Source organism: Neurospora tetrasperma (assembly GCF_000213175.1).
Source record: "Neurospora tetrasperma FGSC 2508 unplaced genomic scaffold NEUTE1scaffold_81, whole genome shotgun sequence".
NCBI lineage: Eukaryota > Fungi > Ascomycota > Sordariomycetes > Sordariales > Sordariaceae > Neurospora > Neurospora tetrasperma.
In genome coordinates this window covers 4,077,119-4,146,236 of record NW_009799179.1, presented here as the reverse complement: position 1 = coordinate 4,146,236, position 69,118 = coordinate 4,077,119, and the positions used below count along the sequence as shown (strand labels likewise).

Sequence of the window (69,118 nt, the reverse complement as noted above, 5' to 3'; positions counted from 1 at the left end):
TTTTCTTTTAACTCTACTTTCTACTATACTTTTGCGTTACCCTTTAATCCATTTTAGAATTAGATCTTAAATATTATATTTTAATTAATATTATTAATTCTTATTAGGGTTAATATTGCCTCTATTTCTTTAATATATTTACTAATATTATTAGTACTTTATTCTACGAAGTATAGCTATATTAAATTTACTATATTCCTTTACAACCTAATTAGCGGAGGGGGATTTAGTTATAAAATGAAGGGCGAATTTTCTTTTAATAATATTAATATATTAAATAATAGTAATAGCAATACTATTCCTTCCTAACTTCGTAGTAATATTAGTAGAATAGTAATTAATAATCTAATAGGAATTATTTCGACGGTAATCCCTTCCGGGGATATTTTTATAAGAGTTAGTACTATTATTATTCCGAGAAACGATGTTCCTAATTCGATTAAAAGATCTTCGATAGCTTCTAGTCCCTCCGGAATGTTTTAGAATATTACTATAAGCTCCGCGAATTCTACATCCCCAGTATTAAATAATTAATTGTCCTATTCCAAATTAGTAGTATACAAAGCGTTAGCGTACGCGAATAGGTTCTGCAAGCACTTTGTAGAAAGGAAAGGAAATAATTGAAACATTGTAGCGGAGGCTGCTATAGAAGCCCTATAATTACAACGCTAAACCCCCCCGACGTATAATAAATAATTGGGGTTAAATATACGTTAGTATTCCTAATTTGGGTCTATTTATTTATATTAAAATTTTGCTTGATAATGGCCAAAATCTTATAGGAAGTAAAAAGGTACTTCTACTCCGTAATCCTAAATTTCGAAGTATAAATTCGGCTTTACTAAAACTAAACTATAATACTAATTTTATTTTCTATATAATAATTAAAGTATTAGATTAATACTTTAAGGTTCGGGTACCTAAAGGGTAAATCTTCCGTCCGAAGTCTCGATTTTTTATAAATAGGGATATCAGAGGTCTAATTCAGTACTTAAGAACAATATTAAGCGGCGTTCGGATACGGAGTCTAGAACGTAATTAATAATTAGATTGTCTATTCTTATCGAGGGTTATTGAAAGTTATTGAAATTTAATAAATTTCAATATAGGGGGATATTATACGTAATATTAAGTAGAGTATTAATATTGTATTAGAAGGTTGGTTACGGTGACGTTCCTAGTACGTTGTACAGTATGTAAGTAATAAACTTAAAATAAAAAAGAAAAAAGCAATTCGTTTCGTTTTGTTCAATCGATTAGACAAGTCAGAGATGAAGATTGATACTTCATAGGACAATCCAGTATTGTCCACTATAAAAAGTGATGATTTCTCATTGGTTTAAAGTCGGCTAAAGAGTAGAAAGAGGAGAGGATTTAAAAAAACCCCCTCCAAGCTAATTTAAATAGGCTAAGAGTGGCCTGTGCACGTGACACACAACAAGTGGGTCTCAGAACTTTCACCTGCCACCCGAGTTAATTGCCATGTGGACGTTGAATGGAAAGGAAGTCGCGCGCCGCCCCAGGTTAGGTGTCCAGATGCGCCTTTCCAGGGTCGTCGCCGTGCCGGCTTAGCTATCCCTGCCCCTCCATTACACTACAGGGAGCTAGCGTGTGATGACGTTTGTCTTTCTGGTGTACCTGGAGAGCTTCCATTTTGCCCGCCCCCTCTCATACCTAATCGCTAAGCCCAAGTACACGTGTGGATGGGCATAGCCCTTGGTTTTGCTGGGTCCCAGGTCTCTCCCGATTAATCACCCTTACGAGATGTGTATGGCTGGCTGAGTTGAAGATAATTCGAGGAACTGCGCGTCGAATACCCTATTTCCTGATGCTGCAGAGAGAGACGGTACATCGGCGGGGTACGGCAGGGCGGAGCAGTGGTACAATAGAGGGCAGGAGGTACCCATCTTCGCCTCTGGAAACTGCTGGTTTTTGGTCTTGTTCTTACACTACTTAGTGTCATACAGATGCAAACTTAGAAGCCAGAGGTACACGTTAGATACAGTATTCCCTGATTATCATGACGATAAGATACATCATTACAAGTGTCGTCAGTTTGCGGGTTGTTCTTCAGAGTCTAACAGTGAGGCATCGTGTAATTTTACTCTATTACCTTCCGAGTAAGCAAATTTAAAGTCAAGGCCTGAAATTGTGTGAACCTGGATAATATACGCCCCCTTCTCTCTGGTATATTGCGGCGCGGACAGCCGAACAAGCGGCAACAATATGTTTTGGACAAGATATGCTATCAAACTTCAGTCGCTTCTCATACTCATACTCGCTCTATATGAAACACGAAAATATGAAATGCTCCTCCGATGCCGCGGAAAACACAGTCACTCCGCCTCGCATCCAAGAACCAAGACCGTCATGGTATCGATTAAAAAGCCGCCGACTTTTCCTTTCTTCGCATAAAAAGGCCACATAGGCAAGATCATATCATCAACTCAAGTGATCATATCTCGTGAACCGTCTCCAAGAACATTCATTTCTCCATATCCTCCATATGGCCACACCAATCGGGTATCTTGAATTTACTCTCTGCGGTGGGACCTCGACGGTTGCCTCGCGTCATACAAGGCGTCTTGTTCATCCATCGCGCGATGGCGTCTGTACTCTCTCCTACCGTCGTCATACTCGTCTTCTCTATCCTTTCGGTGGTGGCGGCGGCGCTTGCCTTCTTCCTCATCTCTATCATACGACCCGTTTCTCTCATGGCGAACCAGCGCCTTGGCATTCTGCTCGTTTTCGTACTCCTTCCTTCGTTTCTCTAAAGGAAAAGGGTTGTCAGCAATTCCTGTATCTCTTACGATCTGCAAAAAGCAACAGAAAGAACCAAAGAAAGGATGGCGATGCCATGGCGAAGATGATATAGTTGGTATGCTAGGTGGGCATTCGAACGACGAGACAGCACATGACAACACGATGCGGCACGATTCGGAACTGGGTGGAACTCGGCGAGGCAGGCACGGCGGAAACGAAACTACCACATGCGAAAGCACACACGCGATGGAAGCTCGGATCGAAGGACACGCACGCGGGTTAGTCGACGTCGTTGTTCCGTATGCGGGCGGATCACGGTTGAAGGTCAGGAAAAGGCGAGTAGGAAAGGGATCGAGTCTGGAGATAAGAAAATTGAAGCAACCCACCTCTCAACTGAGCAGTAATGTCGGCGTACTTTTGGATATCAGCCTTATCTAAGACCCGGAGCACGATGACAAAATCATCCCGGACCTCAAAACGCTCCTTGCCTAGAGTCAGGGCCTCAGGATTGACCAGCTTCCTGTTGATCTTCGTCCATTTAGCACCCTGAGGTACGTTTTGTTTGGTCTTGTCGTCCTTGTGAGGCGGAACTTCCTCCCGGGCAGGGGGAGGATGCTCTGGAAACTGTGCCTTTGGCTGTTTAAGAATGCCTTTGATAGGCTTCTTCTCTTCTTTCTCTCTCGGGGGAGACACAACGCGAACTTGCTTCTGCCCGTGAGGAACCAGTTCACGTCCCCTACTTTCGTCCACTTCATTCTCAGCCATTGCTGTGTTATCGGCTTCAGTGTTGGGTTGAGAATTATCTTCAACTGGCGCAAGCTTCCGCTCAGGCGAATGCTCCCGCTCAGGCGAATGTTCCCGCTCAGGCGAATGCTCCCGTTCGGGCGAGTGCTCCCGTTCGGGCGAGTGCTCTTTAGGCGTGCGACCACCCTCGCTGGCACTTTCCTTGGCTTCTTGTGCTACCAACTCGGCCTTCAGCTCTTCCAGCCCTGCAGTGTCGTTAGGATCGAAAGCAGACGAAGGACGCGATCGGCGGTGCGTCTCATCATCCTTGTCATCGCGTTCCCTGGAGTGCTCCCTCGAGTGTTCCTGTGGTGGCGAAGAGGCAGGCTCTCCGTTGAGTTTCGCCTCTGTGTCGCGTCTATGGCGGCTTCGGCTTTCTGCATCTGTTTCGGCGCCAGTCTCTTTTTCGTCGGGGAACCCTCCGGGTAGGTCGACCATCTGGAAACTTTCATGGCTTCTCCGAAAGTCATCGCGGCCAGCTTTGACGTGCTGCTCAGATTCATCAACCTTTCGGTCATCTTGATAGTCTTCTTCACGACTAGGCCGAGTGCGAGGCTCGAAATCATCGACCTCCCTTCGACGTTCGTCATGTTCTTCATCGCGATCGTCTTGGCGGGTGTCACGATGATCGACTCTGCTGTGATCATAATCTCGATCTCTGTGACTGTCTCGTGGAAAAGGCTCAGGGTCATCGGTTCTCCGTCGCTCGTGATCATCATCTCTGTGGCCATCCCGTGTATGATGTTCAAAATCATCCACTCTTCTACGGTCATAGTCATCGTCTCTATAATCGGTTCGCTTGTGGGCCTCAATCTCATCGTCTCTCCTGCGATGATAGTCCTTATCCCCGTGGCCATTTCGTGGGCGAGATTCGTGTTCATCAGGCCTCCTGCGGTCATAGTCGTCATCGTTACGGCCCACCCGGGTGTAGGTTTCAGGAACATCACTCCTCCGACGATCATAATCGTCCTCCTGGGGGGCGAGCCGGCGGGGCTCAAGGTCATCAAGCCTCCTTTGCTCATAATGCTCAGCATGACGGTTGGTCCTGGGGTGCAGGTTAGGATCTCGGCGCTCATAGTCTTCCTCATAGCGTCGTCTCGGAGACTCGATATCCCTATCACCTCTACCGTCCCTGCCGTTGATAGCTGATGCCACTGTCATTGCGGATGCAGCTGGAATGTCGCTAATGGGGACATGCTTGTCGCGCCTGATTTCCCGGTCGTCAATGGGAAGATATTCTCGAGTCGAAGGTAGCTTATGATAGTCTCGTCGGTCACGGTCGTCGTGGTTCCTATGCCTGACAAGCTCCAGGTCCTCGTCAGACCTCCTTCTGGGCTCACGTGGGTCTCGTCGTTCGTCGTGATACCGCTTTTCACGGGGTGACCTTCGTCGCTCTTCATGGTCCTTCGCAGCAGGTCGGATGCCGAATCCGCGCTGCGAGATATCGTCATCCTTATAGTAGCCGTCCTCCCGAACTCGATGATACTCATCAGGATGGACTGATCGGCTTGGGATTTCCTGAATGAGGGAAACCGGGCGTGGACGAGAGGCAGCGCGGCGCGATTTGCGCTCTGTAGTCGCCGAAGACCCTGGCAGTAGCGGAGAGTCAAGAAGCGCAGGAGGTCGGCGCACCGCCGTATCAGAAAGAACTTCCGAAGGTGCGGGAATACGAACGCTGTTATGGTCATGCAGTCCGGAAATTGCATCTCGGCCGGGTTTGTCATAGCCGAAAGCGTTTGGTGTTGGGTCGTAAAGCCGCCGGTCAATGGTGTCATATGGGCGTCCTACATCGGATGAGACACTGACCGCCGGTCGATAGTAGTGATCCATGCTTTCGCGCCGGCGCCTATGAGGATGATCGAGATCATAGCGAGCCAATTCACCTGGCTTTGTGTACTCAACAAATGCTTCTTCGTCGTACCCAGGAGCGCCTCGGGGGGTGTTGGAATAGAGCACTGTCGGACGTGACGCACGGTACAGGTCGGCAGCCCTGGGGCTATATAATCTTTCATGTTCCGTTCTTTCTCGGTCGGTTCGTTCTCGTAGACGTTGGTATTCGGCATCATCCATATTGGCGCTGAATGGGGCGCGTGCAACGCTTCGTGACCGGTTCAAGGAGGAAGCAGGTTGTGTGTAAAACTCATCGCTGGTCCGGTAGACAGGGCGTGATGGGCTCCCTGATCGTATGCTACTGGGAACTGGTGATTGGGGCGCATGGTTGATAACGGGGCGCTTCGAGGCTGCGTCGAGAGTGGCAGATCGGTGGCTTCTGGTGCCGTGGTCCTTCACGCTCATGCTCCGTGGGATGGGCTCCTTTCTGACGGCATAGCTACCAGAGTCGATGGGAATGGTGGTTGGACGATAGTCGGTGGTAGTAGACGAAACAGGCGATCGGAGAGGGAGTGCCTCATGGGTTGTAGGGAGAACTGGGATCTCGCCCCCGTATAGCGACTGATAGGTTCCAGCACCAGTTATGGGCATGGAGAGGCGTGCGGGATTGTACATGGGAGGGGACCGTCTCCCAACTGGGGGCGCCGCCGATGGATATCTGTATCTGCTCTGGTCGGCCATTGCGACAACCGGCGACGTTCGAGCGAGGAATGAAAGACGAGGGTTGATCAAGGATGGAATGTCGAAGATCGATCGGGTGGAAGTTGGTGTTGGAATCGCGGGGCCAGATGACTGGATAGATGACTCAAAAGGTGGGATGGAGGGCTCGGTGACAATTAAGGTATGCTGTATACTTGGAATGCCCGTATAAGACAATGAGAGTACCTAGGATGGAAAAGTACAATGTCTGAAGAAGGACGGGCGAGATACTAGCGCCAAGTAACCCAAAGTCTCTGCAAGTGGAAGCTCGTGGCGGCGTTGGTTTCGGGTGTGTGTAGTTTCCCGCGTCTTGGGCAGGTTGGACGAAGTAGGAGAGGTGAGAATTAGAGATGTTGGGTAGGAAGAAAAAACAGGTGGTGTCGTAGAGTTGGAGGTTGTAGGCAACGCTGCTGATGAGTGAGGGCAGGCGGGGCCAGAGACCCGAGGCGGGTGGATGGACGATTGCGTATGGCGGGGTGTGTGTGCAGGGGGGGTGCAGGGTGCCGAGTTGCCTGGCAGGCCACGACGTGCCAGGGTGCGCAGTTGGAGACGCCGGGGTTCAGCTAATGAGAAAGTTGGGAAGACCTCGAGGGATGTCTATGGAACTCTTGTCCACAAGACTGTTCGCCTGGGACCCGCGAGAGGATACCTTTTTGACACGATTGGGCAGATAAACGAAGAGGCTAGTGAGGTGAAGGTTGGAGCGAGCGGATATGCCCTTGGCCGAAGTTCTCGATCTATTTTGGTCTTTACCATCAGACGCGATCCGATCAGACGAAGGAAACTGTACGGTGTTTAGACGAGTCGATCAGCAAGTGCACGCAAGTCGGACACTTAACTGACCTTAATTACTCTCACCAGGACTATGAAAAGTTTCCTGAAGTCGAGTGAGCAGGTGACTAGATCTACTCTCGACCTTACCCAAAACATATAATCCATGTATGTGCCGCCGAGGTGTAATAAGTGGCGTGAACCAGATGAGTGAGATCCACGGACGGACGGAGTACACTACAGACTTTGCTGTATATATTCAGTATTACTACCAATCTGAGAGCTTTCAAGTCTCGAGACCGATGGGATGTCGGCCTGATTCGACAGTTACGAGTTGGCTACTTTACCCTCAAAAGACGCCCAACTTGTTTTCTCTTACACTACATATATCTTTTCCATTGTCTACTTTCTCCCTCGCTAAAAAGCCGATTGAATTCTGGTCATCCAGGCAACCCATGTCACTGTATTCAGGCCAACCTTGCTACACTATATGTTCCCCGTCGAGCATCCATTCCCTCACAGTTTCGGCTATTGGCAGGACCCTGGAATTCTTGTGTACCTGATGGGGCTACGGAGAGAGGGTGTGGCCTTAACAACGGCATGTCTGGTTTCAAGCTGAGAAACCGCCAGAGTTCCAATGCCAGAGTGACCTCCCCGACGACCGAACTAGTTAGTATAAACGGCCAATGTAAGACTCCTCGCCGTGATAGCTTGACCGACATTCAACTTTTGGGTTTTGGGCTTCAACACCAATGCCCTAGCGCGTAGCTGTTCCTTGGAGTTCCTGGAAATGTGGATTTTGGGTTTCAATTGGGGTGGGGATTCCCGCCGTCCCGTCTCCGGGGTGCCGGGCGCTTCAGCATCGGATGAACCTCGTGTCGTCGAGACGAGATGGCAGGTCAATCCGTTCGTCCGTCCATCATAGTGGATCTTTTGGCACCAGCTAGAGGAGTAAGCTCATGCCTCTCTATGAAGATGATACTCACATACCAGCCTGCGGTCTTTCCGGATCTTGAGAATGCTATTTAACACAATATCCGTGAAGCATCAAATTCCTTCGGATGTTGAGGTTGCGGTTGGTGGTGATAGTGATTAGTGATTGCCAGCAGCGATGTGGGCGGACCCGGACGGGCCATGGCACTAACAAGCAAGGACCCACTTTCTACAAGGTACATAATTGGTCCGGTCGTCAAGGTGAAGAAACAGGGAAAAATGACGTCCAACTCCCAACTTCCGAATCGAGCCGTCTCTTTTTTCGAAAACCACCAACTGCAGTGTCTTCTCAACCTGCTTCGTCAGCTATCTCCTTCACACTTCTGCTTGTCACACAGCACTTCGACCCGGACAAACATCAAATTTCCATTTCGCCAAGTATAACTTGGATTGGTCATTTCGAGCCCCTTCAATACCGATATGTGATGGCGCCGCACCATGATGGCTTGCTCGCCATGATGCATATCTACACTTTTCGTCCCTCCATCATCCAGGGAATTCCCTTGTGTTAACGGGTCATTTATACGTTGCCGTTTCTCGAGTTTCGGTGGGTCGCGACATCATCTCTCATCGGTTTTGGTGCACCGCATGGTACACGAGCTTCTCTTCACACAGACACCATACATAACCTCCATATGTACATCCAAAGCTCCTTTTTCGCCCCCGATCTCCCTTCCGTCACATTGAGCCTGTATGAACAACACAGCCGTCACGACCTCCTTCCTCCAACAACTTCAGTTACCCTCCCCTTCCGGGCATTCCTTGCATGCACTTGAGCAAGCGAGCAAGTTCCAAGGTACCGATCATCTCGTGACCCTCAAAACTCTCCACGACCACCTTTTTTAGTTCCTTTTCTTTTTTTTTTTTCTTTTTTCTTTCTTTTCCCTCCTATAGGGTGTATAAGCATGAGATGTACCCAGGGTAGGCCTCGATATTCCTGTTTCCCATCCGGTGCTCGCGTTGAGTGGACACTGAGGTACAGAAATGGCATCTGAGATTCAGGTTTCTCGAAGGGATGTCATGTCATTTGCGTGAGGCATTGGGCAGCCATCCATTTAAACCCAACCACGCCATGATCCCCAATAACCTTGATCTGGCCCTTGCCCGAAACCAAAGAAGGATCGATTCAAACAGCCGGCAACCGAGTCCAACGTGACATTTTCCACAAAGTATCCCGAGTGGGGTAACACATGCATCCGTTCCGACGATGTTCTGCTCTTCAGACACGCGACTTATATCGAAGCAATGTTTGAGTGGAGATGAGCTGGTTCACGGTTTGTATCGATGTTGGTTTTATTTTGGATCTTTCCCGAAGATTCACGTCCTCGTGTTGTCATCTGTTGGTGATGATTGCCTTGTTCTCAGTCATACGTGATGGCATGCCTTGGAAGTTGTTCATATGTCGACAAGGACTGAACATAAGGCTGATAAGTTGCCCATGCCGAAATACACTTACACCACGTGAGACTGAGACATGACTCGCTATCATGATCCTACACTGAAAAATTGGCGACCTACCATCTTGTACGATCCCCGAATGATGATCTGGATGTACAACGAGCGCTGTGCAACTCGGTTGTCTACAGTCATCAGACTGTATGAAGCCCTGAGTGTGTTTACGCAGGCATCGACGTACCGGGGTGTCCTAGGGAGGCAGATGCTTTCTCTACACTACAATAAGCCGGCTATTTGCAAGAAAAATTCAGTCTTGTTCTTATTAGATCCGCTCATTGACTTGACCTGACCAGGAATTGATTTTCATTTTACGAGGATGAGCAAGACACCTTCTCATCTGCCTGTGGAGACCCGCTTGGGGTGCTGAGCCTGGCAGTCGTCCAAGACTTTGAGCCTGGACTGTAATATTAGACTTTACATGAGTAGTCGTCGTTGCCTAAAGTGTGGGCTCACATACGCAGTAAACTGCTCGGAAACTTCGCACGTATCAGAGACACCGAAGTTTGTGATGGGGATGTTGATTATTTATTAAACCTCATCATTCATAAAGACTACCGGATGACACAGGCTCACTGAGATGGCCCTCCGACGCCCCTGAAGGAAGTCAAACTTTACTCTCGAAATCGGTTTTCCTTTCATTTCGGCAACCATCTGCATGGAATGTTGGAGAAGCGTTCAAGAAGAAGAAAAAGAAGGGAAAAAAAAGGGGGAAAACAGGCTCTGCATCCGCTCAGTCACCACTTAGGGCTAGAGCCCGAGCAGTTTAGGGCAAGTCGAACGAAGATTAGATTCAGATCACCGTGATTCAATCTGCAAGCAACCTGCCGTACTCTTCTCACTCTTCCGTAGACAGCTACTTGCCCAATCATCGCATCGCGATATATCAACGGCAACGTCCGTGGTTCCTTTGTCAAGATCTGCCACAGCTGATCTGAGTGAGCTGGCACCAGTGATGATGGGTAGCCTGGTAGAAATGAGGCTGACAAGAGGCACGACTGCGGCGTGGTAACGATGATCACTTTAGGATTTCGAGATAATGATAGATAGGCATTTGGTTGTGGTCGATGGAATGTGAGGAAGTAGCGAGGTTCATCGCCATATGTTTGACAAAGGCAAAATTAACCGAGAGGAAGAAAGACACGATGGAAGAAAAGTAGAAAATGAACTTAATCAAGACACTACAACCACCGTTCGAGGACACCACCTCAGTCTGGCCTAGTCCAATTCGGTCGTCCCATTTGCCGCAAGAGAAAGTAAGACAATTGGAATATGCAACGAAAAGCGAACAACCGCTCATTCGCCCCATTCACACGACGGTTAACCGTCGAAACAAGCTCCCACCATTTGTACTCTTCATCTCTGATGTACTACCTTCTTCTGTCCTCGCCGACATCTGCATATCCTTCATGGATATCTAGTGGACGTGGTATGCCTACGACATGGTATTGCGCTTCCAAATTTACTTGAAAGGTACATGAGGGCTAAATATATATATACCGAGTTGAACCCGCAAGGCTAGCTACATACCTAATTGGATTATTCACAATTTCTCTTTTAATGGCTACCACTACACCTACCATCTTGGCTAATGGAAGATTATGAATTTGGGGCTGATATAGTCCAAGCGAATACCCTGCCATGGGATTAAAGGGGGCAGGAGCGATTGAGTGGCTGCTCGGTGTTAATAAAGAGTACGGTCCTACAAACGTTAAAAAGAGCTGAGATGTAGAAACGAAACGAAATGTCAATATCACTACCTTGCTCATCTGTCCGAGTAAAACTCCCGGCTTCAAGATCCATCAGTCATGGCGTGACATTCTTCAGAATCATCAGCTCCCATAACATCACACACACATCACCAGTTAGCACCCGGCTAAACTCAAGCCAAAGACCCCATAGGATCCCACAACGGCAACACCACCGGCTCCTGCTTCAACACATCTTTCACCTCCTTGCTCAGAAAATCCACATCCACCACCGCCTGATACACAAACTCATCCATCCATCCATCACTCATCACAAACCACCCCTCCTCGCCCACCCCCGTCCCCCACGAGTTCTGCACCCGCCACCTAGCCGTCTTGTTGGTTTCCTCATCCAGGTGCACAGCCGTCAACACCATCGCATGCGTCATCAGACTCTCGCCTGTCCGCAGTCTACTCGCCTTATCAGCGCCCAACAACGACACGTTAAAGCCCAGCTCGTAATCAATCAGATCTAGATCCATCACCCCCGCTACGCGATCGCTGAACTTGCCCACGTCACTACCGAAGAAGACGGGATACCCGGCCCTGAGCATGCTCACGCACGCGGACTTGAGCGTGGCCATGTCCACGTTGATGTACGTGATGTTGCGCCCGCCGACGACGTTACCGAGGCGGTCGACTGTCATGAGAGTAAGAGGTGGGTGGCGCGGGTCGTGCACGAGGGAGACCATGCGGCTGATGGTCGACGAGGTAAGACGAAACTTGGGCGAGTAGATGTCCTGAGCAAAGGCTTTGGGTGTGGAGCGGACAGTGCGCGCCTTGCCGGAGCGGTCGACAAAGGACCAGGTGAACTCGCCGGTGGCCGAGGGAGGGGGGCCAAGGGTGAGGGTGAGGATGGCGTGGATTTCTTTCATCATTTTGGCCTTTGTGTTGCTGAGGGTTTGTTGGGTTGCCGTGCCGGGGTTGGTGGAGGAGGAGGAGGAGGAGGAGAGGAGCTTGCGCAGGACAAGGGCGTATTCGCGCAGCTTGGTGAAGATGATGCTGTTGATGACGCTGCTAGAGCTGGCGTTGAAGGAGTCCGGGTACAGCGTCTGCGGGACGAGGCCGTATTTGTCAACGAGATTGTAGACCATGTCCCACTGGCCGCCGTCGCTGAGGGGCTCGTGAAGTAAGCGCTGCACGAGACGTGAGTCGAGGTCTTGGTCGGCCGTGGAGATAATCTGCTCCAGGAACCAGTTGCTCTTCTCAAGCTTGTCCCAGAAGAAAAGGTAGGCTTGCGAGAGCTCGAACTGGTCGAGGTTGTACTTTTGCATCAGGGCAACGCGGAAGACGTTGGTGCTCGCGAAGAGCCAGCAGCGCCCGCTTTGCCGCTGGTTGGTGATGGGACCCCCTTCGAACGGGATCTTGATGTTGAATACCTGCTGCTCCGCGATCTTGACTGCGCGTGAAAGGAGGACATCACGGGGGTTGGCGGCGCTCAGGGCGGACAGGGCCAATCTAGCGAGCGCAAGGTATCAGTAGGTAAGCTTGATCTTACTTAGTTAATGACGTCTGGAAGTACTATCCTACCTGTTCTTGGGGTCTTCCAGAAGTGTACCCTCCCATTTTGAGACTGTTGAGAAGGAGAGACCTTCTGGCGTACGGTTTTTGGTAATGCCTGTGATCGTTCCCTTCTCACCTATGAGCCCATTCTCAACATGGACGTATTCATCGTCCGTGGTGTTAACGGCTTTCTCTTCAAAGGGCATCTTGGACTGCGAGGCACCCATGATGTCTGTGGCTGATGAGCTCTAGTAATACTGTTTATTTTGGTGTGTTGATCGAGTTCAAACTCCAAATTGTCACCCTTGGAAATACGGGAGCAGGAAAGGGAGCTGGAAAGTCATGCAAAAGATACGGGATCCGATTTGTATGACAGTCATCCGGTGTTTGGCACGGACTGAGTCCCTTGATAGCCCGAGGCCCGTACCACTTCTGCCACTCTCACCCTTTCAAACGCGGGGGTATTTGGAGAAAGAGGTCAAGGCTTCTCCTCATTGAGAAGGTGGTTCGAACCAACTCGTAGTGTCGCATGCCGTGAGGGGCTGCTTATCAATGACCCGCGTTCAGCTTGCAGTCGTGCGGCACAGCAATCTTTCTCCCACTATCCAAAGGAGCGAATCATTTTCTTTCCTGGTGGTTGCTTCGATATGTCTGTCTTGTCCTTCAAGACGGTTCAGGATGAGATGACCGGAGACACGGGCTGACCGGACACAACTCAGCTTCATCCCCGGCTACCACTCACCATCAAGACTTTTGGCTCTCTTATTCGTTGACGTGGATTGGCTCTCTCATTGGTTGGCACGTATTGACTCTTGTTGACTAGTACATCGACAAGTTCGACTTATAAAAAGGAGACAAGACACGATTGGTTAGGACGATGATCTTCGAATTCTACCAATCAGAAGTCGAGGACGTCGCTAGTCTGATGCACCATGTTTGTTCGACACCTCAAGCGAGATCAAGCTGTAAACAAGATGTGAACTGACCTTTGGCACCAGAACAATGCAGTCACTTTCATTCAATTGCTGTTCACACACAATCAATTGGAACAAGACGAAGCGGGTTTTTTTAAGGTTGTATTACTGACGACTCCTTCCATTACAATTTTCATATACATGGATGGGGAGGGAGCATACTACCAGTACAAATTATCCAACCCATCTTCTAGACGCGCGCAAAAAATCAGACCCAGCATCAGAGAGACCATATCATAACATCCAAGCAGCCCTTATTAACCCAACCGTGTGTCGTGTGTTCGATTCCAGGAAGGGCGAAAGTCATATTATTGAACGGATGACGGAACCCCCGATTTAGAGGCGGGAACCGTGGACGACCTTCATGTCGACGGCCATCTCGCGACCGTGGTCGGAGACGACGAGGACACGGACGGAGCCGCGGCCAGACTCGAAAGCCTTCTGGAGACGGTTCCAGAGAGAGCTCTGGTCAATGACGGGGAGGTTCTGCTTGACATCGCCAGTCTCGGTCATGGCGACGATGGAGCCGTCCTGCATGTCGAGAACACGGTACTGCTTGAAGACGGGGCCGAGCATGGTCTGGACGACGACGCTGGGGGCAGGGTTGGAGACGAAGCTGGACTCCTCATGGAGCTGCTTGGTGAAGAGGTCGACACCGAGGTAACGGTGCTGGCCAGTGGCGGCGGAGGTGGAGATGCGGATGACCTGGCAAGGGCGGCCCTGGAGGATGAGGATATCGCCGAGGCGGATGTGGTGGCAGGGGATGGTGACAGTCTGGGAAGCAGAGCCGGTGCCAGTGCCGGTGGTGGCACGGGGCGCGGCATCAGCCTCAACGTGGCCGTGAGCTGTGTTGGGGGAAGACATGGTCAGCTTATTGTTTTCAGAAGACAGACAGACAGTCGAGTCAAAGTGTCTGAAGGAAGGATGAAGAATGGGGATGGATAATGGATGATGGGTGCTTACCGTCGTCGTCGTAGTAGCCCATTTTGGAAGATGTGTTGTTGTTGTTGGAAACTTTGACTAGAGAAAGTTCGTTTTCTTGGATGTCGACAGTGGACTCGCTGTAGAGGCTGGGTGCCTTCTTATGAGCCGGACGGTAGGTGGGGAAGTCGACGGTAGTCTCGTCGACAACGATCTTCTCCTTGTAAGAAGTGGATCTAGGGGGTGCAGGGAGTGCAGGGAAGTCGACAGTAGTGTCGTCGACGTGGGTGGACTCCTTGTGGCTGGGACGGTAGCTAGCGACGTCGACGGTGGAACCGACTACGTGACCTTCGTTGTGGTAGGCGGGCTGGAACTTGGACCGGTATTGATGCTCAGCAATGTCGATAGCGCTGGCGCTGTCGGAGGATTGTTGATGATGAGAAGAGGAGTGGTGATGATGAGGCTTTTCGAAGGATGGTTCAGAAAAGTTGTGACCACTGGAGGGATTTGCTGGTTAGATATAGGCGTAGAGAACAGTAGAGACGAGCAGATATGAGAGGGCTTTGAGAGGGCTGGGACCCGAAAAGGGGACTTGGTACAGTAATTTTCCCGCTCCGTCCCTTGATCGTAAGTGGACCATGGAGCTAATACAAAAAGGGGAATGTTTAAGAGGCCAGGGGGGTCTGCCGCGCCTAACCATGAGCGGTGAAGCAAAAAAGCAAGCTCAGCAGCTGGTTTACGAGCTCGCCAGCCCCTAGACCGCTCCAGCTAGCCATTTTGCAACGCATTCGCGCGAGACCCAGCCGCTTATACCAGGGGTCTACCAGCTGGACTGGTTTGCAGCTCAATGTTACCACCGCGGAAGCAGACACACGCCAGCAATCCCACCTGGGGCCTGCCTGAAAAAAGCGAGTCCGGTTTCAAAACGGAGGCTGGAAGGAAAGGACGGAACGGTAACGGGATGTGGAACGCAAAAACGGATCTTGCACTAGGATAAAAAAAAAAAATAAAGAACGCAAGAAAAAAAAAACAATCAACTCACCTGGTGTGCGAGTGCACATGAGTGTGCGAATGGTGCTCCTGAGGCTCCAGAGGATAGTGCGGCGCGTGGTGGTGGTCGTTGTGCTTGGGCTCGGGAACGATCACCGGACCAACGTGGGAGCCATGGGAGCCGTGGGAGTTGTGACCATGGTTGTGGGTATGGATATGCTCCGTCTTGTGCACCTCGACGATATCATGGTGGGAAGAGTGGTGGGAGTGAGGACGGTGAACCTTGTCAATGAGGTGGTGCTTGTGGTCCTTGTGGTGGTGTTCCTCGTCCCTGGCCGAGTGAGCGCGGTGGATGTGGGGGAGCTTGTCAGTGAGGTGGTCAATGAGGTGGTGCTTGTGCTCCTTGTGGTCCTCCTCCTCGTCGTGGTGGTGGTGGTGGTGATGGTGGTGGTGGCCCTCGTTCTTGTGAAGATGAAGGTGAGGGATATGAGGTGAGTGAGGCTTGTGAGAGTGATGCGAATGGTGAGAGCGGTGCGAGTGGGCGCTGGCAGGGCGATGGTGGTGGTGATGCTCCTTGTGGTGATCTTCCTTGTGAACCTCCTCCTCACGGGTGATGTGGATCTCCTCCTCGACAATGCGCTGCTCTACACGGGGAGGCTGAAGCTCATGGACAGCCGGAGGGACGGGAGCATGATGGTGGTCCTCATGGCCGTGGTCATGGTGAGCACCATGAGCCGGCTTGGTGACCTTGACCTCAACCTTCTCGTGAACGTGCGTATGAGTCTGAATGCCCTTTTCAGGTTCCCGGTACGTAGCCGGGAAGATGCTGAAAGGGACGGGGACACGGGCCTCAAAATCCAGTTTGGCGGTTTTCTACGGCGCAAGAGGCAGTCTTTCCTATCAACCTTTCGATATACGAAAGATTGATGAAAAGAATGACTCTGGCTTCTCTATGAAAAGAAGTCGATTGACGTAGGTGAAGAAGGCGGTCACTGTGCGACCCGTCTTCTTGGACTCGGATTCAGTCGATTCCTCTGCGAAGAGGGTATAGAAAAGGATGGGGATTCCGAAGTTGTTGTGGTTGATTGTGAGTGGCCGGATGCTGACTGGGGAAGATGGTAAGGAGAAGATCAAGACTGCCAAAGCTACCACGAGCAAGGCCGGTTCAAATAATGAGCGGAGTGTGCGTCTGGGGGAATTACGGGACCACCGTTACCGATTGTGGGAGGTGGTTGGCCCGGCCTTGTAGGGAGAATCACAAGCAAAACAGGGCGATACGGAGGGAGACGGAGGCTCGCTGAGCCCCGCGTGGGCGTCGACGACGGCGATGTGCATCTGAAGTGCGGGAGAGTTTCTTGGGGAAATGGAGATGGGGGGTCTAACACTCCAGAGGGGGGGGTCCTCCAATGGGATCGCTGGCGAGCGGTGTGTGACAAGACAGATTCGCTGGCGAGAGAGCTTCATTTTCTGCCAAAGCTAGGTAGAACTGCCCCTGGGGGATAAACCTCACTCAACCCCAGGCCTCAGCTACGCGGATCGCGTGGATCTCATAGCAGCGGGAGCCTCTGAAAGGAACCATAACCATTCCACAGCACCCACTGATCCAGTATCAAGCCAGTGTAGGCTGCCGAAACAAATGCCCAGCGGCCAGAAGAGTGGACGGTCAAATGGTGATGTCCGGGCAGTGGTAGGTACTGACGGGTTGATAAAAGGTTTGGAGATGGGATGAACAGGAGGAATTGTGGGATTTCCAGGTCCCGGCTGTGCGAATAACCACCATTTTTCCTATCCTTTTTTGCCCGTTCTGACGGGTTTGCGGCGCCGCGGCGGTTCTGCTGTTCATCTGTTTACGCACATATGGTGTGGGGAACAGCTTGTTTATCGAAAGCAAAAGGGGCTTAGTGCGTGGCCAAGGGTCCGTATTGATCCCCACGCCATCGGCCATGATTGCCCCCTGATTCGTCTCTGTTTGCTCGGCCGCCCGGTACCCGTTCCCCAGCGAGTCCCCAGCAAGTCCCCAACCCCCTCGCCAATCTCGTTCTGGGATCAGCCAGCTACGGCCAGCGAGGCCCGAGACCCAATCGAGCTTAGGTTCAAGCTCCCCGGAGACCACGATGGGAGCTCGAGATGAGCTGAACCTGAGCGGAGCAGGCAAGCATCACATCGCCTTCGATTCGATCAAACGTCGCGGCCGACCCATTCGATCGGCGAGCATGACTTGTTACCTCTCGCCAAGTGCCAACCACTCGCAATCTACACTAAATAACGACGGATCCGTGCTCGTACCCAGTTCTCGCAGTCATATACCGCCAGTTTTCCCGAGGTTGTCGCTTGCTTTTTCAGCAGCTCCGCTGAAGCTGTCATCAGGTTCTGGCAGTCAGCTAGGCAGACAGGGCAGAGCTCGACTGCTGAGACCAGCTAGATGAAACGCCAGGACAGGACCTGTTCCAGAAATTGTGCGACGGCTGTGTAAAGCCTGTAGTGTACATAGACAGGTCCAGCCTTCAATAGTCGCCCAGAGGCTGTCATGGGTAGGCAGATTGGATGCCAATGGTGCTCTCATTCCTTTCCAATCGTGACAGGCAACGGACCATAACAGTGGCTCGGCTGGTCCACTACTCAGCGCTGCATCTGCACGCCACTCATGTCGGTTGGGAAGCCCCCCAGGTCAAGGAGGGGAGCGAGGGGAAGAGATGGAGAGTGAAGACATGGGGAAGGGCATGGCTGGCGTCACGACTCGGACCAGCCATTCATTCCATCATCATCATCATCATCATCACCACCATCATAACTAACACCATCGCCACCAAACAAACAGAGAGACAGAGAAGCCAGTCGGGGACCACAGAAAGACCTCGGGTTTGCTGCAACACGAGGCGTGGTTCAGCTCCATAATCGGTGGCTGGGAAATGATGAGCAGCGATTTCGATCCCTTCAGCGATACCCTAGCAGCGACCTGCAGTAGAGCTGCAGGCTAGAAGCCGAAAGACCTGAGTGGTGGATCAATGGAAGCTGTGGGTATCAGTTGGCGTTTCCGACGAAAGTCTCGACCCCTTTCCCAGCCTCTCTTTCATTCAAGTTTCCAGTGTTGCCCTCTGCGGTTATTGTTGCGAAGGGAAAAGTGTAGCAAGCGCATGAGGTAACCATGGGACATTTCCATTGGGCTGTTTAAGAGATTCAGCCCTCCATGAAGCGCTTGGTATCTCATGTGGATAACCGCCTACCCAAGCACTCAAGCCAGTGGCAGGCCGATGAATAACGGGAAACGGCCTCGCCGCGTGTTGTCGGTCTCGTCGCGGCTTTACCTAGTCGCGGAGGAGTCTGTTCCACCAGCCAACGTGTTTACTGTCTGACAAATGGCGCCGTGAACGTGGGATGTTGGCAACATCAGGCAACCCATTTTACATACGGGCTTTTGTTAAAATGAAACCGGTCGATCGATGTGTGTGTGGGATTGGGCGGCAGATCTGATTGGACCCGGCGGCCACGGTGTTCATAGCGTAGCAACGGCAGCGTTCTCCTTTCTGCCGTCTGACGCCTCGGTTTTGCGTCGGTTTTGTGGTTCTGGATCAGCACGTTGTAACGCGTTCCTGACGCTAGCTCAGATTGGGGATAACACGCCAGTCCCCTCCTCTTCCATTCCCTTCCCTTCCCTTTCCTAGTGATGGTTGGTGGCACATGTCCACAGAGCCTTACCGGCGGGATGGAGGAGAGCGGTTCCGTTCCGATCTACACGTGTCGAAGCCTTTGACGGAGTGGAAGTTCGGCAGAAGCAACTGTTCTTGGACGTCTGCCGCTGGGTACGATGTTCGCAATACGGCCTCGGAGGACCGGATCTCGGGATACGCAATGTGCGGTGGAGGAAGATGGCAAAGGGGAAATGACAGGAGGACGACCGGTGCCGCGCCACTTTTTCCCACCCAGACGGCGCACATCCGGCGAGTTTTCTTGGTTCGGAGGCTCTATGCGATACGCCCGTGTAGTGTACGCTGTCGTATGTAGTAGTAGCTGCGGGCCTTGCGCACGTCACGTTCACGGCACTGATTTTCCTTTGCCCCTTGCAGTCCCCGTCCCGTGCCGCTTGTCCCCTACCTTACATTTGCCCTGCTGCTGCGTGTCGCTGCCAGGAACAAGTGAACAGCTGGCGATGCTGCTGGCTAGCGCATGCACAGCCTGGGACCACATCGGCGGTGGTCGAGTGGGTAAAGTGTTCGTGGACGTCCCACCTGCTAACACACTACAGAGCACCGACAACACCAACGCATTGTGATCGCAACGACGAGACAACTTTCGGTGTATCTATCCACAGGAGCCACAGATCAGCAGCATGCTGGCCAGATGGCACTCTGCAGTGTAGTGTAGGAACAATCCGTCCTCTCTAGCCAAGCAAGCCAGCCGCTGATGTTCATGAAACTAGGGCAGCGGTTCCGGCGGCTGGCGATCTTCACGATGGGCTCGCCTCTCTCCCCTTCCAAGCCACGTCTCTGTGTGTCTTCATTCTGTGGGCAGGCAGTAAACAGCCTAGAATACCTAAGTCATGTGTCGAGTCGACTTGACCCGGATCTCAGACGGGCCGTCCAGGGCTGTTCGACAGCGTTTCGCCCTGTGTCCCCGGGTAGTCCCGTCCGGGCCAGACAATGCTTGTTTGTTGTGTTGGACCGAGTGTGTCCCACTGTGACAGTGAGTGAGCCCGTGTAGGAAACGATTGAACCAACAGACACTTGCGACTTGGTAGATGAGATGAACGTTTGATGGAATCGAGTCTTGAGGCTGGACTTTCAGCCAAACCGACCAACGAGCAAAGTACTCCCGAGTTGATCGTCTAACCATCGATGGCTATCTCGGTGTACCGGACTCGTGGAGATATTGAAGAATTCCTCACCTATGTACAAGCTGTGATGCGCAACGCCGCGATTTGGAATGGCAACATCGTAGTTGGCGACATCGTAGTTTCAGATGAAATGAAGTGAGAGCGCCCACAGCTTCTCTTGCTCTGCCTTCACACCACTATTTACCCACCCAGTCCAGAACGAACATCGTATCCATGAAGCACGACTGCTCTGAAGAGGAAAACCTCAGGATGCATTGGCAAAACCGCATTGCCTTCTCCATCATCGTAGGCATGGTGGCCGGTGCCTTTGCCTTTGCGCTCACATATCAATGCTTTCGTGACTACCAACGTCGCCGTACCCTGCCGAGAGGGGCAGACGAGTCTCCTCCGGCTGAGGTCTGACTTTGCTCCTCCGTCTCCGTGTTTTGTATTTCCTTGAGGGCAGGATCATGATGGTGCCGGCTTGAACCCAACACCAACCACCTTCCCACAGAACAACGAGCAGCGGTCACTATGATTGGCCACCATATTCGTGGCTACCTCCCACCTCGATGAAAGTGGAAGGGCTTGGACGGACTGGTCGTGCTGACGTAAGGCGCTCGGCAAGTGACTGTTTGCCCAGCAAAAGTAGTGTACCCAGATACCCCACCACCCCGCCATGACATCTTGATGCATTGTTTTGGACGGCCGAAGCGATTCAGAGAAAACCCGACCTTACCATCACCCCGTTATTGATATCGTTACGGCCCGAATTGAGCTCAACGTCGGTGATCACAAAGTCCATAAGCCTCCATGAAGCAGCGATTCTCCTCTCTCGACGTCAGGGTGGTGGCCCACGAGCTCTCGGAAGCTCTGGTGTCGCTACGCCTGGCCAACATCTACGACCTCAACTCCAAGATCCTCCTCCTCAAGTTCGCCAAACCCGACAACAGGCAGCAGCTCCTGATCGAATCCGGTTTCCGCTGCCATTTGACTGACTTCGTGCGCACCGCTTCGCCGGCACCCAGCCAATTCGTCGCCAGGCTTCGCAAATACCTCAAGACCCGGCGTTGTACCTCTGTCTCGCAAATTGGTACCGATCGCATCATCGAGTTCCAGTTCAGCGATGGTGCCTTTCGACTTTACCTCGAATTCTTTGCTAGCGGCAACATTATCCTTACCGATTCCGACCTCAAGATCTTGGCTCTGCTCCGAAATGTTCCCGAGGGCGAAGGCCAGGAACCCCAGCGCATTGGTCTGACCTACACGCTCGAAAACAGACAGAACTTTGGAGGTGTTCCTGCCCTGACCAAGGAGCGTCTGAGGGATGCGCTGCAGAGCACAGTCCAAAAGGCAGCCGCTGATCAGGCTGCCGGTAAGAAGATCAAGAAAAAGGGCGCCGACGAGCTACGAAGGGGCCTTGCGACCACCATCACAGAGCTACCGCCCATTCTCGTCGAGCATGTCTTCCGCCTCACCAGCTTCGACCCAGCCACCAAGCCTGCCGAAATCCTGGATGATGATTCCCTCCTAGACAAGCTATTCGACACCCTCCAGCAAGCACGAGAAATCCTTGACGAGGTCACCGATTCCTCCGTTTCCAACGGTTACATCATCGCCAAGCCTAGGTCTGGGTTTGAAGATACAGAGTTGGACGTCGATGCGCCACCAGCCGAAAAAGCAAAGACCCTCCTCTACGAGGATTTCCAACCGTTCTTGCCCAAGCAGTTCGAGGATGACAAGGCATATCGTATCTTGCCGTTCGTCGGCTACAACAAAACAGTCGATGAATTCTTCTCATCCCTCGAGGGACAAAGGCTAAAGTCCAAGCTCAGCGAGCGTGAAGCAGCTGCTAAGAGGAAGCTCGAAGCCGCCCGTATGGACCAAGCTAAGCGAATAGAAGGGCTGCAAGAGATGGAGATGCTAAACTATCGCAAGGCGGCGACCATTCAAGCCAATATCGAACGTGTCCAGGAAGCCATGGATGCCGTGAACGGCCTGCTACAGGAAGGCATGGATTGGGTCGACATCACGAAACTGATTGAAAAGGAGCAGAAGCAGGGTAACCCCGTCGCGGAAATTATCAAGTTGCCAATGAAGCTGAAGGAGAACACCATCACATTACTGCTAGGAGAAGGCGTGGAAGAAGAGGAAGAGGGCGACCAAGACAAAGAGGATGATGAGTTCGATTACAGCGATTCTGAAGACGATGCCGACGGGGCAGAAACCACCAAGGACAAGGCGCCAGTCAAACGCCTTGAGGTCGATATCAACCTGACACTGAGCGTTTGGAACAACGCCAGAGAATATTACGACCAGAAGCGAACAGCTGCTGACAAGGCGCAAAAGACGGTCCAGCAGTCGGTTATCGCCTTGAAAAATGCCGAGCAGAAGATCGCCGAAGATCTCAGAAAGGGTCTCAAGCAAGAAAAACCAGTCCTCCAACCCATCAGGAAGCAAATGTGGTTCGAGAAATTCACCTGGTTTATTTCCTCAGACGGTTATCTCGTTCTCGGAGGCCGTGATGCTCAACAGAACGAGATGCTGTACAAGCGGTATCTGAGGAAGGGTGACGTTTACGTCCACGCCGATGTTCACGGAGCTGCAAGCGTGATCATCAAGAACAACCCAAAGACACCTGATGCACCAATTCCGCCGTCGACGCTTGCTCAGGCTGGCAATTTGTCGGTATGCTGCTCTAGTGCTTGGGACTCGAAGGCTGGCATGGGGGCCTGGTGGGTCAATGCCGACCAGGTCTCGAAAAGCGCACCCGCTGGTGAATACCTCCCGGTAGGATCGTTCATGGTCAGAGGGAAGCGCAACCTCCTGCCTCCGGCGCTATTGACGCTTGGTTTCGGTCTACTGTTCAGGGTATCCGACGACAGCAAGTCCAAGCATACTCGCCATAGGGTCTATGATTTTGTAGAACGCAAGACAAAAGGTCGCGCTGACTCTCTGAATGCCCTGTCAGAACGTGCAGAGAGCCCGCACGAGCAGAAGCCAGTGGCCGGTGAAGAGTCTGAGAGTGATGACGATGACGAGGACGCCGCAGACCAGAAGGAAAGAGCTAATCCCCTGCACTCGCAGCGACCTGGACAAGTCGGTTCTGTGGAAAGCGATGCTGCCCAAGGCACAGAACCTCCGACGGAGGAGCTTGCAGACCTTGAAATCAACAAGGAGGAGTCCGTGAGCAGCCCCGATGAGAGCATCAAGTCGCCGGCGGAACTGGAACCTGCTGCAACGCAAAATGAAGAGGAGGAGGACGACGACGGTGAGGAGGAAGAGTCAAACCAGCCATCACCTGCAGCAAAGACCGGCACTCCCTCGTCATCAACCGCCCCTCAAAAGCAACAGTCTGCGAAGAAGGCACCCGCCAAGCGTGGCCAGCGCGGCAAGCAAAAGAAGATTGCGGCCAAGTACAAGGACCAAGACGAGGAGGACCGCGCCCTTATGGAAGAGCTGATGGGTGTCAAGGCTGCCCGTCAGAAGGCCGAAGCCGAAGCCGCGGCTAAAGCCAAGGCAGAAGCCGAGGCTGCTGCCGCTCGCGAGCGTCGCCGTCAACAACAGGAGCGTGTCAAGAAAGAGATCCGCGAGCACGAAGAGGTCCGCCGTCTCATGATGGAGGAAGGCGAGGACATGCCTCTGGACGAGTCCGAGATGGCGATGGAGATGGCGCCACTCGAGACGCTTGTGGGCAACCCGCTTGCGGGCGATGAGATCCTGGAGGTGGTTCCGATCTGTGCGCCGTGGAGTGCTCTGAACAAGTTCAAGTACAAGACGAAGCTACAGCCCGGAAATACGAAAAAGGGCAAGGCAGTCAAAGAGATCGTTGAGCGGTGGAGGTTGGCGAGCGGCAAGAAGGGCTGGATCGATGAGTCGTCGTCGGATCCGGAGAAGATTTGGCCGAGAGAGATGGAGCTTATCAAGGGACTCAAGGTTGAAGAGGCTTTTAACTGTGTGCCCGTCGGAAAGGTCACTGTGATGCAGTCTGGTGGCCTTGCTGGCAGTTCGAGTGGAGGAGGGTCTGGGAAGGGTGGTGGTAAGGGCGGAGGTAGTGGAAAAGGCGGAAGTGGTAAGGGAGGGAAAGGCAAGAAGAAATAGTCTTGAAGCTCGTTGGAGAAGCGAAAGGCATATTTTCTATAACAGACATTAGAGTCCAGCGAAGCTATCAAAGCAGAAGCATGGTAAACGGTCTCGGAGCTCATCATCAAGTGTTCCACGCAAGGGATTGACAATGGAGACGGCAATGTATGCATGAGCTAGTTCAGCGTAAGCTTTGATAACAGAATAATGTTTGACATTACGAATCTCGGCCGAGGTCAGCGCCGTGGTGACGGGAATAGCCTCATCACAGCCCGGTTGTGACAGCAGATCAGGAAGACTGCAGAATCTCAAGGGTACCAAGGTAGATAACTAAAGAAGAACACGAACGCCTCTTGCCAAGCAAACGCAATGCAGGCCCCAACCGCTACGTGTGCGAGCACAGACCACTGCACTGACGTCTTAGCTGAGGGCAGATTTTCGGCGCCGTGACCGAGCAAAACAGCGGGCAGAAGCGGCAAGGCAAGTAGTAGGATGGGCGCCGTGCCGACGGCGGTTCCGGAGGGTAATCAAAAGCCCGAGGGCTCCAGTCGGCCGCTCCAGTCCGCTCCAGCAGCCTCATCCAGGGGCACCTATCGATCCATCCATCATCATCATCATCATCCACCGACCCCAGCCAGCCCGCTTCCAGAATCCAGAATTTCGGCCTGCACCGCACCGCAACTGGAACCCGAACCCGACTCTTTTCCTGACCACGCTGTTCACTGCCTCACCTCAGCTTACGATAGTTTTATTCTTGTGAATACCAGCAGCTGCCTCACTTTACACAAGGAAGAACTTTACCTTTTCCCCCTATCTTCCCTCCTTTCTCTAGTCGCTTCATCTCGTCCACACAACAACCTACCCCCTGTTCGCCGATTTTCCGCACCAAGCATATGCAAGCTACTGCCAACTTGAACAACTGGCCCCCGATAACTCTTTAATTCACCGAATTCCCGATTTTCGACCTCTTCGTTTCTCTACTTGACACTTGCAAGAAGCGGAACCTTCGGACACCCGTTTAATTGATTGCGCCGAGCTCGATAAACCAACCGGCCAAGCAAGCTGCAGCTCTACAGTAGCCTTGCTACAACTTCAAATCATTGCGCAGTGTGTTTCCTGGTGTTCAGCCCAGGAACCCATACAACGAAAACCATGCCGGCCACCGAGAAGGTCAGCCGTGGAAAGGATGCTGAGCCACGGGAGAACGTCTACCTATTTGTACCAAACTTGATCGGTACGATTTTGCGAATCCATGCTTCCACCGCACCGCTTCTACTTCCTACGCGGCCGCAAGCCTTTTCTTTCTCTCGAGCTCCCATGCGCCTTGCGCTTGTGTAAATCCCAGACATAATTAGATCGTGAATGGCTTGCTAACAGGGTCTGGCCCACCACTTACAGGTTACTCCCGTATCATCCTTGCTGTAGCCTCACTCTACTACATGCCCCTCCACCCCCGAACATGCTCGCTACTCTACAGCATCTCGTGTCTTCTCGACGCCCTCGACGGCTATGCCGCTCGCTACCTTGACCAGTCCACCCGCTTCGGCGCTGTGCTCGACATGGTCACGGACCGCTGCACGACGGCCTGCCTGCTCGTCTTCCTCGCCTCCGCCTTCCCCCGGTGGTCCATCGTCTTCCAGGGCCTGATCGCCCTCGACATGGCCAGCCACTACATGCATATGTACGCGACTCTGGCCATGGGCGGTTCGGATGAGAGTCACAAGAACGTCGACAAGTCGAGGAGCTTCATTCTCAATCTCTACTATACCAACAGGGTGCGTCATTGTCCATATCCTCTCGAAGCTCTTTTTTGGTTAAGGAGAAGAAGATGGAAGTGGTAGCTGACATCAGGTGACCTCATATCACAGACGGTTCTTTTCCTGTGTTGCGCCCTCAACGAGGTCTTCTTTATTGCCCTCTACCTGCTCTCCTTCTCGAGCCCGCTCCTCTCTCCCGGCCTCTTGGAACAGGTTCCCCAGATCAAGCAGGCCAACCCCTACAGCGCCGCTGCTCTCGAGCTGGCGCGTGCCAACAAAATGGTAAGCCACCACTCTCCACTTCAACGTAAGAAATCCAGGTAGCTTGATAGATGACTAATCTTCCAACCTCCCCCGTTTCAGGACTCCACCGTCCCTTGGATCATCGCAATTGTCTCTTTCCCCGTCATGATGCTCAAGCAAATCATCAACGTCGTCCAGCTTGTCAAGGCCAGCAGGTGGCTAGCGGAGGGTGACCTGGAGGCCAGAAGGGAGCGCAAGAAGACCCGTTAAAATGTCGTTTTCTCTCTCTCTCTCTCTCTGTGACTACTTCGGGTAGCTCTTTCGTGGTACCTCTTCCTCTTTGCCCGAATCCGAATTTCTTCCGGCTTGTATGGTTCTCGCGCGCGCGGGGGGGAAACAGAGATGAGAGGCGGTTAGAGAAAAGTCAATTTCGACTTTTCTTACTCAACTTTCTTCTTCCTAACCCTAGCCCACATCTATGTCGAACTTCTTGTCGGCCGGATCCTAAAAGGATAAGAGACAAAATACTGAAACTTTTGGCAGTTCGGTCTTCTCATGGGTGGGGCAAAAGGGGCCTTATACATTTGTTGTAATTGGAACAAGGAAAAGGGTTATTATCAGGCGGTGTTTGATTGGTTGGTATGGTACGGAAGTGTTGCTGTTCGTGTTGACAGTGGGATTCAGTTGGCTAATCGACGCAACGGAATCGGTCAGTCAAGTTAGTTGCATGATAGGTATGTATGGATGGATGGATGGATGGATGAGCTGTATCCGAGGGCAGGGAAAGAGTTGTTGAAGACACACACGAACATATTTTAGCTGTCTTTTTAGCTTGTCTATCTGTTTGCATGGGCTAGTCTGGTTTGGTATGATCTGAGGTGTGATATGGATGGATGGATGTCATGGTTCGGCTTAGTTGGGTGGGTGGCATAGGATAGATGGTTGGCTGGTTGGAGGTTATTTACGTAATGGAGTTTTTTTTTTTTTTTTTTTTTCTGTTCAAAAAGATTTTGATCAATTGTTTCCATGTTTTCAATTACCTCCACTCATCTAGTTCTCCCCTTCTCGTAACGAGTGTTTTACATATGGTCGTTTTGTTGTTGGATGGGAACGTGAGAGTTTTGAGGCGAAGTGGTCTTACCTACTTAGGTACTGTATTCAACCAATGCCCCGTTTTTTGGCCTGTAGGAACCGAAGTTATCCCGGAAAAAATCATTTATAGCTACGTAGAGGAAGATGTAATCGAAGCCACCAGTATTATCGTGTGAACAGATTGAGCAAGGTATAGGTATGACCTCATCAGATCCGTCACTACAAGGGAACACCTCGCTACGAGGTGCATATAAATGCTTCATTCTCAGTTGCTTGTCACAAAGCACAAGACGGGACTGCCCAGGAACCGAAACCATACCAGACGTAACCTTGTAGAACAAAAAAAACCTACTTCTACCAGCCGGCTATGCCATCTGGTTTCCTCTTGTTCTTGCAGTGAGGAGCATCATCTTCGAGGGAACCCCCAACCGAAGAGGCCCTTGCGCGCATTCAGGGGCTTCCCGTCCCCCTTTCCGCTCCTTCCCGTCTACAGAGGTCTCCAAAAGTCGTAACCGCACCTTCCATTCAAGATGCCCTGCCACTGATGACTCCCAGGTGGTTCCTAGCAGAGAGACGACTGGAAGAAGTTCAAAGGCCGATCGATCACTGGTGCCTTCCACTTTCAACCAACGGACCGATTTCAGTGCGTGCCTACCATTGGGCGTATTGCATCATGAGGAGGGGTCGGGTGCCGTGGTTCGAAAGCACAGGCACAGGCACAGGGGTTCAAAGAACATGAGACGATAGGTGTAACAGTTCCCCGTGGATATGGAGGCGGAAGAGGCTAGATCCGAACCCGAATCTGAGATGCCAGTTTGGTTCAGATCTTTGTTATGTGACCTACGTGTGCGACCTTTGCTTATCGAACGGGGAGGGAGTGTGTAGGGTTGGGTAAGAGGAAGGTGCTGCCGATATTTACGAAGAATGTCGCTTTTTGTGTGACTCTTTTGGTAGTTTTCTTCACTGATGGGGAGAGATATACGAGTCCACAAACAGTAGACATAGAAAATGATTATGATGCATCCGTCTCTTACCCTCAGATGCGCCTGCAAAAAAAAAGGTTATGTGAAAGTAGTATCCATCGTTTATATATCATACACGAAACTTGAACTCCCGATCCCCCTCCCCCCTCTCAAAAACCCTCAACAACACGGTGGTGTTTAAGAGCAACCAACGGACCCTTGCCACGATAGTAATACCCACAAAGCCGAGCTTCAACTTTGCTTCGCTTCGGTGATGTAGCTTGGCCCGTAGGTCACCTTGCTTGAAAAGCAATTAAGCACCACCAGCAGCCCTGCAAGCAGTTTCTTGAGCGTTACACTGCTGAAGCGTGACACCGGACGCCTTGCCGCTATTGACGGCATTCGCGCAAGCGTTGTTCTGGATCGCGCAGGCGCGCTGGACGGCGGCGGCCTTGTTGACAAAGGTCGCTCCGTTGACGGCGAAGGGACGCTGAGAGTTGCCCGAGTTGGTGACGGCGGGGGCAGAGATGCCGGCGATGGCTTGGCTGGTGGCGACGTTTTTGCCTGAGTTCCTGTTCCGGCCGCCAGTATTGTTGTTACCCGTGTTCTTGTTGTTGTTGTTGTTGTTGTTGTTGTTATTGTTCTTATTGGCGTTGTTGCCACCGTTGTTGTTGTTGTTGCCGCCGCCGCCGCCGCCGCCGTTGTTGGAAACGGTAAAGTACCGGCAGTCATCCTGGGCACCTCTCTGCGCAACAGGCATAAGAACAGGCTGATGGTTGGACGCCGAGGTCATGGTACAGATACGATAGTTGCCCGCGGGGAGACCTCCCGTCACGTCGGTCGACAGAGTACCAGCTCCGTTGCCGGCATCATTAATACCCTTGAAGAAGGCGAACTGTCGAGCATCGAGCGGCTCTGTGGGGTTCAATGTGTTGCCCGTGTTCTGAACGGTGACGTGGGTGTGACCAATAACTCTACCAGAGCCATCGACGTCCTGAGGAGCTGAGTAGTAAGTGCTGGTAGCATTGGTAAAGGAACCCAGCGCAATGTTATTCAACTTGACCTGAATAGTGAAGGTCTTGCTGGCCTGGATATTGTCGTTGTTCTTGGGGTTGAGGATAACGGCGGAAATCATCCGGTCGGTGGAAGGAATTTTGCCCATGGCTGCAAATTGTTAGTGGGTGTCTTGATATGTCTCTAGATAGTCCACGTACGAATGCCGTTGCAGGAGCCAGACTTGATTTGTTGACCGTTCGTCAAGGTCTGGCCATTACAGAAGTTGATGAAGTTGGCTTTGTCGCTGTTGCAAAGTCAGTGAGAACATCGCAGAATTCATGATATTGCCTTTAACGCACGTCTTGGAGTTGACCTGGCCATCTGCCGCCCCAGCACCGCTCTGACCCGTCGATGCAGAACCCGTCTGGATGGCACCCGGAGCCAGACAGGTATTGGCTTGTTGTTGGTTATTGCCTCCCTTGTTGGCATTGTTTCCCGCATTTCCACCCTGGTTGCGGTTTCCACCACCAAATTTACCGTTACGGTTCTGCCTTTGCTCGAGTGTCGAGAAGTCGGTGTTGGGAACAATGGCTGCGTCGGTGACCATGGCCAAGCCCAAGAGGGCAGTAAGAGCGGTCTTCATCAGCATGTTGATAGTTGATATTGAAGCTTCGCCGCGAAATCTCGGATTCGGTAAGGATTTAGGAATGAGATAACCAGGCACCTGGAGCGTACGGGAGTCGAAGTAAAGCGTAAGACGTAAAGTGTCAAAAATGGTTCCAGACCGTAATATCAAAGCTGACTGAAAGAAGAGAATGATTAACTGACACCCGGTGTCGGCTAATTGGGTATATACAACGTGCGTCGAAAAGGAACGAATGAAAGAAACACGCTACCACCACAACAAGCAAAAATAAAGCATGCAAAGGAAGAGAAGGGAGAGAGGGAGAAGTAATATAGAAAGCTGGGCATGCTGAGGCACCAACCCATGGTCATCGTTTCTTATTGCCTGGCTAGCCAAGAAGTTTGTTCCACGAGACTACGACAGGCTGCCGGCCAGGGTAGGAATCTGTCTTGTGTAACCCTCCCCCAGTCTATCAACCGACCGTTCTCTATAGCCGTTCTTTGCCCGTGGAACCAGTACTAAATCGCATCCTGGATTGAGCAGCAGGAGGTCGGAACGGACGGAGAGGGGTTTGGGGGTTGTGTGTCTCCACGATCTCAAACGTGATACAAGGGTATCGCAAGAAGAGGGCGTCTGCGCCGAACTGTCAACGGAGGTAGCAGTAGAGTGAAAGGTAGCATGGAAAGGGGCTGCCAACGGTCAAACTGACTGCATAGACATCCATGAATAGCTCTAGGATATACCCCATGGGGTCTTGCACTGACTTGGCGTGAAAGCCTCTCCCCAAAACGCCCGAGGATTTCGTGGTGATTGACGCCAGATATCGCGCTTGATTGAGATCTCTACAGCCCAATACGAGTCCACGATGGCCGTTCACAGCAGTCAGGAAAGTGGATATGCATCTCAAATGAAGCCCATAACGCAGAGAGTAAAAGCTATCGACGCTTTCGAACGAATCATTTCAGTTGCAAATGACGGACTCGGAGTAACATCGATGAGTGTTTGGGGAGAAAAGCAAAGAGGCTCGAGAGTGTGCAGTGGAAGAGAGGTTGATGAAGCGACTTGCGTGCCAGAAGCGACGAGGGTCCTAATAATTGTCTTGCCTTTAGCCAATCACACGAGCCGGTAAAGGGCGATCCAGCATTTGGCGTCTCGGGATGAAGCGCTAGCGAGGCGCTAGCGCGCACCCGCTCCACTCCCAAGGCAAAGAAGTTCAATGCCATGCCGGGCCGAGAGACTGCAACAACACTGTACCTAACTTCAACTTTGACCTCTCTTCATCCTCTTCCCGTCCCTATCCGTGCTAGCACAACCCGTTTCTACCTGGGCAAGGAGTTCCCAACATATCTATCAGGGACATGCAGTATTGACACAGCACAAGGTACGGATATCTGTCTATAACAACTTATACCCGAATGCCCTGCGCATCAATTCTGTATTGGGCCAAGGCAAAACCAGCCAAAGACTCCTGGTGGACGCTCCTGCATCGCGAAGAACTGGTGTCGGAACTCGTACGAAACAAAACACGCCCAACGAGACCGGACGAAAGAGCAGTGTTTGGTCTTGGCCGACCCGGATTGTAGCCGATATCCGATGTTTCTATCTCCGCGTTGTTGCCGACCTTGCCCGGCCTTCGGCATTTTTTGGTCGCCGGGACGGAAACTTTGTGTAGGACTACTTATCGCCATCTCATGCCTTTCACCTCGTCCGCAGAAGATTGGACTTCTCTACCTATTATTCAGTAAAGTATGATGATCCTTAACACTCTACCATACTCTACAGTTACGATGAGCTGACCTTCAAGCAACACTCTACTCCTCAGAGGCGTTCTATGATTTGATCAATCGAGCAAACATCGACGTCATGCTGTACCGTCTAACTGCTTCGTCTAGTTACCTAAGGCACCCAGTCCGGGAAGAAACACGGTGAGCCTCAATGAGATCAGCTCATTGATCGACCCAAATTGACGGTACATACTACAGTAGCCACGCTCAATGTCTACTGTTCAGCGCTTGAGGTTGTCCTTAACAGGCCCCCCTTGGCGCTTGTACACCGGGGATGCCCCACTTTTTCTGGGCTAGCGTCCCTAGCTGTGGACACCTCCGTATGCAGGAACAAGAGCTTAATTCCGATTATAGAACAAGGGACTGAAGGAAGGACATCGTTTCCCTCCCATCGGCCGGACTCCGCTTGATCCCTCACTGGCCGTCAACAACCTCAACAGAAATCCGTCGCATTGTTCGTTGTTCTCACCATATCAAGCTTAATTGCTCCTATCATGATATGTTTCCGGACTCAGGAGTAGGAGACGGCAAACATACCACAAAATCCAGCATGATTTCTCCACACATCAAATTTCTTTACCACAAAATAAAGTTCTAATCTCGTCCGTTCTTAAGAGGCCACTCGAGGTCAAGGCAAACTGTCAGACGCATCAGTTCCATGGGCTTGTTTCTTCATTGGAAACAGTGCACCGCTGATGTCTGAGGTAGCGCCCACGCGTGCTTCTCACCCAACGGCACGGTTAAGACGGCACAAATTATCAATTTAAGGAATTAGATCGTCAATCCAATATTCTCTTCAGTTGAAAACCTATACACTGACTGTCTGTGCTGCTGACAATTGCCTTTAGGCTACTATCAACCCTCGGAATTCGAAACATAATACTGTCCGCCCGCATCTATATGAACTCTGGCCAAGACCGATTCGCACCAAGGATGTAACTCGGCCCTTGTTCATCTTGAGACATGTTGTGTCCCCGGGGTCCAGAAGGTAACATTGATGTTCACTCCCAAAACCCCATCTTCTTATTCATAGCGTTTCAATACTATACGCTTGGGCCGAGTGGGACTTTAGCAGTCGGTTTTCGGTACTCTCACGTGGAAGCGGGCTTTTTACATCCTTGTGACCGTTGGATTTGTGATGATGACAGATGAGCATCGGAATTCAACTTTCGAAGACCTCCTGGAATTGTGATTCCGATACCGAGCCGATGTTGTGCAGCGTACCCAATCAACCCCCAACTGTTTCAAAGGTGATGTTGGCACTTGAATGTTGCTTGTCTGTTTAACCACAGACGTGATGATAACATCAGCCACCAGCGGAACGGCCGCCCTTCCTCATTGTCTTCTAGCCTTAACGGGATACCCGATTCGGTTTCTCATGGTGTGTTGTCTTTGAAGAAACCCACCTTGGAACCCCTGAACCCCAAGATATGTATCGGGTGCTTGGCTCCATGCGTCGGACTTGATACAACGTGATCATTGTCGTTGTACTCTAAGGAGGACTTCAGTCCCTTTTCAAGTGGGGTCAATCGCTTGGCTGAACGGAAGATTATCAGAACGAAACATGGCTACCGAGGACCAGCGAAATGTTTGGCCAACCTGGCAGGAAAGTCGACAATGTTGACCAATGTGTGCATGAGGGATGGTTAGTCAATGATATTGTTCGATGTTAATTTGGGGAATGGGGCGTGTCAAGTTCCTATTCGGTGCGCAAAGGAGAACCTCATCCAAACATCTGGCATCTGATCTGGTAAATCTACACCTAACGCTCTGAGGGTATCTTAGGCACGTTAATGTATACTTTGCATACATACATGGCAGGCAGACATATACTTGTACACAAAATACCATAGACCTACATGACGCAACAATTGCAGACGTGGGCATGCATTTCGTTATCCATTAGCATCACCTACTTCTCAGTCGACACCCAAACATTACCCGGCACCCTGAGCCATACAATCGTCTAATTCTGTACCCAATCAAAGAACACGCTGCATCTCTTCCCAAGCCTGATATCTTCAACCAACGAACCGTTGCCAAGACGCATTTGCGAAACGCTCATCCCCGGTCATGATTCATACTCTTCCAACGCCAAGGCCCACGACAAACACCCTCCACCAGGCCTGTTTCATAGGTCGCCCAACATCATCGGCTTTTGTTCCGCAGTAACAACGTCCGGCCGCTTTGGTAGGGTTGGTGGGCTTATTGTCTCGTTCTTCTCAATACCGGAGACGATGAGATCGAGCCAGGCAGCCAGACGGTAGCCGGCCTTTGCGATCTGCAACTCGACGATGGGGGCGGCGGCTTCGAAGTAGGCACCACCGAGCTCCTGGTCGCGGATGGCCTCGGGGCCTTCGGGGAGGACTAGTCAAGGAAGTAGTGTTAAGCAACGGTTCCCTGACGGATACCAAGAAAGAGAGGTACAGGGACGGAACGAAGAGAACTTACCAACAGTGCAAACATGCTCGTTCCCCTCAATCGCCCACTGCAGCGCAATCTCGCTCGCCTCCTTCAGCTCCAACCCCTTCACCCAATCACTGCTATTCGCCTTGTACTGGCCCTCCCTGATCTCCTCCGCCAACGCATCTGCCCACTTCTTGGCCGCGGGAAAGGGCCTCCTACCAACACCCTGCTTCTTGTGCGTAACGATTTTCTCGGCAATGCTCGAGTCCCAAACATGGTGCAGGTTGAACCGCTTCTCATCAAAGAACACCGAGATCCCGTTTCCTCCCTTCTCCACGTCCTCCGTGTGCAGCGGCTGGTGGATGTCCCCGACAAAGTGAATCACGAACTTGGCCGCCTGCGCGCGCTCGACCACGTGTAGGCTTTGGTCCAAAAGGCGAGAGGTGTAGTTTTGAATGGCGCTGACCACACAACCCTCGGGCTTGCAGTCACGCTCGTAGATGATGCCGCATGAATCGGGGGGTGAGTCCTTCGCGTCGATGTAGTGCAGGGGCCCCGTCCAACGACCCCATTTGGTGTACCGGATCGAGTCGGCCCAGGTGGCTACGTTGGCGAGGTAGTCAGAGGTGTCGTTGCGCAGGAGGGTTTGGAAGTAGGAGGCGGTGGAGTTGGAGACGAAGTTGCTGGCGACGTAGGCGACGGTGATGTGTCCGAAGCCTGTTGTTGTTGTAGGCGACGTATGTTAGCGATGTTCCATCTCTTGAGTGCGATTCGCGAATGTTGGGGGGGAATGGTAAGGAAGGGGAATTGGTGTTCTTTCGTACCTCCCCATGCTGAAGCCCCTCCGGCTAAGAAGGCGGAGGAGCTCAGTATGACTGATGATAGCTTCATGGTGGTGTCTTTGCGCTCAGCTACTGTACTGCTAGTTAAGAGATGGTGACGGATATACCGGACAAGCTTCGCAACGCTGCCGGGAGGAAAACAATTTGGGGACAAAACCACAGCAAGTGAACGAGAATGATTCACTCGAGGACGGGAATGTTTGGTGGAAAGATTGTCTGATCCATCTTCAAGATCCAAACACGCGCTCAGCTCACTTGATGTCCCCCAGTCGATCAGCTGCACCACCCTGGGGTCCGATGGCGATAAGCGTTGATACCGCCCCTTTTCAGCGGCGTCATGACTGTCCCTAGCATCGGAACCAACCCATCTACCATTGCGGGACGCTGGTACCGGCGCCATCAGCTTGGACCAGGCATGGCTGATCAATAAACTCCGAGTCCTCTAGTGTACACTAAACACGCGGGGGTTGTTGCTACGGGGATGCTGTAGCGAATGAACGCGGGGCGATAAATCCCACGTGAGCCTATCATATCTGGTGTCGTTTAATCTTTGGAATGGCTTGTGCTTGTCGAGTGCTGGCAGTGCTTGTTTCTCCCCCCCGTCTCTCGTGTTTTCCTTCTTCTCGTTGTTCTTCTTCTCCATCTATGAGCACCTATACACCTCTACTGACGGGAAACCCCATGTAATCAGTGCAGCAAGTTTGATAGAGCGGATGTGCAATGTGATGAACGAGGCAGCAGTTCGGACGCAGACTCGACTTCTAACTTGAGAAGTCGAGGTTGAGGTGTTGGTCTTGGCATGATGACAAAGTCTCCACCCGTGCCGCCGAAAAGAGGGCATCCACGAAGAGGTTTCAATTGCTCGTCACTGGTTGGACGGCGGGCTAAACGATTGGCCATATCAGGCGACCGGAGCCGTCAAAGACCCCACCTTCCCCATATTTCTCCATTCCCTTACAGCACCAGGGCCGGGCAGGATGGGTCAGAGCTGAGCGAGAGGGCCCTCCTTGTGATGCAATCCCATGAACCCATGTGCCTCCCGTCAATGGAAGGTCGCTCAAAGGTCCTCCAACCACAACAGCGACAAGGGAAAGAGAAAAAAAAAAAGCCCGAAAGCCGCAGGAAAAAAAAACTGCGAACTGAATAAATGCTACGCTGGCGCAGGACGGCGTATCTTGGTACACTGCATACTACAATCCCGCAGCACGGGACAAACGGTGACGCTTGTGATAGTTTTTAGTGTAAATGGCACTTGGATGGCTACGTTATGCCATTTTCGGTATCAGCCAGAGCCACATCTTTGCCTTATCTCTCGAGTCAATCGCCTCTTGATAACGACCTGCCCTGAGACCTGCCCGCTGACTCGAACTGACAATGACTCTTTCCCTTTTCTCTTACAACTGTACTTTTAAGTTCCTGTTGCCATCATTTGGCTATTTCTCCAGTGCGCGCAAGAACTGATCGACACCAACATCGACTGCATTCAGCGGGTTAGACTCAGTCCGTTTCGGTATTCGAGCAGGAATCGACCCTGCCTGGGGAACAATCAACCTCTGGTTATCCGTTCAACTTTCCACTCTTGTTGCTGGCGACATGGAAGCCCTCTCCAAAGCGCCCGATGTGGGCGAGGCACTCTCGGGAGTGTTTGGAAGTGTCAGCTTGACGGCCTGGATATGTCTTTTGGTGAGCATGTCCATCTTGCTGCTTTCCCTTTCTAACGGCTTGCCATTGCCATTCTAAATCATAATGCTAACCGTTGTCCTCAACCCCAGCTGCCACAACTGATTACAAACTACAAGGCCAAGAGCGCTGACGGCCTATCCATGAACTTCCTGATCATATGGCTGTTGGGCGACATAGCGAATCTGCTTGGTAAGTGGCAATCAGCCTACCGTACCTACCTCCGATGTTCTGCTCTCGAGGTACTCAAGGTACGAGTACTGCCAATCATTTGTTCGGCTGTTGATTATCATCTTTTTCGATACAGGCGCACTCTGGACAAGTTTGGCACCAACCGCTGTAGCACTTGCCTTGTATTTTTGTTTCGCCGACCTGGTCCTCATTGGCCAATGCAGCTACTACAACGCCGTTAACGCCCGCCGCCGCAGCCGCATCGAAAGACATGCCCGAAGTGCACGACATTCCTCTGCCGAGACACAAGAAACCGACACAACGGCTGTAGAGGACCCTTCTGAGCACGACCCGTTGCTGGATCATGAGCACCCGCGTCGGTCGCGCAGCGATTCTACGGGATTGCCCGGCTCTCACCGTCGGCACTCGATGCGCCACAGGGAGAGCACTCTCGATCCATTGACCAGAATCGTCACAGGTGAAGACGAAACTCCTGACAGCAATCCTTGGCTGCACAACACCCTGAGCTTGGTAGCTGTTTGGGTCGTCGGCGCTGCAGGCTGGTTCATCAGCTACAAGATGGGTGCGTGGGACGTTGAGGAAGGGTTACCCGATGGTGGAGACAACACGATTTCCCAAGAGCCACAGGCCGTCATTGGCATGATCCTGGGCTATTTCAGCGCCATCTGTTACCTGTGGTACGTATCCAGTCCTGTTGTCTCAGCCCATTCACTCGGTGTCACCACTGGGCTTGAGAAGCTAACCAATTCCATAGCGCTCGAATCCCTCAGATCATCAAGAATTACCGTGAGAAGTCTTGCGAAGGTCTTGCCCTGTTGTTTTTCCTGCTCTCGCTCACGGGCAACCTCACATATGGAGCAAGCGTTATCGCCTACTCTCAGGAAAGAGACTATATTGTCAGAGCCCTTCCTTGGCTTCTGGGCTCGCTCGGTACTATGCTGGAAGACTTGATCATCTTTGCCCAGTTCAGACTCTACTCGCCGCAACGCGAGCCAAAGACGCACCATACCGCCTGAAGAGCTGGCTCTTCGCTTACACGAAGCAAACGACACGCATTTGCTGGGAGAAACGGCCTGTTTCGAGGATAAGAATCAGCGTTCATGAGTTCAATGGAATTATCTGTCAACGGTATGTGATGGATGCTTTTTGGTTAATTAGGTTTTGTCATCTGCTTTTTTCTTCTCCATTTTCTGTCCTTTTCTTTTGTCGAGTGCATTTTGCCTCATTTTGATCGGGATGGCATGTTAAATTTCAAGAACGGTTAGGGCAAGGCGTAAGAATGATGGAGACAATGAATTTTCCCCGCATTTTCTCCGAGCTTTACACATCCCCGCTGCATTCTTTCATTTTCAGTGCTATCTATCTAGTTTGGGGTCTTTTGAGTTTCGGGCTGTCGTACGTATCCTTTTCTCCCTTTCTGACAGGTATAACTTTGGGTTGGTGCTTCTTTCCGGTTTTATTTATGGTGAAGTTCGCTGCCGGGTTGCTTCCTGTGACTTTTCTCCCGATTTACCTTTCCCTTGCAGCGAACCGCTCCCGGTATTCAAGGACGATGGTGCGGATGCTAAGTTCCTGTCGAATTCCCACGCGGGTTGGCTTCCTCCGGCAATGGCACTTTAAGTCCGGCCATTAGATCATACAGGTGATACCTACTGTATTGATCTCTGGGATGCGATGATGAATGGGACCCCTTTCTTCTACTTGGCCCCTGCAAAAAGTTCGTCAGTTTGTCTGCTCCTGCTGTTCAATGGTGGCTAGAACGTTGTGCGGCCATGCGATTCGCGAGACTCGACGGATAACTAGACTTACCGGCCGGATCACAACATCCGATTTCAGGACGATCAAAGTTGGACATAAGCGGATGTCCCTTCTCATGAGAGTCCCATCACATATCGGTCAATCTCTGAGCAGTCACGGCCCTCAATGCACAGTCAAACCACCTTCTGGCGTATGGCAAAGGTTTTATGTTGCTCTTTGGCAAGCCCGGAATACATGACGGAACCCGTGTCTCTTCCTCTTGAACCCAAGCTTTCGGGATTTAATTCAACGAACGCCTGTCCTGATCAATCTCGCAACTCGCCAAACTTCTTGTCCCACGTATGCAACATCTGATATTACGCCGCAGCCATTCTTCAAGTTTAGACCAAGAAATTCATCATCGCCACGATGCCGCCCACCGAGGACATACAGTACGCACCGCCTGGATCGTATCTAGCTTACAAGCGCAATTCGAAACTCCTGCTTTGTTGGATTGTCCGCACTGTTCAATCAATTATCAAATTTTGGGAAACGACTCGGCAACATGATCTTAACCTGACCTTGTTGGAAGTTCCCAGCGCTGGTCTACCAGGGCAGAAACGACCGAAAGAGTTGCTTGCTAATCCAGGCCGAGCGGGATTCTTTAACCGGTCCAGACTCTACAACTTTTGCAGGTTCATTAGCCTCCATGTGGATGTTATCCCACCTTCTATTCTGGCCTTGTTCCTTCATATCATCCACACAAGAGTCACTGCTTTGACTACATGGCAGGCGCTCGCAGCCAGGCGCCCACGCCCCGAAGAGATGGAGAATTTCCGAACGCTTGAGACTGATATTCGCGCCTTTTGGGTGGCCTTCAATGGCCTCAGAGGCTTTCATTGGATGTCAACTTCCCCGGGAGAGCAAGAGGTTTCGTCCATTTTGAAGTACAACACACCGGAGACCGAAGAAGATATCAATTATTTGGTCCCCGACAGATTTCCCATCCGCTTTCATCCTGAAGCTGAGAAAGGCAAGCCCGGGCGTCGCAACAAGTCAAAGACACCAGAAAAGGAAGCCAAATTCAACAAGATCAAGGACAGTCTCCCGCCTGATGACTTCCCACTAAGTCACTTTGACATCGATGACCCTTGCTATACGAACGGCCGTTTCAACTCCGAAGGGAACGCCTGGGGTATGGCAGCTTACGACCTGTTCAAGGAGTTCATGCACCTCAGAAACTTTCTCCACGATACCTGGGTAGAGGTTGTCTTCGATGGCCTCAACAGCACCGTGGCCGGGGCAATTGGTATTGCGGCCATGAATTTGATTGTCAAATACCGTCACGACAATATTCCTGAAGAATTAGGTTACATCAGCATGATCGACTACTTAACGGGTTATCAAAATCCTGATGATAATGTTCAACCATTTTTTGCGTCCGTCTACCGCGTTCATGGCGATGGCTCATGTTCAGGAAAGACTGAAAATCAGAGTGTGGATATGAAGGAACAGTTCATGATATACACGTTCGAATCGCTTTTTGAGTTCCTTTCCGATTTTCGCACCACACAAACCGGAAAGCCCACCGAGCGCATGGCAAAGCTTCTCCAGAGCTGGGATTCCAGCGCCGACCTAATGGTACTTACAAAGGAAGAATACCTACAGTGGCGTCATCTATATACCATCAAGCTTCTTTACTCGCTTTTTGACGAATATGTTGCCCCTATATTGAAATCGAAAGAATTCGACGGAGATTGGGAAAATGTCATCTGGGGCCCAAAAGGCCCATCCGAAGATGACTTGAGTGGATCAGGTTCATATCAGCATAGAGCCTTCTTGTCCAGCATCATTAAACTTGCCATGGAAAAACCCTCGTCCACCGGTGAATCAACTCGACACAACATTCAGCCTACCACAGTCTTCATACTACAACACATGGTGGATTCCTTTACTGTGTCAAGGGGCTGGATGAATAACCCTCTCTGGGGGCCTATTTTTGTCCAGCCGCCTTCTTCCGATGACTTCTTTCCCGCACGTGATTTGGCGCTGTTCTTGGGTGTCAAGCTTGACGACTCTATGAATCTTGGGCCCGGGTTTTGGACTTCTTTACACTTGCTGGACGAAGATCTACGTACTGGAGAGGACCAGAAAATCGAGCAGACCCATTTTCTAAAGCATGCGGCTAGAGTTTGCTCCGCTGCCCTGGAGTTTCGCTCCACAAGACAGGACCAAGGCGCGGGTTCAAATTTCCTGTGGGGTTGCTCCCCCTTCCATTGCGCTGAAGTCCTTGTGCAGAGCCTGACAAATTTCGATCATATCTCCAGAGTACTCTACCCTGGTTTCACGAATGAGCCTGTACTCCTGGTACACTTGTACAATATGTTGGTTACTGAAGGATACACGGATAAGGCACCTCAGGCATTTCTCATCTTAAAGGTTATTTTTGACAATTTGTTGATCGAGGAGGCAAGGACACCGGAATATGGTGCCTACTACGACCGAGCCTTGAACAACGCCCTAAATTGCTTTAGCACGTGGTTTCCCCTTTCGGTATTTAATCATCTGTACGTTCAAAACTACAGAGTTGAAAGGATCGGACGCCTAGAGAATCTGCAAAGATTCATGGAGGACACTACCGCCGGTGAAGAGAAACGGGCCATGCAGGTCAAGGGGCATGGCTCAAGCAACAATCACAGATTTATCATCAAAGGTGGCCGTGACCGGGCGAAGACAATCATGGAAGGAATACAGGCCGTCGACTTCAAGCTCAATGAATTAGTTCCTGGAAAGCTGCTCGAAGGGCCGGGTGGCAGCAAGGTCGTGGTGAACTTTCGCGATGTCCTTGAACTGTTGAAGACCGAGGTCATCATCGGCGTACATGGCAGTCATTGCCTTGACGCTGTGAACCGCTTGTGGGTTACTGCGCGGTCGATTATTCTGTTCCATTCCATCGAGAGACAACTGGCCGCTGCGAAGGACCCGTTGTATCTAAGCATATACGGAGACCCCGACACGAAGGAGGTTGAAAACTCAAAGAAGGACGAAATTGGTGGGAATGGAGGGGGGCGAGAGAATGCCTTAGCTACCAAGCGTGTGCGTCTCACAATGCGTCTCTTGTCGCGTGAACTGAAACCGCCTGGGACGAAGACCGCGATAGAGATTGCCGTTAAAGCGTTTGAGGACGAGAAGCTTACCAACTTTCCGTGCACGTACTGGGGGGATGAGGCAGACTTGGGAATGAAGAGCGATGATGGCATAATACAGCGTCTGGAGAAGGGGCTAGCAAGTGTATCATGTCCGTTCATGTAACATTGTCAAGGAATCGTTCTGTATAATAGTGGCGAAAGCCAGTGTTGTCGTATAAAATGGGCTTCACAGCGAAACAAAATTGTAATCAAGTTCTTTTGATAGACTTCCATGTATCCAATACGCAGACATTACACGAGATTGTTGCGTTCCTCGTTTATATGATCCCCGACGCCGATTGTGCTGGGTGATGATGGTCTACATCAAACAATAAAAGAAGCAAATCGCAAAACCCGCCATCAATCCCTGTTCAACGCCATCCAACCCCCCAAAGACTCCGTTACTCGACGCAGATAAAGAAAATACTCCATTATCACAATCTCGAATGATCGCACCAACTCGCATACTCTACCGGGGCTCCTGTTCCTATCGGAGTGGGGGTCTGAACGATGAACTCAAACTGTTGTTGCTGTTGTGCTTGCGTTGCCGGGACATTTGAGAAGTTGAAGACCAAGCCCTGATTGACCACAGGCATGTAGATGCCGTTCAGCGACAACGATTGTGGCGAGGGTGACGACGACGAGAATGACGACGACATGGATGGCGAAGGGGAAGGTGAGGAAGTAGAAGTAGAAGCATAACTCATACTCATAGGTCCCGCTGATGGTACCATGAGATCAGCAGCGCAAGAACCCCAAGCACAGTCCATGTCTCCCGAACAATTGTAGCCGTTGTTTCCGAAAGAAAATAACTCGAAATTAGCGGCATCCGCCGCCGCCGCAGCCGTCGTCGTCGTCGTCGTCGTCGTCGGGAATGAGGACGTCCCCGTTGACAGTGCTGATGGTGGAAGGAGAAACCCAAGGCCGGACCCTTGGGTGGAAGTAGACTCGATGTCTGATAGCGAAAGTGGAGAGCGAGTGAAGCATTGTCCGAGCTCGGGGGTAAGTTGGCTTGAGGTGGGTGGTGTAGGGGATAGGTATCGTGGTTTACTTGTCATCGACATAGGGCTCGGAATCGCTTTTGTTGGTGTTGTTGTTGTGGTGGTGGTGGTGGTGGTAGTGGCCCTCTTGGTTCTAGGTCTGATGATGTTGGGTGTTGAAGACCTGGAGCGAGAGGAGGAAGGGGATGAAGCAGAAGAAGAAGAAGCAGATTTCTGTCTGCGACGGAGAATACTATAACGGTTTTTGGCGGCTAGAGAGGTGCGGTTGGGAAAGTGAGTGTTGACGATCTCGGTCCAGTTGCGCCCTCGTTGGGAAACGATTTGGAGAAGAAGGATATCCTGGGGATAGTTGGTTAGTCAAGCGTATGGGGCAGAGAATGATTTATTTTTTTCTCACCTCTTCCGGCGTCCACGGACTTCTATCAATCTTGGGGTCAAGACAATCATACCAGCGCTTCCAACACTGGTCTCCGTTGCGTGAACCCACCACCTGAGCAACCTTGCTCCAGCGCGGGCCGTGACTGTCAAAGGCCTCGCGCAGCCTTTGGTCTTCCTCTCTGGTCCAGGTGCCCTTGCGAATGTTATGGGCTACGTTGTAGTGCCAACGTTTTCGGCAGTCTTTGTTGTTCCGTCGGGAGAGGTGGGAGGCGACTTTGCACCAGTTGATGGAACCGCTGGCTGGTGTTTCTGTTAATCAGGGACAAGGAAAGGTCAGCAAACCGATACAAGGTGAATTATGCAACTAGGGTCCATGGAGCTCTTCTTGCCCTTCGTCACGGCTTCAGCAAGCAACCTATCCTCCTCTGGCGTCCAAACCTGCCGAGGCTTAGACTCGGTCTGTGGCAATGGAGAGGTACTGCGTGGAGAGTACATGAAGAACTGGGATATACTAGACATGGGAACAGTATGCTTATGTGTTGTTATTGTTTTGGTGGCGTTGATGTGGTATCTTGAGCTGAGCGTGATGATGGTGGGTAAACAGTGAGCGTGAAGAATGAAGAATTCGCCGAAAGAGCATACTTATATGAGAAGACGAGAGAGAATTCATGTGTCTCTGTGTCAAGCTTAGCTACCCCCATAGAGCGAAAGGCTCCGGCCAAGTAGTGAGAACTAGTCCCCCCCTGGTGTAAGTGATACAACGTCCATGATAGATCGCCGCAACAACACTAGGCTACCTAGCCTCTGATGTCTGCGAGAGAGTAGGCACATCTCATCCTTCAACAAGATCCTAGTTTCGGATATGCAGCCCTATGGGCCATCCCCACGCCCGCTCTCGTGTTGTTGCCCGTCACCAAGCGGCATCTTCCTGGCGTCTAGAGTCGCATGCAAGTCATCTCGTCCCACTTGTTTCGTGGTACTCTTGGGTAGATCTGCTGTCGAGCATTAGCCTGATATCTAGCGAGCAGCTGTGCCAGAATGTTTCACGGGTAGTTACATGGTGAATGCTCACGTCAACAAGCTGTCGTCATGTACAGTGTCTGAGCTCCGTGGGCCATTTAGAGCTTGAGCGCCAAGGTCGAAACCGGTCTGGCACGTTAAAGTACTACCTCGAAATCATGGTACGACAAGAGAATACCCCAGGCAGCCGGATATTCCATTTAGAGCGACCTAGTAAGCTCTCATAGGTCGAGAAAGAATGGCCCGGTAAGTGAAGCCAAGGAAGAGCAGTCCGATGGTCCCCGACCGAGTGTTTAACGCTCCGGTTTTCGACGGCGGTATAGACTCGGGACGGCCTCTGGCTGTTTGGAGATGCATCTTGCGGGCAAAAGTCACGAGGGAGAGTACAGAAAATGGGGCGGAGGCGCGTGGAGGGGGGCTTGGCTTCAGGTAAGCAGGCAGCAAGGTATTTGATGTTGTGTAACGCGACAAGCCAACGGAAAGAAGGCGACGTAAAGACTTTGAACCTTCCTGCGGTGCTTCCACTGGGCCGCTTTTCGTCCAACGATGAAAAGGCTATCAGGAACCCGAATGTACAGGACGGGAGAGGGATTGGATCTGGAGTGGCGGTGACCTTAACTAATCCACTGCCTTTTACTCCCGTAGTAAATACCTTCTATCCTGTGGGGGGACAGCTGAAGCCAAGCCAGCCACATCGGGGCGCCACAAGACAATAAGGGGCCGACTTGATATACAAGACATGATGCCATTGCAAAGCAAGATATCTCACCAGGGAACAATTAACTCCAAATTGATATTACTGACCTCAACTGTTGTGGTAAGCACAGAAGTGGAAACGCTGAAGTCCTCCCCAATACCCCATCCGGTTTCTTAATTCCGTGTCTCAATTCAATAGCGAGTCTTCCTCCTGACTACACACGAGACAGCCACTGGCTGATAGGGATTCCTCACTGCTTCAGATTCCCTGCCAAACTTGGGCTGGAGCTGCCCGCCTGTCCCAAGAGGTGCCGGGCTCGTAGGGCTGGTAAGTAACACAACCTACGCCCACTTCTTTCGTCTCTTCGGACCGTTAGAATGTTTTTTTGCACTCCTGAAAGGAGGAGAATGTATGAAAGCGGCGAATACCGTGACACAATGAATTAGGGTGCCTGCTACGCGGACATAGGCCACATTTAAACTTCCACAAATAAGCTCCCTGCATCGTGTCTTGTGTTCATGTTACCCTAGTTTGGCTGCTCCTCCTTTGGGGGTCCGGACTGGAGGATACGTACATACATACACCAGCCTCATCGAAGTTGTGGGTGTTTATTTGGGTCCCGAGGCAGGACAGCATCCTCTTTGCCCCAACTTCGGCTTGGACAATTGTAAGTGCTAGAGGAAAAATCCTCCTGGTACCATGGACGCGTCTATTTAGGGTACTTTGACATCGAATATCGTATAGAATTTCGCAGAAAATCCAAAGTTTTTTTTTCGACGTACCTATTTAATCGGCAACCAAGTACGACACAAACAGAACTTAGGAAGCTTAAGAGTACCTTTGCCTAAGTGAGATTGTTCAACCATCATGAGGACGGCAAGTTGAAAAAAAAAAAAAAAAAAAAAAAAAAAAGCGCCACGTCCGTGGAGTGTTACACATGCGATCCAGTATGGAGTGAGATCTTTCCCCTTTCAGAAGACGAGTTAGGTTGAATTCGTTGAGCCCGTTGTCAAAGCATTGGTGATGAGGCCCATAGTGTTCTTGTGGTCGTTCGTAAGGGATGCGTAATGTGCGCGCAATCAAGCGATAAAGCGATGTTCTTCGATATCCAAGTGTAGAAAGAGTGATGAAGCCGTGTAGGGGGAAGAATACCTCGCTGCGAGCTATTCCATCATTTTATTACAGATCGCATCGCTGTGTTCAAGATAGAAGGAAACAAGGCGGAGGCTACCGTCCCTTGTGACTTCTCCATCGCACCTTCTTTTTTGTATCGTTCCTCCCTCTAATCATCCTTTCACCAAACCACACAACACCAAAAATCACCGCCCACTCCTCCCCATCTACTCATAAGTATAACAAAACGGCCCATCAACGGTACTGACCAAGTCCCTAATCCTCCAAACCTGATCTCCAACCACTCCCAGATCCACGATATCATCCAACGTCTGCCTTGGACTGTTCACTGGATCAAACATAGCCGTGCCACCAGCAATCTGCTCAGTCCGGTTCTCCAAGTCCAGCCACTGCCAGATAGCCCAAGTTCGATCAATGCCCGCATGGTGATTAAAAAACGCCGGATCATTAGGGCTGGTGTAAAAATCGCCTCCTGGGTCGCCGCCAATGGTGTGATGTCCGCTAGCATGGATGCCCATGAGCGGCATCCCGTTGTGTTCGGCTGGGTTGTAAGTGCCCTCGACTTCCCAGGGCCGCGCTGTCACAGCCTGCATGCGGTCTTGAAAGGCGAGGATGTCGGAGGAATCGGTGATCAGGCTCACCATGTCTTCGGTGCGGGTATAACGCGAGGAAAGATAGTTGGTGATGTCGCGGCGAACACAGCGCGGGTTGTCGCCCATGCCGTTAGGAAGGGGGTTGGCAACGGGAGCAGGTTTGAGTATTGGGGAGAGAGGGCCTAGGCGGGCGGTCATACTGAGTTGATCGCTAGGTTAGCAAGGGAGGGCGCAGAAGGGGGGGACACTCGCCAGTCAAGTTGGAGACTTGAGGTTTTGCGCCACCGAGCAACGGGTTAAGTGGTACAAAGATGCTTACTTGACGAATGGACCAGAGTAAATACACCCTCCGCCTGGTCCAGCTGGGTAGTAGTCGGTATCTTCATGATCGACCTTGAGACCGTTGCCGCTCAAGCTAGTGTCGCTGCCGTCGAAGAGAGGAGAGTTCACCGGATCGGATGCCCATTTGCCCCAGTTCCAGTACTGTCACAGTACGTTAGCATCGAAAATGCGGCTATGGACAGTAGTCGTAGATTTGATATGAATCATACCGGCTGTGATCCAGTGTAACCACACTCTTCCCGGAGAACTCTTTCGAAGGACCAGGTGAAATAGCGATGCCATGCAAGGAAGCTTCCCTAAAGAACAGTTAGTTTATTTGGGATTATCAGAGGCATAGAGTCCAATACTAACAGTCCCATGAATGGTCAATGTCTGGTTCATATGAACAGCCACAAAGTCATCATAGCGTGTTTTGGCTCCAGGATACTCCGTCTGGTCCAGTTGAGAAGGCTTAGACATCAAACACAGCATAGCGGCGATGTACTCTCTACGCTCAGCCTTTGAGATGTCGCCCCTGTTTTGTGTGATAAGGGTCAGCTTCATTGTCACTATTTTTTTCTGCCTTCGAGGCTGCTCTTACCATTCACGTCGAATCTCAAGGTTTTCTTTGGTGCATGTTGAGGACTTGGCAAGCCGGAGCTCAAGGTTAGCTTTACCTGTCTGCTGCAGCTCGTGGACAGCATCTTTTCCAGTCGCACCAACGAGTGATGATGCGGCAAGCACCAAAAACAGAAGTGATCGAGCCATCGACGGCATGGAGGGTTTTGTTGAAGAGAATAAAGCCAGTTGGTGTGGGACTTCGTGGTCCAAGAGCCCGGAGAGGACGAAGGGGTTATATAGGCCCAAGTCAACGCAAAATTTCACAGCTCTCCCGATCTACCGCTCTGGTCTCCGTTCAGCGTTTTGAATCCGATTTGCCGAAAACTTCGCACTTGTAATGGAGTAACAGCAGGTAATCTCCCATTCGTTGAACGGTTCAAGCGAGCTAGGACGGGGCTCCGTCAGCATGTGGCTTGCAGAATCGACTGGGAATTGCAAAGGACCTGCAGGAAGAGAATCGTGTCCATCTATGTTTCGAGGCTTGTCAAATACAACGTACCAACACAAGTCACCACGTGTCTGAATTTCCGTGCGTTGGCGAGTGTAAAGTTACGCACAAGGACAGATCTCGGGACTGCGATATACGCTGGTGAAGGTTGATGATGCTTACGGGAACCGTATCGTTGATGAACATGCATGTCAAGCGAGATACTGGAGAGAAAGTCACAGTGTCGACACCATCCTCCTGTTTTTGGAGCCCTGATGAGCACCGGTGCGACGGCCGTGGGATGACCACTTGGGCTCCCGACAACGAGGAGGTGAACAAATTCCCATCTTTACAGAACTCTGCCGACCTTTCATCTCAAAACGATGGTTACATCAACAAGAAGGCATGCCAAATGAAGTGTGAGCGACGCCGCTCAACGTAGATGAAGTCCTGGCGGCAGCCAATGCAACCCCAGAGGTTGTATTCCTACACTCAATCGCCTGTGCAGTCTTGGCGGGGTGTGTGCGTGCACACACACACACACACACCGCACTTCTGTATTATACAACTTCGTTAAAATTCATTATTTAACAATAATTTCTAAATTATTTTGAAGCTATTTCAATGTGCAAAGTAATCAAAATACTAGTAATTAATCAAATTTATTACAATAATACCTCCTAAAACGATTCTTAATTTAAAATCCGCTAGTGTAAAGCGTTCCCGTATTCAAAGTAGCGCATTAGCAATTTACTTTAATAAAGATTAAAATAAGGAAGATCCTAACTTAATAATTCTATAATACGCCTCCTCCTACCCTAGAAAGAAGAGTTATAAAGCTGAGTAATTTATTAAAATTATCCTTAAAATTAGTCTGTTTAAAAAGAAGGCTACTCTTATTAAAATTACTTTTAAGAAGACTACTATTAAGAAGGGGAAGGTTCTCGTTAGAGACTCGGCGCTAAAATTAGAATTAGAATTAGAATTAGAACTGCCGTTGTCCCCTCCTAAACCTACAATACTTATTAAAATTTCTAGTAGCAAAGAGGATTCTAATAATAATATTAAAGTTAAATAATAATTCTCCATCCGCCTTACCCCTAAGAAGCGGGCTTTTAATACTTTATTTTATCTATTGGGTAATAATAACGGCAAAGTAGCCTCCCTAATTAAATTAATTATTTCGGCGCTACTAGCCTAGTCCCGCACTATCTATAAGCCGGCTATTCTAATACTATTGCTACGTCCTAAATACCCTAAATCAATATAAATTTAATTTAATATAATCGGTTTATATATTACTACTAATTATAATAAACTACCCCCTATCGAAGACTATAATTTATTCAGAGAGGTTAAAATTGAATAAAATAATAGCGAACTTTATAAATAATAATTTAGGACAATACTACTTAAGGAAATTAAATATTTATAATAAAATTATATATAAAATATTATTAATAATAATATAGTTGTAAAGATAAAATAATTAGTTTCTTTGTACAATATTACCTATACCGCCGCTACCTATAATAACTACCATACCCAGGTTATTATCTATTATAAAATTATCCCTAGGAAGGAGTTTTTTAATAGGTATAGTAATTTTAAATATAAAACTATTATAAAATTATACCTCTACTATATTAGTTAGAATTACTATTTTACTATATTATTTAAATTTTAATTAACCAACCCGCCCGCTAATAAAATCCCTACTACTCTATCCTCCTATAGTAATATACCCTCTACTCCTACCCTATCTCGTAATTTAATTAATCTCTTTATTACCCTATAAGTAACCGATACACTATCATTACGAAGGTTATAAACTCTAGCCGGTACTAAGAAGTCTAAGCGCGTTATAATAAATATTATACTAGTAAAAGTTAAAAAGAATTTAAAGGAGGACCGGTAGCGAGAGGAGCGTATAGGGGTAAAACTATACAGTACTATATATTAGGAACTAATATAAATATAAGCGTACGATTTTGGTTATAAGTATAAGAATTATAATAAGGCTATTAAATATTAGATATACTATATTATTAATAGGAATATAACCTATTATAACCTTAATATTAAAAATATAAGTAAGTAGGCATACGCAATCTCGTTGGGGAAGGCTATAGTAGCTAACCTACCTAATAATTTATTATAAGAGATATTAGGTAATAAGGTAGTAACCGTCTCTAATACTAGTAACGGTAGTAAATATAAGGGAGGAGGTAATAGTCTACCAATTAATATTAATATTATTAATAATATTAATAGTAATAATAGTAGTACTAATATAGAGACTATAAATAGTCTATTATAAACTATATCAAGGAGGGATAATTTTAGAAGTCTATATTAACTATACCCTCCTCTCCTATATTTACTATACCTATTACCCTACTAATATTTCCCTCCTTACTTTTAATTTCCTTAAGTCTAGTTACTTCTTCCTTATACCGCTGGCGGCTCTATAATTAATTTAATAATTATAAGCAATTATAATTATAATATAGTAGGCACTCTCCTCCTACTAGGCAAAACGGTAACTATCAATTTATATATACCTTTAAATTATTTTACTACCGTATTCTATAGGCACCCGACCGACCGTAAGACTTTTATTATTAAGTATACTAATACTAATCCTCCTCTTATTTTTATAGCGATTATAGTCTTTATTTAATTACCTATACTATTATTAATCGTACTACCGTTAGTAACGGACAAGGAGAACGAAGGTAAAGAAATTAGAGAATCCCTAATAGAAGCTAGAGAATTATTTATACTATATCCGCCCGTACCTTCAATTCTTAATTTTTATTTATTACTGCTACCCTCCGCCCTACTTAATCAGCCAGCTAAAAAGATTATTACCGAATTCTTTAAAGCGTTCTATAAGCGTTATTATATTAGAACGTTAATTAAAGTAGTATTAGTATATAGAGTTCTAATCGCTTTAAGGAATAGATTCTAAAATAAAAAGGCACTGCCTAATATACTTATACTCAAAGAATAACTGGTAGAGTAATTTACGAGGTTAGGGTTTAACTACGACCTTTATACGGTATTTAGGGACGGTATTAAAAACTTCCTTAAAATTAAGTACGTAGTACTAGTAATATAATTAAATTATAGTAAGTATACCTTCTAACCCCTATTACTATAATTTAATTAATTAATATATATTTTAAACCCCCGGTTTAATACTATATTCGAATATAGCGTTATTAAAATTCTCGCTTCTATAGCGGGCAGTACTATTATTAGCGGTCCTAACGAGGGATAACGATATTACGAGTCGATTTATAGCGAAAGAGGGGGGTTTCTAGCATTTTGGTATTATTATATAAATAAATACGATTTTTGGCACTTTTAATACTTCTAGTATTCCTAATATTTCTAACATTTCTAATATACAATTCAATTTAATATATAAAAATCTATCTCTCCCTTCTATATTCTCTACCGCCGCCTAAATATAGTACCTATTTTTCTATATTTAACTAGTTTATTAGTATATAACTCCCTATACTCTTTATTAATATTATTAAATCGATTTATTACCAGCTTTATATTCTTAAAATAATTATAAATCTACTATATTCTATACCCTACGTCCTATACTAATCGTTTAAGAAACGTAGTAAAGTCGTTATCTAATATTTTATTACTAACCTTATTATAATATACCCTTTTAAACTACCGCTTGAAATTACTAAAGTATATTTTAATAGGATTGAATTTAGGAGAGTATAGTAATAAATATTATAATAAAACCTCCTTCTAATTATACGCGTACTGGAGTTTAGTATAAAAGTATTAATTAATATTATATATTACTAAAATACTATTACAACCGGGAAATAGATTTATTTTAGGGAATAAGCATTTTACTATTTAATCCCAGACCCCGGCTAAGTCCGTTATACTTTTAAATACTAGTATATTGAATAGTCTATTTATTATAATAGTTAGAAGGAGGTAATATTATATACTATAAATAAACTTATTTAATACTATCGTAATAACGCTATAGGGTATTTAACTAGTATAACGAACGTTATCCCTTCGATTTATATTAGATTCGTTATAGAATATAAATATTTTTATAGTAAATAAAAAGATTTTTAATATTTATTTAGCTACTAATATAAAGGGTTATTATAATACCTTTATATAGAGTCGCTTCTTCTTCCACTTCTCCTATTGAAGGTACTACTATACAATCTCGGTCGAAATATATATATTATACTAATTAACTAAAAAGGTATAGATTTCGTCGAAGTATAAATTGGGTTTTAATATAAAGAAGTTTATAATTTCCTTTATAATATTAATTATAATTAATAAAGTATAGGGAGTAATATAATATACGTTATACCTTAAACGCCTATATAAGAAGCTTTCTAGTATTTTGAAAAATTCGTAATAGTAGAAATACCTTACTAATATCCGATAGAATATACTTATATTTCTATATACTTTTTACGCTTATACTAATAGTCTTAACGACGTTATTAGGATATTCGTTATTTACTAGTATTATTATTATTAATACTTTCTAGTAAGTATTAGAGTAGTGTACTATATCGATAACAGTTTAAAAGATAATATAAATATTAAAATAAATAATTGTACGATGTAGAGTATTAAAATATCAATTTTTTATACTAGTTTTGGCTAAATTTCAATATTAAACGATTGAGTTGAGTCGTGTAAAGCGATGTCAAATGGCTAGATTTGTCAAATGCGGTGTGTGTGTGTGTGTGTGCACGCACACACCCCGCCAAGACTGCACAGGCGATTGAGTGTGGGAATGTAACCATGACCTCGGATGTGGGAGGGGGTCCGGATAGAAATACTTTTCTGGCCCAGGGGAAAGGGTGACGAATGATGATGAATTATGAGGTTCCAGTGCAGTGTACCTTTTCAAAGGGCAGTTGGCCAATCATGGAACAGCTAACCGTGGTTGAAGTGCTGCAGGCTGTTGGTCTGTGTAGACACTCGATGAAAACAGAATGAAAACATCACACCAAGGCCAAGATGTGAGATCCAGGGACACGTGATATCATCTTGTACAGAAACAGACTTTTGCGAATGAAAATCAAATGGTTGAGGTTGAGATACCTGCTAGTTGGCGTTCAGGTTCGGGAATTTTAGCCTCCGGGGCTCATGAGGTATGAATGCCGTGCCCACGGGCCACCTGGAGTTTTCCCCCGACATCACATGCGTCGAACTCGCTCAAACCCGCATCATGAGAACAGCGACAAGCAAAAAGCTCCTCTTGCCTGTTGATATTCTCTGGGCTTTGGAATTGATAGCTCGCTGAATGGTGCGCGTACGAAGGGTAGAGGCTCTTTCATTCCAGTCAACAGGGCTCACCGCGTTAACGAACAAACAGGGCGATGATCGAGTGCACTTAACCGTCGACGATCCAAGGACTCTCGCACACCGATGTCAACCGACTTGTACGATGTTAGCAATTCCATTTCACGATCTGCTTAAGCCGAAGTGAGGATGGATTGACTTAGGGCGTCACACCTTGCCTGCCCATAGTTATCGTCGGTTCGCCACCCAGGACGTCAAGTCTTCCAGACCGCCATGTAACTCTTCCCGCCGGCAGTCTCGACTTCGGTCCAGCTCATCATCAGACAAGAGGAATATCATCTCTAGACTGATCCTATCCTTTTTGCCCGCAGATTGCGCTGGCTAAATAGTCTTCACCTTGGGGTTTGTTTCGTCCCATTCGAATAGGCCATCGGACCTGGACCGTGGTGCACCAAGGCTCGGCCATCCAAACAGGCGCCCGTGACACGACCGATTTGAAATTGATAGAGGCGACAAAGTCTAGGAGAGACAACATCTTGCTCCTCCCATTAGCAAGAGAGGCAAATCTGGAAATCGCTGCCAGACATCTCTTGTGCCTCGGTCGCGGTTTAACTTTTTTCCTTACCAGAAAAAAAAAAAAAAAAACTAAAACAACCCAAGGATCGCGTCCTTCTTTTGGCGCGTCACTCAACCACCTCCAACGCGCCTCGACTGCTTTCAAGTTCACCAAACCAAATTGGACGTGACTGGCTGAGAGCAAATCGCGTACTTACCGTATTAAGTCGTTGCCACCTCGTTCCTCAACATTATCTGACAATCCGCGACCCCTCAGCAAGAGTACCTTCACTGCCACGAGCATTAACAGTCACTCACCATGACGCGCCAGAGTCGTGCAGAGGCGGATAGAATCCATCACCAAGGATTTGTTTATTTCCCATTCATGCCGCCTTCAGAGCAGTATCCTGCGCTTACCGTCACGAGAAAGTTCAGTAAGAGGATCGACCCAGAGGATGTGGATCTAACCCAGCGAGAGATGGCTGGCTTCGTTTCAGTCTACCCTCGCCTCTATCAGGTCCCGAAAACCATGCAGGAGCGGATAAGAAGATGGTACATGGCCAACCGCAAGCTGGCGGATTCTTGGCCTTTGGATGGCTTTTGGAACGCGGCCGAGGACGATGCTCATGACCATATCGTCGTCAGAGAGCCGGGAGTACCGCCTGAGGCGAAGCAGATGGCCGGGATTGAGGATTCGGGGAACGGCAAGCCCGCCCTTGTTCCTAAGGAAAGGAAACCGAGGCCTCCAAAGGCAAAGAAAGAGGAGCCGGTAAGTGCTAAACCATTTTGACTGATTTTGTATCCGGGCATAGCAGCGAAGAACTAAACTGTCCGACACAGTCACAACCTTCGACTAGCAACACCAGCCAGGCCACACCTTTCCCGGAAAGTGTAGTGGCAAGGTGTCCAGAGCTGGAGCAGTGGTCCCAGCAAGCGTATTTCGCTGCCGAGCTTAAGGCCGCGGAACGGTCCTTTGGTTACATCCGCGGCTGGGTGGAGGATGCACAGAGTAGCGGCCGCTCGCCTTCAATCGTACAGCTGAATGAGTTGATGAACTTTGCATCAAATGCTTTGACGCGTGCATCGGAAGCCGTCAAAATATCTTCAGCGGTGGTAGAGGACCTCAAATCAACTCCCGCACCTCTTATTCATCCTGCCTTTGTGGCATGGCAGCAGCAACAGGAACAAACCATGGGCCAGGACCTCGATCCTCAGCCCCATGTTGAGCATAAAAAGCGGCCTTTTGAGGTAGATGACGCAGAAATGAACGAAGGGAAAGAACCGACAACTCAGACAGAACCCTCGGGAGCCGGCAAGGTCAGAAAGCTCTCAACCTATAGATCTGCACCGGAATCAAGATCAGGAGACTCAACATCGCCTCCGCATCGGGAAGATCATCAAACGGGCTCCAACCTTGCCAGTTCCCGGGCTATGTCGACATCAGCACCAATACATCCGGCATTTCTTCAACAATATGCGTCTCAACAGCCCCAGCCAGATCCCACAAATCACACCCACAGCAGCTTCATGGTGGCGCCGACGCACGGCTCATCTTTGCTATATGTGCCGATTGACAATGACAACCAGCAGCTAGAATCGGCAAGTGAAAGTGGTGGAGGCAGCGGTGGTCATGGCGACAGTAATGATGATGATGAGGAGGAGGAGGAGGATGAGGAGGAGGAGGAGGAGGATGAGGAAGATGAGGAAGAGGACGGAGGTGACGATGCATCGGACTAGAGATCCGATACCCTGACTCTGCCGTCCAGCCCCCCTGTCTCCCAAAAGGTGAACGACTCAACCATCATCAATGATAACAAAGGAGGATCGACAGAGGCACCAAGAGAAGAGAAATCGGGCGCCGGAAAGGCGTTGATCCAGTCAACTATCGGCGACGTATCTGCCGTCAATCCGAGTGCGCGCGAAAACACTAAAGGTTGCGATGCCGATGGAATACACACGAAGATCGCTCATGCTACAGACCTTGGTGCTGTGGATGGCGTTCGAGGTGGTTATCTTGCCAAAGTCAAGACATGGCTTGGGGCTTCGGATGCAAGCTGATTACCCACCTTGATGAGCATCGCCGAAGAGGACGGGAAGACCCGACTGAGACAATTGTGTCTTCTTTTGTTATCGCGGTTAGAGATCGGCGTGGGCAGGTATCTGTACTCACGCGATTTTGTTGAGCCCCCGACCTCCAGAATCGTTGTTTGTGATCGTGTGCTGATCTCCAAGCGATGTTCATCAATTTTGAGATCAGACACGATAGCCTCACCCCCTTGTTTGAGTGCTGTGGTTATTCTTGTCGTATTTTTTGCTTTTGCCAGAGCGCCAGGCCGCCGTCGAGGTGTTGAGGTTGTACTTTCTACTTCCCCATGGGCCTTGGCTCCCGCTGGAGAAGGTGTCATCGGGGCGGGTTTCAGTTCATCAGGGGCCAACACGGCAGTTTGTGGGAGTACCTTAACGTCAGCACTACGCATGTCGCAGTACATCTCGGCCGGCATATGATGCCATTGTTAGCGCGGTACTGCTATACTACAACATTTAGGGAGATTGGAGCCGAGCAATGCCGCCATCTATTGTACGGAGATTACAGTTATCGCCACTTTGCAGTTCATCGCGCTAACCTTTTGCGTGTAAATGCCGGCGGAGGTGGAAGCGATCAGGGTTCAAGCTCCATACCTACACTATATAGCGTGGTTCCAATCACTGTGCTCCAATGTAGTGTGATTGGAGTCTAATTGAACTTTCATTCAGCTGGCCCCGAGCTAAGGCTCTTTGTCGTATTCGTTCAGATAGTACTTGTTTAGGACGGTGATTGAACACTTGGAGTGATCAAGGTATAGGTGTATGGCACCTGAACCTCTTGATGTCAACAAAATTGAAGCGTAAACATTAGGTAACAGCAACGGACGCACTGGTCGCCGGGGCCGGCCGGAGGACCTGGGTGAACTTCAGCACCTATGTGTATATAGCTTGTGCTAACCCACTTACCTCTTCCCGCCGACCATCAACAGGTCCGACCTCATCTATTGACATATGTCTCAATGTGGCAGCGACAACCATGGAAATCACCGCCCATCACAGCTATCTCTAGAGGTAGAGGTAGGTAATCCACGTGACAGAATTGGCACATCTATCCATTAGTTTCACTTTCTGCAAACCCGAACGTGCCGCGCGGCAGGACGCCGCCTTCCGTAATGTTTGTTGCTTTTAATCAGTTGATCCTTCGTTTCAGGCCTTCTGGTTCGCTCTCTTTGCTTGTGGTAGCGACTGTCAAACTGGTAAAGCTCGGTTTGGTACCGGCAGCGGAACACACAAACGGGACCTCCTTGAACCTTGCTTGGCTTTCTCCTTCTCCTTCACGGTCAACAATGCCCTTGCGCTTCAGTTGAGTTGAAGCTTGAAAGGCGGATGGATGAATTGGATTTGTTGTTGTTGATTTGGCCTAGTCAAGAGAAGGAAAGAAGAAACGAAGAGGGGAACCCCGAAGGAAGATCCTTGCTGAAAACTGGGGAAGTGCTAGGTCTCACGTGATCCGGAGATGTGGATCTCAACGTTGCAGGCATGGAACAACATCCAATGTCAAGTGAATTGTTGCGCGCCTGAACGGCAGATATTCGATAATCCCCGACAACTCGCATCCCGCTATTCAGCGACTCCATCTTTCATTTCACGAAGGTCGCTCACCGGTAGATGCGTTTGTCATCGCCCACGATCGGTGCTATCTCATGCTGTCCTATTACTAGCTAACCTCCTGATCTCCGCCTAGTACGCCAGACACTTTTCTTGGGCGTGTACGGCGATGGCGGACTTAGGCAAGTAGATTCAATTCGACATCATGGTTGTTTCGCCGTCCATGTCTCGTCTCGCCCCGATCCCACTGCACTAGGAGCAAGTGGTGGATGGGATGAGTACCAAAGAACAACAGGTGGGAGCATATGTTACACAAGAGATCGATCGTCTCCAACATACACTAGCAGGTGGTGTGAATATACCGAGTCCGGACATTGGATGTGTTTGGTGTGAGCGTGTCCGAGACTAGTTTTTACACTACACCACCACCTGATGAGGCACGGCGAGATATTCGGAATATGCACTCCCCGATATTCACAGAGGGTCCGCTGTAACGCGCAAGGAAGCTCCTAGCACTTCACCGTGGCCTCACCGTCCCCGTCCCCCAAATCCCAAGTGGTTATTCCCGGTCAGGAGTGCGGAAAGATCCCATTGGCTGCCAGAGCTTGGGAACCACCAACATGGCTCGAACAAAAAAAGCTGGCGTTTCGTCCTTGGCGAACTGCACGCAAGCAACGAGCGCGAGCGCTAGGAATGACGACAAGAGGAGTTAGAGACGTCCGCGGTGGCATGGATCACAGAGCATCGCTTGTACACCTCTGCATGGATATCAAACGTTAGCTGGATACAGCCGCCTCACAAAAAACAGAGAGCAAAGAGACGACCAGATAGCCATTTCCTGTGCAAAAATCAAGGTTGTTTGCCACTCGCAAAAACCGGAGCTAACATTTACTACCCGTGCAGAAGTGTATCGTATCTCCAGCCCCGAGGGAGTGGGACACCAGGGACACCAGGGGCCTCCTTCAGCGGACATCTCTCTTTCTTCTTACCTTCTTTTTACGTTTAGTTCAGACTGTTGCACCCACCCCGCTCCGCTCCGCAACATCCTCGCATCGAGATACACTGGCGAGACTGCGGAATCACCCAGGCAAATTCATGATGGTGCCCTGTGGGCTTTGATGGGCGGAAGCAAACCCCCAACCCCAAACTGACCTGGCCTTGAGGAGATCTCGGTCGAACTAAGCAAGGTCAGGGGCCAGACAGGTGCGGGCTGGCGTTCTGGGCCTAGACGAGTCAGGAGAAGCCGTTGTTGACAAGATAAAAACAACACCATGCCCCTGGCTTAACCCAGCAGTTGATGAACGGTCAAATCACGGACCCCAAATCACCGGGTTAACGCTTACACACTCGTCACCCCCTACCCTCTTGTTTTGGTCGTGTTCTACGTCCTGTCTTGCCCCTTCCAGTTCGAGTTGGCTGGTAGGCATCCAATTCAGGACGAACGGGGATAACGCCCTTCTTCCGACTTTATCTCATTTTAGATCTCTCCACTCTTGGGCGCAACATTTCTCACTCAACCACGACCATCGAGCCTAATACCCTGACGACCACCACCCATTCCATTTCCACAAACTCCGGACAGTTAACCCAACCCAACAATAAAACACTACGAACTTCGAGGCCCTTGAGCAACAGTCATTGCCGAACACTTTAATTTCGATTCTCAGCTTGACGACAGTCCAACGACTAGGAAAGAGATACAGATATCGACAAGAGCGTACATATCTTCCTTTGGCTCTCAACCGGCGACTTTTATACATCTCAGAGATGTCTATCATGGTGGATCCACTGCCTCGATTCTGATCATAAAAATATCAACGGATCTTCTCGTTCTTGTCGACAGCAAAACCCCGTGCGTTGGGCCATCCTCGGCCCTCCCGCTAGCAGCTGGTCCCCATCGGCACCGTTTGTACCTTCATGTGCTTCAGCGGCTCCCCTCAAAGCCGCTGAGCGATGACAGTTTACGTTCCTCCGTCTTCCAACCCTCAGGGAGCGGCGTTGCTGGCTATATTTTGGAGTATTCACGCCGCCTGCACCATCTTCGTAGGCCTTCGCTTGTACTGCAAGGTCATTCGTGGCCGCTGCCTTTGGTGGGATGATCACTTGTTAATAGTAGCTTGGGTACGTCACTCATCCATATCTTTTTCAATAACTTCATACTCTTTGCCTTGGTTCCCCCCCTTGGTAATGATTATCCAACCGGCCATTCTTGGTATTGGGAAAGACCTTTTCACCACAGGAGATCAGCTGACACAGTTTCATCACAAAGGCCCTACTCTTCGTAAACACCGTTTTCACCTCTACCTCCGTCTTGATAGGATACGGGCTACACACTGATGCTGTACCCGCGGAAAACGAGAAGTACCTGTCTATTATCGGCGGTATCAATGGCACCACATCGGTTCTCCACGTACTGTTCAGCAAAGTATCCTTTGCCGTGACGCTTCTTCGAATCACGGATGGCTGGCTGAAGCGACTCGTCTGGTTCATCATCATCACTTTGACGCTATGCCAAGTCAGCACCGCCCTTTTGTTTTGGCTTCTGTGCGAGCCCCCCGAGGCGACATGGAACTCTAGTATCATGAATAAGAAATGCTGGTCCCCCGACGGCCTCCTCGCCTACTCGATTGCTCTTGGAAGTGAGTATCATCTGACCCAAACACGCTAATCCACCCCAAAAAAAATTTACTAACTACTTTTCTCTAGTTTACTCAGCAGTGTGTGACTTCGTGCTTGCGCTTCTACCGTGGCGAATTCTTATGCGATTCCATATGTACCGCGGCGAAAAGGTTGGCGTGGCTATAGCCATGAGCATGGGGGTTTTGTATGTGAAAGAGCCCCAACCTTCAGGACTATAAGAATCCTATAGGAGCTCTGCTAACCGGATGACGAACCTCACAGTGCCGGAATCGCGGGTGCCATCAAGGTGTCGACAATCGGCCGCATAGTGAGTAATGACTTCAGCTGTAAGTTCTCCCATTCCCACACACAAGCCTCCGATTCTCTGGTGTAGAATCCTGTTAACCCTTGGAATAGACGAGGGATTCCTTCTGGTTGTTTGTGCCCTTGTCGAGGGGGCTTGCGCCATGATGGCTGCCTCAATACCCACTCTGAGGGCTCTGTTCCTTCACACCTTTGACCCTCCATCGCAGCCGAGCATCGATGTAGCCGTCGAAAGTAGTAGATCCGCGGGGGCATCAGCACGTCGAGCCCGATCCGACTGGGACGAAAGAAAGTACAGGAACAGAAGCGACCAGAGCATCCTGGCGATACCGCCGACAAGCAGCAGCACTATGGACAGGTCGGTCGAAACAGATATCGAACGAGATCTCTCAAGACCGCTAAACAACCAGTTTGAAATGAAAGACTGGAAGTCAGCAAAGAGTTGAAGGTATACGACATAGTACGGAAAGAAGAAGGAACAACACAATGAGAGGGGTCGATATCCAATACGGAAGATATCAGTATTTCCTCGAAAGGATGTACGGGTCGTCAATTCGACGATAGCATCATCTCAGTAGAGAGTCAGAGGACGGCGCGAGCAGCCCCTACTACGAAAACAGCCCCATCATGTTGGACGAGACGCACCACAACTTCTTACCACCTTTTCAGGGGCATGATTGTCGACAATCACCACTCCCAAGATCGGTGATTAGGTGCTTCGAAGATGGCCTTTGATGCAGAGGGAGATATAGCTTCAGCAACATGCTTCACACTGTGGTGTGTCTGAAAGAGACGGTCCTGCGTTCGCAGGCTTTGTGATGCTGTACGGATACGGTACCAGTACCCGGAGACCCTCGACAGAGAGTCGAATTTGTACCGTTTCTTGGCAACGCTCCAGCAACTCGAAGGACACTCAAACCCACCTGAGCTCTTCCAAATGATATGGAGGTAGATTCGAGGAAGTCCGCGGTCGGCAGAAACACTTGGTAACCATGCCTCGTATATCAGCCGGACGTCTTATAGAATTCGTCGGGAGACGAGGTCTAGGGGAACAACAACAACAAAAAAAAAGGAAAAAAGAAAGAAAGAAAGAAAAACCTTGATATCGGAGCCTCACCGCAGATGCACAACGGACATACCTGAAACCCCATGGGAAGGGCCAGGTGTTTTTGTTGATGCAGCTCTCAAAGTCCCAACTCGTATGTGTGTTGGGCCAGTCTCGAAGCGACTCGTCCAATTTGCATAGCCTACGGCAAGGTCATTTCAAGACCTGCTGAGCACGCAGGTGGGTACCGAAGAGCATCCATACCGACTGGCGACTTCGAGCTATCCCAATACGCATAGGGGAAAATACGAGGATGTTGGCAGAACGAACAAGACGAAGTGAATTTGATGGTTCATATGATTGGAGAGGAAGTTTGCCAGCCGAATGAAATCTAGGCCGACCCAGATGAGACCTGAATGTTGACTCAAGCGTACATGGACACTTGACGTTGACTGCTCACGATCCGAGAAGGGAAGATATGACGAAAGAATGCAGATGGCCGTCAGGTCAAGATGGTTTTTTTTTTTAACTTTTTCTTGGGGGGGGAGGAGAGGTTGGCAACCTGGTTCAGCCTGGAACAGCTGGACAACGACATCGACCACTGATATCAACGAACGACACCGCGGGGTGCAGGGACAGGACAAGGGCCTGCCAAGCGAGTGGGAAGAAGGGGTTGGGATGGGTGCCCTGGCCGCATCAGGTGCTAGTAGGTTCCATTCTGTAAAGTAGTGTATGTAGCTGTTTATGAATGTGAATGAGATGAATTATACGGACCATCTTTGCTGTTGTCAGTGAAGAACGTGTGTTCCGTGGGCTTTGTATTCACAAGCAAGCACTGAATTATCTCAAAGTTTCTCTCTGTTGGTCACGAAGATTGGGGAGGATGGGTTACCGAGATTCGAGCTCCGTCGAGGACAGAGGTATGAAAATAGTAGCTTCCATATGGTCAGCCAGGTCTGCCGTTGGTGGTTTGTTTCAATGGGCATCTCAACCGTCCGTCATGTACAAGAGAAAGAGCAGAAACGGGACAGAAAACAAAGTAAAGCTGTAAACACTTGGCGGATCACGTCCAAGTTCCGTCCCGTCCTCTTAAGCGGCTCAACCTCCAAGGGTTGGGTGTGGTTGTGGTTGGTCTGATGCAAGTGTAGTGGACGCCGTCGTCAAGTGATGTCGCGACGAAGAAAAAGGATCGGGCTGGCGTGAAACAGATGACGGGCAGCTGTGACAACCTGGAACACCCCGTACCAGCTGCAGGATTTCACCACGCCAGCAGCGGTCGAACCCCGCCCCGAGGGCTACCTGCGCCAGCAGCGAGTCGGGTGAGACCGTGAATGACGATTGAGGATTGGACGATCGCTTCAGATGCTGGGTCGTTCTTTCTGTTGCGACGGCAACGCATATCCGGAAGACATGATGATACGTACCTCTTGAATCCACCCGCGCAGCTCTGATTTCGGAGAGCGCCGCCTGGGCGGTAGTACCGCCCTAGTAGAGTCAAATAAAAAAAAACAATGATAAAAATTCCATTCTTTATTCTAGATTCTTGAAAAATGTTAAGGTATTGTAGTAGAAACGCGTCAAACCGAATATTGAAGGGCAATAGTATAATATAATGGTACAATACTAATATTCAATGTACTATAATACAAATTGAATTGTATATAGATATTCTATTTATAAAGAGATTTCCGTTGTTTGTTTTGAATTTGTTATTATTTTCGTTAAATTATTAGTATTATAATATAATAAGTTTTTTAGTAGTGTAAAATTAATAGTATAGTAGTAATTAAGTTATTTGGTGAAAAAAAGAATAAAATGTATAGAGATTGGATGAATTGATTTACCTTTTGAACGTATCTTTTTAAAGGTTCTTTTATTAAATAATATTAAAGGAAATTATTATTATGAATATTACGAATATTATTACTAATATTATTAAAATGGATTTTGTAGTTAACTACAATTAAATTTTTTGATTATGGGACGTTGAAATCGATTTTATAGACCTCCTTCCTAATTTTTTCGATAATATTTTATTCGATCGAGTATTACTAGTATTCGAAATAGATAAAGAAGAGCTACTATTATTAATAGATTAAAATAACCTTATTGGCGGTAATAGTACTAAATTTATTTAAGTATTATTAGGCCCTAATATTGAAAGGGAAGATAAGGTAAAAAGGTTGTAAAAAAAGAAAAATAGTAATTTAGATACTAAAAAAATTAATTTCTATTTTAAAGATAATCGAATTACCCGCTGAATCCAACACTAAGTCCAACGCTAAGCTTAATGCCCCCGTTACTCCCGCTACTCCCGCTACTCCCGCTACTCCCGCTAAACCCGGTACTCCTACTAAGCCCGGTACTCCTACCGACCCCGCTACTCCTACTACTCCCGCTACTCCTATTGAACCTATTAAGCCCGCTAAATCCACTAAGCCTACTAAGCCCGCTAAGCCTATTAAATTCGCTACTCCTATTACTTCCGTTACCCTTATTATTCCCGTTATTCCTATTACCCCTATTACTCCTACTAACTTTATTACCCCTACCGACCCTACTACTCCCGCTACTCCCGCTACTCCCGTTAAACCTATTACCCCTATTGAATTTACTATTCTAATTCTCTTTACCGAACCCAATATCAATAATCTTTTTAGTAATCCAATAGATTTTAATAAATACTAGATAGCTTTCTTTCTATATAATAAGAAAATAGACTATATTATAGAGGAGTAGGTTTATTATTAACTATTTTTTAATATAATTTTTATTAATATTAAATAGGGGTGTAAATAATTATTTTACAATCTATTTAGTACTCTAATGGAAATTAACGTTCAAACTATATATTATTGGTTATATAGTAAGAATAAATATAATAGTAAGGGAAGTATTAGGTTACGGACGAAATTAATTTGCGTTGGAATTAAATATCCGAAAAGTATTCGTAAAATAATATTCCTAAACGGATTAATAAATTTTTAATTATTTACTACGCCCTATACTTCCAAAACCCTAAGGTTGGATAATTCTTCCTATAATTATACTCTAGTATTTTTAAATAAGAGTAAAATTCTAGAGAATATTCGGACGTACGTAGTTAAAGAAGTTAATTGTAGTATATTTACCACTACTTTTTATAATTAGCTATATAGTAGCTATAGTTGAAATATAAAGCTTAAGAAGGTATTATATAAAGTAAGCGGATATTAATTTATTAAATAAAATATTATTAATGTAAGCCGTACGTAGCGGAAGAAATATTCCGACCTACGGCGAATATTAGGTAATAACTTTGCTAGGGACGTTTAAATAGAGTAAATATTAGAATATTTTACCTTACAATACCCCAACCTAATTGAATTAGAAGCAATAATTTAATTTATTGTATCTATTATTATTATTTATAAAATAGACGGCTGAAAATCTTCGGGTATAATATAGGTTTTATTTAAATAATTTAAAGCTTTATAACGGCGCAGCTTCCTTATACTTATAAATACTATTTATAATATAAATTAGTTTAGTTAGTACCTCTATATACTATTTATTCGGAATAAATAAGGGAAGTAGTTACTGTATAATTACTTTCTTATTAAGAAAATAGATACTAATATAATAGTAAAAGTATTATTAATAATTTGTAGGTAGGTTAGAGAATGGTACGTTCGGGAATAGCCGCTTTAATATATATTTACTAATAATTCGGCTATTGAATAGAAGGTAGTTCGAAATGCTTTTCATAATATTGATAGTCTTAAGGTTTAGTACCTATTTTGCTATATTTATATAGAACGGACACTATGAAAGAAGTTTTCCGCTAATATATACCGGCCTTATTTGAATTATATAATTTAAATATTAAAATACTATAGGATAGAGAAAGGTTATTTTAAATCTATCCGTTTAATAAAAGTAACCTTATTAGGCGGGGATCCGTTGAAAAAATATATTAAATAGAATTAGAAGTAAATAATATAACTATAAGTAAATTAAGTTAAAGAATATTCCCCTCTACACTTATAAGTAAGTAGTATTAATATAATATTTATTAATAGTAATTATTAATACTTTTTAAATTCTTATAACTAACCCCTTAGAAGGCTACTATAAAACTTTAAAGTATAAGAATAAGGCAATTATACAATAATTTTCACTCCTAAGTATTATTAAATATATTATCTATATTAATAGATAATACTTCGACCGCGCTACAAAAATATAGAATAACTTCTATACTAAAACGGTTTATAATACTACTTCTTTCTCCGGATTTAGCCGGTTCTTAGTACTAATATAGATTTTAATTCTACCCGAAGCGAAGGAAGGTAGACGCTTCTATTAAAGTAGTAAAGATATTAATATATTATATATTAATATTATACGTATAACTGCCAACGAATAGGAAAGGTTTAATTAGGAATTTATTACTTATATATACCGGTTTTATAGAAAGTAGTAGCTGCTTTATAGGTATTTTTAGTACTATTATTTTATAAACTACTACTAAATTCTTATAGAAGTCTATTTAATTTACTGATTAGAAGAATAATAATTATATAACTTTAAATTATACGAATTTAGGGAAGTATAAGGGTAAAAGTAAGTAGGAAATATAAAGAGGAAGAACCTAATCTAAAAATAATAAATATAAGAGATTTTAAAATTATAAATAAATAAGTTTTATAGATTTTAAATAGTTATAAATCTCTAATACGGGCTAAATATAGTAGAAATAGAACGTACTTGTACGTAGATAATTGTAAAGGGCCGTAGGTTGTACAAATAATTTAATGTAGGGTATATAGACGGGGAAAGGGTATTATAGGAATAATATTGAAGGTAATAGTAGTATATAAAAATATAAATAATCTACTTATTTAATTCTTAATATTATTCTACTATAAACCCGAATTTTTTAGGCTCTAAAAGCTCTATATAATATAAATAATGTAGGAGAGTTTAACTGAAAATATATTAAACCTATTAGTGTAGGTCTATATACTAATAGTACTAACGTATAAAAAAGATTCGTTAGAGAACGCCTATAAATTTTTAAAATTATTATTGCGCTGAAGGTAAATAGAAAGGATATTTAAATTTTAGTTAATAAATTTCTATAGAGAAGGGAGTTTATTATTATTATTTAAATAACTAAGGTTTAGTAAAATATTTACTAAAAGTATTTAAAAATTATATAGTGAAATAAGGAAAATAATTTTAATTGTACTGCCTACGTTTAGGGTTTTATTGCTTTTCTAAACCTACTTTTAGTGTATTTAAAAACCTTTAAAAGTAAGATAGAGGAATGTTTAAGTACTAATCTAATACTAATTAAGGGTAAATAGTATATAATAAATAATAAAGACTTAAATAGTAATGAAAATAATAAATTACTAAATTTATTGTAGGATACTATATTCTACTAAAGTTATTATATTTCTGAAGCGAATTGCTAACGGCTTTAATTATTATTAGAATTTAGGGGGGTTTAAGCCCTAATAAAATTCGAATTTAGGCCTTGGTTAGATTTAATTGTATATTGTTATTAGTTGTTTATATACTTAGTAAGTTGAAAAGTTAGGAAAGGTTAGTAAGGATATTTACTTTATAGTTAGTAGCCCGGCTATTTTTTATAAGTTTTTATATATAGGCTTAAGGTTAAGGAATTTTAATTTCCTATAGTAACTGGAACTTAACGCTATTAAACTTGTCCCTTACTAACCTCCTACTTAACTTCTAGAAAATACGATTATTAATATAGAAAATTAGAAGAGTTTTAGTAATTTTATTATAGTCTCTTAGGTTGATATTTGGGTTGAAATTCTCCTTGTCCTCTTCGATTACGGTTTTTTAATTTAATTCTTTAATTCCTATAGTAAAGTCCTTCTTAATAGCCGTCCGGGTTTCTTTTACCTAATCTTTGAGATCCCTAATACCTGTACGAGTCTTCTTCTTTTTTATCTTTTAAAGAAGCTATCTTAATTTTAATATCCTCTTTTATTAAAAGCTTTTTCTCTTCGCCGGTTTTAGGGTTAGAATTTTCCTTATTATTTAAGTCGGATATTTCGGAATCCGAGCCGTATTTATTACTATTATTGCCGCTATCGTTGCCGCTATCGCTATTGCTATCGCTATTATTATCGCTATCGTTATTATTATTAATAGGATTATTATTGTACTATTATTAATAGAATCGTTATTACGCTATTTATAGCTTCCCCATAATCTACTATAATACTCTCGCTTTTTGGTCTTTAAGTTTACCCAGTTTCTTTTTAAGCTTTTTAATTTAGTCTTCTTTACTTTGAATTTGTATTTTATATTGGAGGATATAAAACTATTTTTAGAAGATATAAAGCCGTTTCTAGAAGATATGAAGCCGTTTCTAGAAGATATAAAGCTATTATTAGAAGATAGTAATAGAAAAAAGTAAAAGAAAAAAGATCCGTACCGGATTTAAACCGGCGACTTACTACCCGGCCGGCTATAGTTCCGTTACTTACTACCCGGCCAGCCCTAATTCTAAACTTCTAATCCCGCCTACTTAATTTAAAGTAAAATTCCACGTAGTTTTTTATTACCTATATATACTAAATATTAATATTGAAATCTTTTAAATAAGAGAAAATAAGAATAATAATAATAAAGAAAAAAACAAAAACTTAAAAAAAATTTAATAAAGGAATAAAAATAAAAATTAATAATAATAAAAAAATAATAATAAAGAAATAAGAACAAAAATAAATAATAATAAAGGAATAAGAATAAAAATAAATAATAATAAAGAAATAAGAATAATAAAAATAATAATAAAGAAATAATGATAAGAAAAAGTTTAAATAACTTATATTAATATAAGTATTTAACTTTTTATAGGGGATTAGTAACCCCCGCACCCTCAAGTAACAGTTCGCAAACTATTATCCTAACAGCGTAGGAGAACTACCCTCCTACTCCCTCCGGGGTTCGAAATTTCTTAATGTACTAATATAGTAATTAGGATACGTTTTCTATTAAAAAACCACCTACATCTGGAAAAAAACCCTACTAGAGAGACCCCCTGGTAGGGTAAAAACCTAGTAGCGTAATATATATAAAAATAATAATTAGAAGTTTATTCTAAGGATATAAGTACCCTTAAAGTAATAAGGTAAAAATAGGTTAATTTAAGGCTTTAATTTTTTTAATCCCTTTACTACCCGTCGATAGATTTAGGTTTAAGAAAGTTAATCTTTAATTAAATTAGATTTTATAATTCTAGTTTATTTATTAATGAGATTAGAGTTGTAAGTTCTAAAATAATTATTTATTTTATCTAACCAGTCTTTATCCAACTTTAAAAATCTAATAGTAGTCTAATATAGCTATTAATTATATTCTAAGTCGATAGGCTAATAATAATAGTCTTTATCCAACCCCAAAAATCTAATAGCAGTCTAATATAGTTACTAATTATGCTCCAAGTCAATAGGCTAATAACAACGGTCTTTATTTAACCCTAAAAATCCACCAGCGGTCTAATATAGCTATTA

At 47.7% G+C, this 69,118-nt stretch overlaps 15 protein-coding genes across 15 annotated transcripts; 8 read left to right on the top strand and 7 right to left on the bottom strand.

Moving 5' to 3' along the window:
* Positions 1-2,200: 2,200 nt before the first annotated feature.
* Positions 2,201-6,472, bottom strand: NEUTE1DRAFT_149922 (uncharacterized protein; the record flags this gene model as incomplete). The annotated part of the gene is made up of 2 exons (XM_009857716.1): positions 2,201-2,770; positions 3,150-6,472. The coding sequence occupies 2 exons, from the start codon at positions 6,115-6,117 to the stop codon at positions 2,535-2,537; spliced, it is 3,204 nt and encodes a 1,067-aa protein (XP_009856018.1).
* A 4,465-nt stretch (positions 6,473-10,937) lies between these two features.
* NEUTE1DRAFT_125878 (uncharacterized protein) lies at positions 10,938-12,901 on the bottom strand (the record flags this gene model as incomplete). Its single annotated transcript, XM_009857715.1, has 2 exons — positions 10,938-12,557; positions 12,630-12,901. 2 exons carry the CDS (start codon positions 12,827-12,829, stop codon positions 11,234-11,236), a joined length of 1,524 nt encoding a protein of 507 aa, XP_009856017.1.
* Positions 12,902-13,627: 726 nt separating this feature from the next.
* On the bottom strand, positions 13,628-16,602 carry NEUTE1DRAFT_71886 (uncharacterized protein; the record flags this gene model as incomplete). The annotated part of the gene is made up of 3 exons (XM_009857714.1): positions 13,628-14,421; positions 14,540-14,994; positions 15,540-16,602. The coding sequence occupies 2 exons, from the start codon at positions 14,559-14,561 to the stop codon at positions 13,913-13,915; spliced, it is 531 nt and encodes a 176-aa protein (XP_009856016.1).
* Positions 16,603-21,110: 4,508 nt separating this feature from the next.
* Positions 21,111-24,596, top strand: NEUTE1DRAFT_71883 (uncharacterized protein; the record flags this gene model as incomplete). The annotated part of the gene is made up of 1 exon (XM_009857713.1): positions 21,111-24,596. The coding sequence occupies one exon, from the start codon at positions 21,111-21,113 to the stop codon at positions 24,396-24,398; it is 3,288 nt and encodes a 1,095-aa protein (XP_009856015.1).
* A 936-nt stretch (positions 24,597-25,532) lies between these two features.
* NEUTE1DRAFT_90572 (uncharacterized protein) lies at positions 25,533-27,364 on the top strand (the record flags this gene model as incomplete). Its single annotated transcript, XM_009857712.1, has 4 exons — positions 25,533-25,614; positions 25,779-26,155; positions 26,249-26,419; positions 26,501-27,364. 4 exons carry the CDS (start codon positions 25,533-25,535, stop codon positions 26,648-26,650), a joined length of 780 nt encoding a protein of 259 aa, XP_009856014.1.
* Positions 27,365-28,747: 1,383 nt separating this feature from the next.
* Positions 28,748-30,079, bottom strand: NEUTE1DRAFT_125873 (uncharacterized protein; the record flags this gene model as incomplete). Its single annotated transcript, XM_009857711.1, has 3 exons — positions 28,748-29,598; positions 29,649-29,734; positions 29,790-30,079. 3 exons carry the CDS (start codon positions 30,077-30,079, stop codon positions 28,748-28,750), a joined length of 1,227 nt encoding a protein of 408 aa, XP_009856013.1.
* Positions 30,080-33,622: 3,543 nt separating this feature from the next.
* NEUTE1DRAFT_71874 (uncharacterized protein) lies at positions 33,623-35,286 on the bottom strand (the record flags this gene model as incomplete). Its single annotated transcript, XM_009857710.1, has 3 exons — positions 33,623-34,206; positions 34,291-34,962; positions 35,070-35,286. 3 exons carry the CDS (start codon positions 35,134-35,136, stop codon positions 33,971-33,973), a joined length of 975 nt encoding a protein of 324 aa, XP_009856012.1.
* A 1,225-nt stretch (positions 35,287-36,511) lies between these two features.
* On the top strand, positions 36,512-37,975 carry NEUTE1DRAFT_133038 (uncharacterized protein; the record flags this gene model as incomplete). Its single annotated transcript, XM_009857709.1, has 4 exons — positions 36,512-36,770; positions 36,860-36,959; positions 37,075-37,636; positions 37,714-37,975. 4 exons carry the CDS (start codon positions 36,681-36,683, stop codon positions 37,973-37,975), a joined length of 1,014 nt encoding a protein of 337 aa, XP_009856011.1.
* Positions 37,976-39,125: 1,150 nt separating this feature from the next.
* On the top strand, positions 39,126-42,122 carry NEUTE1DRAFT_90560 (uncharacterized protein; the record flags this gene model as incomplete). The annotated part of the gene is made up of 2 exons (XM_009857708.1): positions 39,126-41,071; positions 41,282-42,122. The coding sequence occupies 2 exons, from the start codon at positions 39,126-39,128 to the stop codon at positions 42,006-42,008; spliced, it is 2,673 nt and encodes an 890-aa protein (XP_009856010.1).
* Positions 42,092-43,782, bottom strand: NEUTE1DRAFT_125869 (uncharacterized protein; the record flags this gene model as incomplete). The annotated part of the gene is made up of 3 exons (XM_009857707.1): positions 42,092-43,224; positions 43,283-43,572; positions 43,629-43,782. 3 exons carry the CDS (start codon positions 43,780-43,782, stop codon positions 42,319-42,321), a joined length of 1,350 nt encoding a protein of 449 aa, XP_009856009.1.
* A 2,269-nt stretch (positions 43,783-46,051) lies between these two features.
* On the bottom strand, positions 46,052-47,827 carry NEUTE1DRAFT_118745 (uncharacterized protein; the record flags this gene model as incomplete). Its single annotated transcript, XM_009857706.1, has 5 exons — positions 46,052-46,906; positions 47,027-47,190; positions 47,259-47,345; positions 47,401-47,563; positions 47,630-47,827. The coding sequence occupies 5 exons, from the start codon at positions 47,803-47,805 to the stop codon at positions 46,321-46,323; spliced, it is 1,176 nt and encodes a 391-aa protein (XP_009856008.1).
* Positions 47,828-54,278: 6,451 nt separating this feature from the next.
* On the top strand, positions 54,279-55,696 carry NEUTE1DRAFT_105355 (uncharacterized protein; the record flags this gene model as incomplete). The annotated part of the gene is made up of 2 exons (XM_009857705.1): positions 54,279-54,728; positions 54,800-55,696. The coding sequence occupies 2 exons, from the start codon at positions 54,279-54,281 to the stop codon at positions 55,694-55,696; spliced, it is 1,347 nt and encodes a 448-aa protein (XP_009856007.1).
* A 754-nt stretch (positions 55,697-56,450) lies between these two features.
* NEUTE1DRAFT_118744 (uncharacterized protein) lies at positions 56,451-56,713 on the top strand (the record flags this gene model as incomplete). The annotated part of the gene is made up of 1 exon (XM_009857704.1): positions 56,451-56,713. One exon carries the CDS (start codon positions 56,461-56,463, stop codon positions 56,695-56,697), a length of 237 nt encoding a protein of 78 aa, XP_009856006.1.
* Positions 56,714-59,484: 2,771 nt separating this feature from the next.
* NEUTE1DRAFT_90554 (uncharacterized protein) lies at positions 59,485-61,605 on the top strand (the record flags this gene model as incomplete). The annotated part of the gene is made up of 5 exons (XM_009857703.1): positions 59,485-59,713; positions 59,862-60,231; positions 60,299-60,416; positions 60,494-60,558; positions 60,629-61,605. The coding sequence occupies 5 exons, from the start codon at positions 59,546-59,548 to the stop codon at positions 60,979-60,981; spliced, it is 1,074 nt and encodes a 357-aa protein (XP_009856005.1).
* Positions 61,606-63,520: 1,915 nt separating this feature from the next.
* On the top strand, positions 63,521-66,634 carry NEUTE1DRAFT_114333 (uncharacterized protein; the record flags this gene model as incomplete). The annotated part of the gene is made up of 19 exons (XM_009857702.1): positions 63,521-63,529; positions 63,822-64,239; positions 64,300-64,315; positions 64,448-64,464; positions 64,636-64,675; positions 64,761-64,781; positions 64,999-65,016; positions 65,106-65,109; positions 65,235-65,245; positions 65,459-65,469; positions 65,544-65,551; positions 65,587-65,609; positions 65,989-65,993; positions 66,036-66,056; positions 66,104-66,105; positions 66,168-66,185; positions 66,340-66,355; position 66,574; positions 66,613-66,634. The coding sequence occupies 19 exons, from the start codon at positions 63,521-63,523 to the stop codon at positions 66,632-66,634; spliced, it is 681 nt and encodes a 226-aa protein (XP_009856004.1).
* Positions 66,635-69,118: the final 2,484 nt, after the last annotated feature.